Source organism: Mytilus galloprovincialis, chromosome 8 (genome assembly GCF_965363235.1).
Source record: "Mytilus galloprovincialis chromosome 8, xbMytGall1.hap1.1, whole genome shotgun sequence".
NCBI lineage: Eukaryota > Metazoa > Mollusca > Bivalvia > Mytilida > Mytilidae > Mytilus > Mytilus galloprovincialis.
In genome coordinates, this window is record NC_134845.1 from 66,987,991 (window position 1) to 67,060,079 (window position 72,089).

The 72,089-nt window shown below is 32.0% G+C and overlaps 2 protein-coding genes across 2 annotated transcripts; both read left to right on the plus strand.

Annotated features, from left to right (window-relative positions):
* Positions 1–8,870: 8,870 nt before the first annotated feature.
* On the plus strand, positions 8,871–15,370 carry LOC143042415 (uncharacterized). Its single transcript, XM_076214702.1, has 3 exons — positions 8,871–9,315; positions 10,607–10,720; positions 11,985–15,370. Exon 3 carries the CDS (start codon positions 11,992–11,994, stop codon positions 14,083–14,085), a length of 2,094 nt encoding a protein of 697 aa, XP_076070817.1. The 5' UTR covers positions 8,871–9,315; positions 10,607–10,720; positions 11,985–11,991; the 3' UTR covers positions 14,086–15,370.
* Positions 15,371–23,394: 8,024 nt separating this feature from the next.
* LOC143043476 (uncharacterized) lies at positions 23,395–57,339 on the plus strand. Its single transcript, XM_076215758.1, has 10 exons — positions 23,395–23,497; positions 26,561–26,665; positions 28,122–28,226; positions 35,284–35,388; positions 36,225–36,329; positions 41,665–41,766; positions 48,771–48,894; positions 49,977–50,063; positions 55,224–55,289; positions 56,248–57,339. Exons 2-10 carry the CDS (start codon positions 26,565–26,567, stop codon positions 56,518–56,520), a joined length of 1,068 nt encoding a protein of 355 aa, XP_076071873.1. The 5' UTR covers positions 23,395–23,497; positions 26,561–26,564; the 3' UTR covers positions 56,521–57,339.
* The last annotated feature ends 14,750 nt before the right edge of the window (positions 57,340–72,089 follow it).

Here is a 72,089-nt window from a genome sequence, read left to right on the forward strand (position 1 = left end):
CCCTATATGTATACACCAAAAGCGCGATTGACGGTAGAACGGACACGGGTGAAACAGTATGATGGTACGTGCTCTATTAGGATATTGGTGACAAAACATATTTTTGAATATGCAGTTCATATAATGGAATGGTAATTTTGAGATATAAAATGAAGTAGCAATGTAAGCAAGCTAACATTTCCGTCATTTTGTATTTGGTAGAAAGTTGATTAATTGGCAATTTTACCGCACCTCCTTATTTCATTATGGTTGGAATTTTCTCCAGAAGAACAAAAGTTTTAGGACTTAAACAAATATGTACTAGGAGACTGAAATGTTACTGTGATAATTAAACTTTCCTATTTAGGGAACCGTCGTTTAGTAAATTGACTACAAATTAGAAATAAAAAGATACTCGTCCAATTAGCATTAGTCACAATTTGCTTGGTGTACTTGGTTTTGATGTAGTTAAATGTCCAACTGTAGCTATCTTATAAATTGCATATCCCATATCTCTATTAATCGTTCTAACAGCAAACTGGTGTACAAATAATATGTTACATATATATTTTTTTTATTTTATTTGTACTTGTACTTTTTATAAATAAAGTCTCATGTTACCCCACTTCTATAATTAAGCGGTAACGTATATATTTCTTTTTGCCTAAATGTTCGTAAATTTTGTCGATTTCTTTGAAAAAATTATAGGCAATGATTTAAATTTTAACAACTAAAGTTTCAAGTAACGGGTGTAAATTGTAGGATTGATTGTTGGTTGCTTAACGTCCAGTGGCAAATATTTCATGCATGTTTAGGACGAGAACAAGTTAACACTAACTTGAATACAATACTAGGTAGGTTTTGTAATAGAGCCGATCCGGGAAAATGTTTCAGAAAAATTTGGACTGACACTGGACAATGAGGGTATATTATGAGCAATTTGCCCCTCATGGCCTAACAAGGCAACTATGTTAATTCTCTTTTAGTCGTTTTGTCTCCGAACTTCTACATGTACATCCTTTCCAACTCAAATCACACACAAAAAAACTACACTACCAGCAAGTACCCATGCAAGCGGAAATTAACACGAATAGAAAATCTAAATGATTTCAAGATCTAGCTATAGCAGTCTCTTTCTGCTATTTGAATACTAATAAGTCAGTCGTTTGCTTGTAAATTTCGAGAATTTTTTTTATAACGAAACCAGTCTTACTTAGTGACTAAAGCCAGTCCCAACTATTAGCTTGAGTTTATAGACGCAAGTGGATACTTGGGACTGGCTTTAATCAGACTCTAACGGGACCTGATTTTTTTTATTTTGTTTTTTTTCCGAATCAAGTTTCTATGTATTTCTCAGCCTACGGTAACCTTCTCAGGCCTGATTCCGATGTTACTGTATGTCCTGTGCAAATTTGGTCTAGCTAGCACTTTATTTTTAAAATGTTTCCGAAACTATAACGGTTTTATGAGACTGTTTACATTTGGAACACAAAGAATGTTATTCGGCAAAATAACCAAGTTAAACCACTTTTTTTTTACATTGAATTTCCATACTAACAAACTATTTTCTGTTTGAGTTTCAAAGTCTGCTTGTATTGTATTTTTTCGACTTATTCTATCCGTATTCTCATCCAAATCAATTTCCTTTTTTCCATTTTGTCCGAGCGGTGATTTTGACGACCATTTTAACACGAATTAATAGTTGTACGAATTCCCGTTTTTTTACCCATTATCCTAAGTTTCTAAAGATACATGTAAGATTTTTATTTTCAAAACAAAATTTCATGAGGATACATGCAGCGTGCATCATGAAAAGTATTTATTGCAAAATAAACTAAAAATGAAATAAAGTGATAAAACTCAGTCTTTTTTCATAAGAACATAGAGATAAATCGTGCAGATGCTTAAATATTAAAAAAAGGAGAATATAAATTAAAAGTATATAGTAATTCATTTTTAAAGGTTAAAAATGAGCAGAAGAATTGCTGGAACACGATAAAGCAACCAATGTCAAAACGTTTACCGTTACGTATTGCATACAAACTTTCGACACTCTGCATCTAGAAAAAGTTACCATAAAAATGTCAAATAGTTTCCAAAACTATTTTTTTTTTATTATTTAATCACTTTGTGATTGCAGAACCGGCTGCATTGACTTATTTGTGTGAACGTTATTCGATAACGTCAGGAACGATAACTCGTGGCGTAACGTCATAAGTCGTGTCAACCTACTGTCAAGACAAACGCTTTTATAGAAAATAAAGGAATATGGAGTAAACATACACGGGACAGTAATCGCACATGAAGTCAATGCTTAACAAAAATACAAATTATCAATGGTCAGCGTTTTTATTCCTGTTCATCTTTTATAGTCGCTAAAGGGTCTTCAACAATGAAAGATTCACTTGTGTACCAGAACAACAAAAAGACACTAGCAAGAAAAGATCTGAGAGTACTTAAGTTACTGACAGCTAGTTCACACTCTTACGCTTGAAGTCTTCCTGTCCATCATCCCGCAATCGTTATTTTTGTTGGACATAAATGAATGAATAATTCGATTTTCTGTCTCAGGACCTGCGCATATATGAAATACTTACCACTGAACATTGAACCAAGTAAAATCCAGAGTTTTGCATTTACAAGGACGCGTACGGATGAGGATTAAATATAATCTTTATGATATATTCACTTGTACTTTACCCTTAGGCTGTCTTCGTGTACTGTAATTTATGGTTTAAAGGAATACGAATACTTTATTTCTCATAAAACTTTAATTACTAGTTATCAAGAACATACATAAACATAACTATAAGGTAAAATTATTACATGCACGTGCAAACGATACAATTAAATTAACATGGAGAGCTGACTTTCACATTTATATTTTTTACATAGCTTTTCTTATATTACAATATTTGAAGAGTTAAAATGTTGATCAACTTTAAAGATATATTAGGGTTTGACTAACAGTAGTTCCGTAAACATTTCCTTCTTTCTATAGTTTAAATGTTCTACAATTCATAATGAAATGGAACTCGTCATCAATGTTGTTTGTGTCACAGAGGCGACATAATCTGTCTTCTCTGTAAATCCTACCACCTTCTAGACTCACTGAGCGGCAAGTGGCGACTACCACATATGCGTATTTGCGTAATATATGAATTTAGTAAGGTAAAAATGAAAAGCAGTTTTCAAATTGTTAATTGTTTTTGAAAATACGATAACATGAATTTTTTATGCGATTCTGCAATAAAAACAAAGCATTCTTGATGAAACTGGTCTTTGTTTTTTTTGTTTAATACATTTTGATACCCATTTATCACAACCATTTAATTCGAAATAGTTGTAATTTGCATTTTTTTTTAAGGAGTAGGTCCAGTAAGGGCCGATTTTGGCCTCAATTTTCAAGTTCATCTGACGAAATATTTTAGACACTTTTAAAACACTTAAGTGTCTATTTCAATTGATTCAATTAGTATTTGTGAAAGATTTTAACTGATTTAGTCATTAAAAACGCTCCGATTCAAGCTTGAATATGAAAAATCTATCAAATTTGCCTAAAATCGTCACTTTTCAGATGGTTTTTGTTAAAAATGAAAGTGGCCGCATCCGTGTTCATCCTCAACCTTTAAATATATTATGTATTATCATCAAATACAACTTACGTTTCAATATCATGAATGAACACGAATGCGGCCACTTTCATTTTAGACAGAAACCATCTAAAATTTAACTAAAATGCCAAAATTGTGAAGATTTCAGTAATTTAGCATGACTTTATGATGCTAGTACCCGCTATATGTGCATTGTATTGTCAAAAACAGCCCATATTTATGTAGCAGAATCATTCTACTTTCCAATAAATAGCTTAACGATTACATTATCACAACTTTGTTAAACTGCTATATTTTGGGGCAAAAAAGGGGTCTTACTGAATCTACTCCTTTGTATTTTATCCTCAGCAGGTAGGTGAAATTATGTATAAAATTAAATTTAACGAAATTGCGAAAATGCATTACGAGCATATTCTATAATTTTAAGTTTGAATCAAGAGTCTTAAACTTTTTCAAATATTGAATACGCAACAAAATCTCTGTAATCTTACCCATGCATTATTTATGTTTATGTCAAAGGCGTTTGATTGGGTATTAGTTAAAGGTAGGCGTGGTTTTCGGTAACTTTCCTCCAATCAACTGACCTATTCGACAAACATGTGTGCGCTGATGCGTGTAAACTGGCTATTGTAACGGCACATGTCATACATAAGAATCTATCGTGCGTGACCAATGTTTATTGTAAAATTTCTTGTCATGTGATCAAATTATCAGACATACAAGTTCTAAAGGTTACAACTTAGATTTGCTTTTTGAAAGATTATTTTCGGCAGTGCCCCTGATATACGATGTAAAGTGTTATAAGAAAAACAAGACTTTAAATGAAGGATGCATATTAACAAAGAATATAATCTGGGACTATGCCAGATATAATAAATGTATTTTATGGCTCGGATATTAACTATTATAACATATTATGGAAAAAATTAAGTGTCCGATAACTTGAATTACCTGATAATGTTATCTCGATCACTTTCGACAAAATATTATTGCATGAATGGTAAATCGCTGATTTTTATTTCTAGAAATGATTTGTGACTGTTATAAGTAGAGACAACTATATGCATTCTGGTTTACGTTTACAATGAACACACTATACAATTTTCTGAAATATCAATCATTTTTGGACAGACTTGCTTGTTCCTTGTATTTGTAAAAAATATTAGACGTTTCATAATATTTGAATACTTCAAAAATGCTTCAAAATATTATAGGCCTGTATAGTTTTTTTAGGGTAAATGACACCCCCCCCCCCCCCCATAAAAAAACCAGTAAAATATTTGTATATTTAATTTGAATAATTGTTTTAAAACGTAATAGAAATTAAGGTCAGCCAAACCCAAACCCAAATTCAGCAATAAGGAGTGTCATTCACCGGGTTTAACTTCTTTTAGCGGTTTTGAACTCAGTCTTGTTTTGTTCAATAAATAATAGTGACTGATCCTCTTATCTTGTTCAATAAATAATAGTAAAATTTACTTTCCATATACATGTTTGACTTCCTAAATAACACTAGGAAATAAAATTTGTCACAATTTCGCTTTTGTCGTCTGCTCAAAGTTAGTTTAATTTGGTATTGCAATATGCACATGATATACTTGTCACTGAACGTTGAACAAACAGTAACTATCCACCAATCCATCAGTGATTGCGATACCTCTGTTACATACCCGTCTTTTTGTCACATGTTTGGTACTATTCTTTGAACAAAGTTCGTGTTGTAAGCCAAATTTGTCCTACATTTTAATTGTCCTTGTCAAGTAATACATTCCTTGAACTGGTTTAAATGTTAAACTAAATCCTATGAAATCAATTTGGTGCATTGGTTCTTTGAAACACAATTTTGTTAATTTGAGCGTGTCAACACCTAGTCTAGTAGTGATCTCGGTTTGTATAATCATACAACAAAAGTTTACATTGGTATTATAGTAAGTTATTGTTTCATTTTACATGTTTACCATTGGTGACATCAAATAAAATGTGTTGCAGGTTGAACTAAGCAATACGAAATTTAAATGTCATATCCATATATATGCAAACTAAAGGATCTAAACTTTAAATTATGTATGTTTAAACTATAATGAATGCGGAGCGGGGGTATTGTACGAAGTCATCCAGACTAGCCGATTTATAAATCCTAGCCTCCGTATGATACTTTGATGTCAAATGGACTACAGTTAAAAAGTTACATTTACTACCAATCCATGCAAAATAGTAAGATGTATGTTCCTGAGCGTATTATGCACAAAGAAAAGGGTTGTGGTGTACTTTTGAACTAAGTATGGTAGTATGGTTGCCATACGCCTTCATGTTACAGAAACGACCAATGTACACTACAACAGAATTACGATTTCAGTTGTTATAGTTCACACACAAATTAATTGGGCTAGTTTGAAATCTCCTGCATGGTTTATTCCATTAGCAATCGTATATTCAAGGAAAGTTGTAAATCTTGAATATTCTGTAACATCTGTATGAAGCTTGATTGAGACGTAGATTCACACAGATACCGATCATTGTTATCTTTTCTTCATTTACACAAATGAATGTCGGGGATTCGGAATATGGCAGTTAAACATGTATTCTCAGTTTATATTTAGTTTGAAGCATTATCGAACTAATACGACTTTCATCTTTAAAATTGACTTTGCACTAAATATCTAGTAAATGACATTACATAGGAATAACTTGTGGTGTATTCATGTATACTAGTATGTAATAATAATAAAAAGAAACCAACAGCACTATTTGACGAGGACGAAATTAAGGATTGAGTTTTAACGTCCAGTGACATATATTACAATGATGTCGAAACAGAACTTGAAATTGACAATAGGTATTCATAGAACCGTTGCTTTTCCAAAGAATTCACGCTCAGTTGCGATTTCACGTGCTATTTCACAACCTCGGGTTCGCATTATAGTTATATTTGTACAAAATAACTAACAATAACAAAATTGTGATGATTTCTTTAACTGTTCTTGAACGTTCTAGTTTTAATATAAATCTGTGATTTTTCTATTTTCGTACTTTCGTCGAAGCAAAGCAAGTTCGATCTAGACCTGGACATATATGCATTAAACAATATTCAATCGTTGTACAAATTTTATTGTAGAACATGTAGGAAAATCCGTCTTTTCGGATAAAAAAATCTACTTTGTTAACTTGGATAGAAAACTAACAATATAGTTTATCCTATTAAAACATGAACGCGGACTCCATTGAGAACACCTTGGATTGAAAGATTGCAAATCTACTGACCAATGAAATGCTTAAGATCTAGAACGCGGACCTCAGCGAGAACACCTAGATCGATAACACACTGTAATCTTTAGACCGTCGAATAGATAGCGATAATTCCAGACTTCTTTTTCTTCTTCTTTTTTTTATAGTTCAAATAAGGTCACAATATAGAAGAGTACATGCTGCCAAGGAATTGTAAATAAGGAATTGTATATTTACAATCCCTTGATGCTGCTGTACATGCCTGATTGACAAAGATTTAATAAAATTGAATTATTCATAAAAATATGTATTACAATTTAAGTGTTTCTATATTGTGATTAAAAATATGCATTTTATGTACTTGTTTTGGTTTGGATTTGTTTATTTAAAGCTCGCGAGAAAGCTGATCTCTTAAGCCGGTAACAGTAGTGGTAGATATTCACATATTTTTTTTTACATAAAAACACACTATTACATATACATGTGACAATAATTTTTTAAACCAGTTTAGACTTAGTGTGTATATGTCTCCGCTGATAATAATTCTATGTTAGATAAACATAATCATTTGGAATTAAAAGTTGTATAGTTATCAATAAGTACATTTTCAAAGATGTGGTGTACTTGCCAATGAATTAGATCACCGTACATCCTTAAACAACGAGCGAAAACCTAACCGCTTAAACATTTATAAAATTTCCCAAAATTACAAATATGAATTAAAACAATTCAAACAAGAAAACTATCGGCCTGATTGATGTACAACACTTATAGAAAAATACAAACAACAACGACAACCACTGGTCACAGAAAAGAGGGGTTTCAAACCATATGTCCCAATTAAAAAATAATTTCGTCAAACAAATGGGAGGTCTTATCTACGGAACAAAACCCGCATCCGCCACTGTACAGTCTCCTGGCTAGTATACCTGTAGGATAGTCAAAGATAATGGCGTTAAACACATATTTTCTTTATTTATGTTTTTATTTCATTCAGTTCTTCAATTTATCGATTGATTAATAAAAATATTGAATCAATTATTTTAGTTAATCTACTAGTAATTAAATGTCAGTACGATCTTTTTGATAAGATTGTAAGGCCTATATTGCTATATGGCTGTGAAATTTGGAGATTTAGTTTTATTGATGCAATAGAAAGTGCATTTCAAGTTTTGTAAACTTTTCTTAAACTTGAAAAAAATCAACCCCAAACTTTATGGTTTATGGAGAGCTAGGCTCTTATCCTATGTCAGTATATGTGGAACACCGTATGATATCTTTTTGGTCTAACATTGTAAACAGTTCCGATAGTAAATTATATAGATATATTTATAAACTCAACGTAGATGGTGGATTTACTTTCGATTGGTTGATTTGTATAAAAAATATCTTGAATAAATATGTATTTTAAAATATAACTATAGTTTTAATCCAAAAGGGTTAAAGTTGAGAATTAAACAGAGACTTTTTTTTACCAATTTTAGCAGACTTGGAAATCAGAAATGGAATATTCTCCAAAGGTATTATGTTAAAAACTGTTTAAAGAAATCTTTGAATTTGCAGAATATTTAGACTTATTACGCTATAAAGATAAGATAACGTTGTATATGTTTAGAACTGGAAATCATCGGTTACCTACAGCAACCGGTAGATGGCGTAGAATTATGAGACAGAAAAGCTACTGTGAACTTTGTAACTCTCAAGAGATAGGTTGATGTATTCTAAACTGCACAACTCTAACAGAAAGTAGAAGACCTTTTCTTAAACCTAACTATGTAAGCCGAGTAAATGTTTCGAAATTGAGCACTTTATTTATTTCAAAACATATTGTATTTTGAAAAAGGAGAAGGTATGATAAGCTATCTAATTGGCCCCCTATTTTAGTGAAAAATTAAAGACAATTGTTTTTCTGAAATATATGTTTTTTAACTTCCATAAATATCGAACTAATAAAAACACCCTTGAAGTTCGAATATTTTTAACTTTTAACAATCGAAACGAGACGTTTTTCTTTGCCTAGTAACGCAAAAACAACAAAATGGTCGGTACCTAACAGTAATATCGAATAAATTAAATAGGAGCGGACGCTCGCCCCAAGAAGATATTTTTAGATATTGCCAAAAATGTAATGTTGTGTCACCTTACAAAAGGACTTTTTGGGGCGAGCGTCCGCTCATATTGAAATTTAAAAAAAACTGTCGGAATTTTGACCGAAAAACTTACTTTTTACCGGTTGACGGAATGAACTCGTTTTATTTCCCGAATTTACGTACATGTTTCCAAGCTCATTTTCATACACGTAGATTAAGTTAAAAGACTTATGTTGACTTTTCCAGTGATATAAATACATGGAAATCAACAACGAATTTTATTTAATGAACAATTAATAGTTCATTTTGAAATGCCGGATTGTAAGACTTATTTTGTGACTCTGTTTCTGTCGGAAGGAACTGACACGATAGATTACATTGGCAACCCAGAGAGCCGTAAAACAAAGGTATGTACTTCAATATTTTTTATATAAATTGAAAAATGATTTGATTAGAAATCTGTTCTGAAACATTTTGTAAACAGAGCAACAAATCGCCGATAAACTTGAGATAATGTGATGACAGGGAAGCGGCAGACGATCATGAGCAATGCCAATGGCAAAAATATCCGTAGAAAATACTATGCGGTAAAATACACGTATTTTTTGTTTCAACTTCGATATTTGTAAAAACTAATCAACCCAGCAAGATTTATTTAGTTTGTCAACTGAATTAGACGGGGAAATATTCATCACTGATTTTGACAAAACATTTAAGTACATTAAAATTACAATGTACAATTGATCAGCCGCCGTGGCTCAATGGTACACATCGCTGCTCTGCAACTGAGAAGGTCATAGATCGTATCTCAGACACAATTTTTTTTTTTTTTTTTTTTTTTTTTTTAAATATATAAATAATATCACCTGAATGTAATAATCGGTTCTTTAAGGAAATAACAAACATAACAAACACTTATAAGGCACAAAGATGTTCACTAGACCTATATCATGCGGGAATTGTAGATAATGAATATTACTGTTATTTCCTTTCATGATGATTTTATTGAAAGTGACTTCTCAGCTTAAATGATTAAAAAACCAACAAGCAAACAATTAAAGGCTATGCTTCCCTGTCACGCCAACTCTGTGTATTTTTAAAAAATATTTCTGCTTTGTATCCATCCATCTGCTGAGTTACGCCATTTTCGAATGATTTTTATAGTCAATTCTTATGTGTCCTTGTCGGTGTTGTTGCAAGGGGGGTTACTTCCTATATTTTTAGTGGTATGAGTGTGCCGCAAAACAGGGTAACTTTTTCATGCCCTGTTTGTTAGAACAGTCTCCCTTTTTCATGTCCTGCTGGTTAGAACAGGGTCGTCCTTTCATGCCTTGCTGGTGAGAACAAGGTCTTTTTTAAACAAAGTATTTGCCTAGAACAGGATCGCGTATATAACTGTTTAAGATACAGTATAGAGCCCAGGTCTAGAACTGCATCTATTTTATACGGTCTAGAACAGGGTATACATTTTTGGAGCGTGTATAGAACAGGGTATGTTTTTTCAATATTTTTGTTTAGAACAGGATATATGTGTTTCAATATTTTCTGGTTAGAACAGGATATGATTTGGCAAGTGCTGTCGGCACAGTTATGCCATAAAGGATAGTCAGTAACCAAACCCCACACCCCAACCATGCCAACCACAGCGAAAATCTATGATACATTTTTAATCAACATAACTTTTTTTCTTTTTTTTAGATTCGAGATACGTTGTACGTCGCAGCAATACCCATGGCTTGGTTTATTCACGCATGGATTGTCCTAGACATTAAAAGATGGCGGTGGTAGTGAAAACATGTATTAAACTTAAATGTAAGTTGCAAAATTATTCAGTGTTATTGATTATACTTGAAAGGGGCATTATGTACCATATATGTAATAAAATAAATACATGTACGAAAATCAAATACATATTATCGAGTCCATGCATCGTAAACTGTTTGTTAAAGACTTTTAATACGACCGCAACATTTTTTAGTTATATTGCTATCATGTCGTCCGAGACACATTTGGTTTCCAAACAATAATTTAAGTTTATGTGAATGAATCGCTTTTAAATTTTAGCAGATGGTTCAATACTACAAAAGAAAGGTAGGGATTAAGTTTGGGGGTAATACATTTAGAAAGTCGCAGTTTTCAGACAAAAGCTTGTGTTAAAGTGTATGGATCGCATTGAAATTGTAATACAAGATATCATACCTTAAAGGAGTAGGCTGGGATTTACTTAAGGATAATTTCTCCAAAGGGGGGAGGTAAACAAAAAGGGGGTTCAATTTTTTTTTTTTCGATTATACAATTGTTTGTGTTTTATGTGTAATTTTGTCTGTTTTTTTTTTTGTTTTTTTTATCAGAGTGAGCATTGGGACAAGTTGCGCTAGAGGCTGTATCTAATTCGGAATATTCTCATTGCACAAAAACTTTACAAATAGATATAGGAAGATGTGGTGTGAGTGCCAATGAGACAGCTCTCCATCCAAATAATAATTTATAAAAGTAAACCATTATAGGTCAATGTGTGCCCTTCAACACGGAGCCTTGGCTCACACCAAACAATAAGCTATAAAGGGCCCCAAATTACTAGTGTAAACCCATTCAAACGGGAAAACCAACGGTCTCATCTATATAACAAACATGTTACTATATCCTTTACGCACCTGCCCTAGGTGACTTCTGCATTTTGATAACTGCTTAACAATCTTGTTCATGAGCACTATCCTCGAGAAGGATACTATAATAATCCTTTTTGATTTTTATTTATGCATGTTGTGATTAAAAGTGCTAGAATATAAATAAAAGCTATTTTATAAAGAATGTAATGCTGCTTCTGGTGCATGGTCAAGAAACACTAAACATTACGGGTTATATGACTACATATATTATTAACTTATGTATATTTCACGTTATGGCTTTTTTTTGTTTGTATTATCTATATTGTATTTTTTTAATATGAATATCACTGTACTGATTATGCCCATTATGGGTCCTCTATAGGAAATAAAATTGATCTTATCTTACGTGCTGATATTTTTTATTTTTTTTTTACATTAATCAATAATATTTGTTTACATTTTTCCAGGTGACTGATGGCTAAAGAGTTCAAGTGTGTGGTTTGTGGTAGATGTCATCTAAAATCCAGACGTAAGATAACAACTAAAGCACTGAAACAGTTTGTAAGAAAAAGAATTGAGCGAAACCTTGAAGAAAATGATGTGATATGTGAGAAGTGTAGATCAATATACAGGAAAACACTAAAAAAAGTAAACAATGAACAGAAAGTTTCAAACTGTCTTTCCGAGTGTATTACAGATGACAGTGACTCTGAGTTTGTTATAAATACAGAAGAAGCCGTATCCACGAAAATAATAAGTCCGAAACAAATTGAACTGAATATTTCTTCCACTCACACATCACATAGATTCTGCATTGTATGCAAGAAGGAAGGTACCAGTAGAAATAAGTTATGCAAAGTTCCTTTACAGGCAAGAACCCAAGCCTTTATAAAAAATGCCGTTTTTATAGATGGAAATACACGCTGTTGCAAACATCATTTATCTGAACAACTTTTCGACGACACATCACTTCAAGCATTAACTGCAAAATACACTACAACTTATATGAATCGTTCTGATATAACTTCATTATTAGAAAATGTGAGAAAAACCTTGGCAACCTCTCATATCCTGAATTTTGACAATCCATTATCATTATCTGATGGTGACTATTACAATCTAACTGGATTATCAAAGCAGCAATTCAATGAACTCTCCTCATATATTGTATCAGCACGTCAAACCAATGTTAGGTCTGTACGCACATGTATAGCTGTCTTGTTAACAAAACTAAGGACAGGACTTCCAAATCATATACTTGGAACAATATTTTCGTTAACCAAAAGCCAAGTGCAAAGATGTATTCATAGTGCCAGAGTTTCCCTTATGCAGGATTTTGTACCACATTTCATTGGGTTTCAGCATATAAGCCACGAAGATTTTGTTCGGAACCACACCACTCCAATAGCAAAAACTCTGTTTGCCAATGATTCTGAAGATGCTGCAATTATTGTCATGGACGGTACTTATATCTACCTCCAGAAAAGCGCTGATTATGAATTTCAGAGGTTATCATACAGCCTGCATAAAAACAGACCGCTAGTTAAACCAATGGTCATAGTAGGAACAGATGGATATATCCTGTCAGTACTGGGTCCCTATTTTGCAAACGGAAAAAATAATGACGCGGCAATAACAAAGCACATGATTTCTGTCAATGCCGAAGGCATGAATGAGTGGCTAGAGACTAGCGATGTTTGTGTGGTCGACAGGGGATTTAGAGACGTGGTAGACTTCTTAAGAGAACAAGGGTATAACGTAGAAATGCCCGTTTACCTGAAGAAGGGATCAAAACAGCACCCGGTAGAAGAAGCCAACGCCAGCAGACTAGTAACCAAAGTGAGATGGGTCGTTGAAAGTGTGAATGCACGAGTTAAACAATGGAGGTTCTTTGACAAGGTAGTTTCTAACCATTTCATTCCAATCATTGGTGATTTATTACGGATTGTATGCGCTGTTTGCAACAAGTTTCGGCCACCACTTGCTGGTACACACCCTGAGGATAAAAGTATTGCCGAAGCAATGCTTGAAAAATGCAAAAAGGGAAATGCAATCCAAAAGATGGTGACGGAAGAAGGCTTATTGACCAAACGTACCATTTACAAATTAGTTGATGCATCAAATGTTTTAGATGAACTAGCTGATTTTCCAGTTCTGAGTATGGATAAACTACGAGAAATAACCATGGGGGTATATCAGCTTAAACAGGCCCCTAACTATGTCAGAGAACATGAGGGTGAAGACGGAAAATTTGAACTGTATGTGTGCAAAATCAAAGCAAACCTGCTCAAAATTAAAATACAATCTAGGCATAGTAACAAACTTTCCCATACTGTCTTCACAAGTTACAGTGACGAAGGAGATATAGAAGGATGGTATTGTACATGCAAATCGGGAGCACGAGTAGTTGGTTGTTGTGCACATGTTGCAAGTGTGCTATGGTATCTGGGGTATCAAAGACTTGAACAGCAGTCTGGATCAAGGAGAGACTTTAAAACATCTGTTTTAGATGCATCTCACATACCGAGTTCTGATGAAAGTGACTGTGATTCTTTGCCAGAGGAGTGAAATAACTAATACAAACTGTGTGTATGTGACAGCTACTCTTCACTTATATTTTAGGGCATAACTTTAATTAAAATTCTGTTTTTCAAGAAAATGTTTAAATAAGTCATGTATTCACATATTTTATGAGCATTTACAAATAGCTAATGTCTTACTCTCATTATTTACCAAATCATGCTGATTTAGTCATTATATTGTGGTTAAATTACTTTTCTATAATGAAAAGGTCATAACCTATTCATGTTAGTAAATTTTATCGTCAATGCAAATGTTAGTATTAAAACAATATTTTCATATAATTTTCGGTGTACTTAAAATTGGAATATCGAAATCTCAGACGATAAGGAGTACACAGGCTATTAAACAAATTGCTGTTCATATACATTTAACTTACATGAGATTGTTGTATTTTGTATAAGAAAAGACTTTTCAATTAAAATGTAGTAACATAAAAAAAGTAGAATGCTGTTATCATGGTTATGTAATAGTCACGTATTAAATATATTTTGTGTTTCCATGATACCCACTGAATTTATAAGTCTAACATAAGTCGAAAACCTTACCTGTTTGGAGCAATGGAAAATTATTTTTGTTGATTTTAAAGTTTAGAATATAAGATGGTACAAACTAGAATAATAATACTCTTGAAAAGTATCTTAATATGTTTGTTAAAACACTTTCCCTTCTGACTTGCTGTTGTTGCTAAGGAAATACTAATAAATATATACATGATGTTGATAACTAGAACTACCAAAAGCAAACTCAAGCCGTTACTCAAAATTTTAATATTGCCTAATAAAGTCCTCAGTGGTTTCCAGAGATCATGGCCATTACTAGATTGAAGCTATTACTGTAACACAACGCATACTAAATATGCATCTCGATAATTTTAAGCATTTGACACCACCTAAAGTATTTTAAATATTTCATAACCATTTCAAAGAGATAGTTCACCAATAAAGGATATTTTATGGTATTCAGTAAAATCTGTTGCTAGGCAATAAACTGTTCTTGTGAGAAAAATTGCTCTATGAAAAGATCTTCTAATGAACTTTTATGCAGTTATATGTAAAAAGAGTGACTAAAAAGACCTGTAACATACTAGTATCTTATAAATTGTTAACCGTTGCTATGCACCATTTCTGTTGCTACGTTGTTGTCAAGCATTTATACAATAGAGCTACAATTAAACTGACATTTTCATTTCTTACCAATTGTTATTCTTGAACATGCATTCTGTTTTCGCATTTATTTGTACTAGTACAATAAAATGACTACTTCATTTGCAGTTAGCTTTAATTAAATATTTTATACTGTTGCTAAGCAACATTTGTGTTGCTAGGCTCAATATAAACCTAGTAAAAAAAAGATATGGATTACTCACACATTGTATTATAATGAAACACCATTATATGAACACAAACAATGCTAGATGCATTCTTAAAAGGACAAAAATCACCTTTAATTAACCGTTGCTAGGGAATATTTCTGTTGTTAGGTTGTTGCTAAGCATCCTGTAAACTCAAATTGAAGTGACTATTTATTTGTAACTTCAAGTTATTCTCAAACCAACCATCTTATCTGGAAATATGGTTATTTGTACAGATACAGCAATTTATATCTGCTTATTTTATTATATAATTAAAACGGTTGCTAGGCAACCTTCTTTTTACCGGAACATAAAAAAAATATTTTTTTTCTAAGTTTCTATACTAAGGCTAGCAATGGTACGAATAAAGGCTTCTTTGGGGAGGGGGCCAAAAACGTCCCTTATCATACCTTCTCCTTTGTGTAAATTAATTTGAATTATATATACATAAAAGTATGTTCTCCAGGCTGATCACCAATCTCTCATTCTTGTTGCTCGCTTTGTTCAAACTGGGCATACGTAAAAATCTGTATGTTAATATTATATTAAAAAATATCTTTCTTTTTACCGTTCACTTGGTTTTATAAGAAATAAAGAATCTAAATTAAATAATACAATTAATTTTATTTAGTTTTTCGGATTTAATTACCTGAAATTAAAGGATGCGAAAAGATATATTAATGTAACTTTTGCAAAGTTCAAGTTGATCAATTATTGATTTAAGTGAATAAATGAAATTTATTTTCTCGAGGAATAAATCAAATCAGGAACATATATATTGTTAGGTATACTGTTCCCAGATTGAATAGTATACAAATCCTAGTTCTTATATTATAGTAATAATTATTTATGGGCGAAAGGGATAGTATAATTGTTGTGTTGGAAGTTTATTGTGTTGGAAGAAACGTAAAAGTGTTTTATTTTCTAAATTCTATTTATTTACTCGGACATCGTAGAGTTTAAAATTCTTTTTTTTACCATATTGGACTTCATATTGTGTATTGAATTGAAACACGAACGCGGACCTCGATGAGAACACCTGGATTGAAAGTTTGCAAATATTCCGACCAATGAAATTCATTTTACTATGTAACGCAAACTTCAACGAAAGCACCTGGTAGATGAAATATTGTGTATTGAATTGAAACATGAACGCGGACCTCGATGAGAACACCTTGATTGAAAGTTTGCAAACATTTTAACCAATGAAATTCATTTTGATATGTAACGCGAACTTCAACGAAAGCATCTAGATGAAATATTTTATGTATACGATAATCAGTTTTTATTAAGACATTACCGCTCAAATATAGTTAATAAAAATTATATCAGAGCAACAATGCATAATTGTTTCTTTTCCATTCTTGTTTATTTTAATAATGTTATGTTGATTTTAATTTGGTAGGTAGACTTATATTAAATGTCCTAAACGTAAATATACGTTTTTTTTAAATGCATTAGACGTAAGATAATGTCGACTTAGAGTCAAGGTCGTAAAACTTATATCAACCAACCCATCGTTATCGCAGACTAAAATTTATCTCATATAAACAGAATATATGTTCATTTATAGCAAGACGTTTTGTACGTCACGGTGCATGACAGCACAATAATCCCTTTACAGAATCGGAACCACAATTCACAATTTTCGTATTGTGCTGCTTTTCCACTATGAACGCCTGTTTCGCGTCAGTGACCGATATTACAATTTGAAACACAGTTTTAAAAGTTTATTGAGCTGTTCCTTCATTAACAAAGTTGTGCAAGACTTAACTGTTTATTAAATTCAACAAATGTCAACATTATCTTCATTAATTTTATTATTTAACACAACATTGCTTTTATTACAAGCTATTTCATATATCAATATACAGCTAGGAAATATTTGTTGTTGACCGAAAATATAAGATACATCGATTTAAACTATTATTAACTAACTAAGTAACTTTACTTTCCGTGTCTATATTTAATTTACGAGTACACTATAGTAAGACAGAAAAAGAGAAACGGAAATATACAAGAATACCTAAAGTTTCGTAAGTCATTGCAATGGACCATACATTACTGACTTGTCACAAGTTTTCATAGCACTCAGCAAGTTTTGAAACGAATATGTGAGATAAAGATCTACTGCATTTGGGCAAATTAAAAATATGTTAAACATCTAACTATTTTATTTTTAACAGATTCACAAGTTTTAAATTTTTAAAACCGTGCATCAATATCTTATTTTTTTATTTAAATTCCTTATATGTTACGTGTATTGATCATTCATTTGTTTAAATTGTGATAAGTATATGACTTTAATAAGAATACACGCATTTATATATATATAAGTCGATAAAGTTTGAAACAAATAAACGAAAGATACATCAATGTTGTTTTGCTTGAGTGATTTACCTGTTAAAAGCTCGGGTCTCAACACGGTTTAAAACGAGTTAATACCAGTTTGAAATAGTTTAACGGGGGCGTGGCCTATTTGTTTGACGTAACTTACCGCCAACTTGAATTAAATTGAACGACTGCAAGCGAATCTATTTGACTGGCATTAAAATGATTTGATATGCATTGAAATCAATTAAAAATGATTTTTAATTTTTGTCAATCTTTATCAAATGACGGTTAATCTCATTTAAACACCGTTAATGCGTTTTTGTCCGATCAAGTTAAATTCGGGTTACTAGTGAGTGGTATTATCAAGGAGGTTCCAATGAAATAAAACTGCAGAAGATGTGATTCCATTTTCATGCTTGTGTCTCCAATGTAAATGCAAAGCTAAAGCTTACAAATACTGAATAAATCAACCTTATGAAACATTAAAAGCACAACAGAAACAAAAATTAGGTGTTATTTTACAAATGAGAAACTTTTAAAACAGGAAGCAACATCAACCTCTGTGTACCAATCATTTTTCAAAAGTCGGAATGATGCTAATTTTTAACATTTGACGGTTAAAACCGTTTTATACAGTTGAAAGCATGTTAAATTTGCATTATGTCAAAGAAAACTACTACATTTGCTGAAAAAAAAATGACAAAAAAAATAATTTTAAAGATGGCCAGTTTTTCATAAGAAAATGCTTGTGCGAATGCTTGGATGTGTTCTAAAAATAAAATTGCTTATTTCTAAAAGAAGAATCAAATATTTGCACTTCTGATGGTTTATACAGAGTCCCTACATTGTACCCTTCAAGATACATGTCACATAACATTATATTTCGAAACTAGCTTCCGGATGATTTTTGGCATATTGCATGGTTTTCTCATGAACAAGCTCTTAAATATGATGTACGCCATTGTGCATTTTACCGGAAGTGAGATATTTTTTGCCTCCCTATCTAAATTAAAAGAATGATAGTTGAGGAAGATCTATGCCAAATTTCATTCTTGTAGCATAATGTGCACATTATCTGCAATATGCTGGCAATATTCTTCTTTTATTACTTTTCAGGTTATTGTGAAGATAAAATGACCCTGTCATTCTTTCCCAATAAAAATAAATACTTAATAAAAGCATTTCAAGAATAAAAATTGGATTTAACATACATTTATCTTGACAGGGTTATGTTAAGTAAAGAAGAAACATCGAAATTGAAAAAAGACAATGCTGAGTTAAAGGACAATCTCCAACACTTATCCAGGCAATTAAAAGAATCTGAAAACAGGTTTGGTTAAATTTTAGCCTACATTTTTCAAGAAATATCATTTTAAATGTTATTTTGTGTATCTTCACTTTGATATTGAAGTGGCATATATTCACATGACCATACATGTAGTTCCTACCCTAAAACGGACGAAATATTGATAGCGCTGTATTTATGCATTGAAAACATAGATGTTTAATACTATATTAACAAAATACATACTAGTAGTATATATTATTTAAAATCGCTAAAAACTGGAAAATTTCTTATATTTTATTATTATTACAAAACTATAAGAAGTGAGTGTAAAAATAAGATAACAGTTATGGGAACTACTATAAATAATGACAAAATTGGGAAAATAAGTTTTGTTTGGGTTAAAAACTGCATTTTTGTGACAAAAATCGGCAAAAACTGATTTTTTTCTTTTACTGGTAGTAAATGTATAAATAAATATTGGGTTCCCACTTTATTTCAGACAGTAGATAAAAAATAATTATAAATAATACCCTATTCTTTTTATAAAATACGAATTTTGGGGTGAAATAGTTACTTTTTAGTCAAGAATCGAGGTAAACTGAAATTTAAGATAATCAAAATGTACTACATGTATAATAATTAATTCATTTATCTTGATTAAGTAAATAGGTGATTCGAAAGTTATGAAAAAACTATATCGAGCATTTGTCAAAGAAACAATGTCAAAACTTCATATTAAAGAAAAAAGACATATTTAGGTAGTTGCCTTCTTGAAGTATAGAAAATATAACTGACAATAGTATTTAATATTTGTTTCAACATGAGTCAAACATGAGTTCATCAGCTGCTAAATTAATGTCACCATGCATTGAATTCATACAGCTCTGACCACGACATTCTCCACACGAAATGTTACATTCTAAACCATGTTTTCTACATGTGCAGCGACGAGTATCACAATTAGTCTTGCAGTTGCAACGTAAAATTGAAAGGAGTCTTTGTCGAGCGGGTTGGTTTTTTGTCTTGATAGGCATAAGTCTTCCAGTTACAGAAGAAGTTTTGAATTTAAAATTTAAATAAAACAAAAATATAATATTGTTTCATGACAAGTATCTACATTTATTACAACACATCTGATAAAAAGCAATATTTAAATTAATATATAATAAAAATCGTCGGTTATATTAAATACAGTTATAAACAAAAATAATAAAATTGCTTAAAACGGTGAGAAAAAGACAATTTCCACTAATTTATTGCAGAAAAATGTGTTAATGTTGATTGTTGTACATAATAATACAATATTGATTGAAAAAAATAACTTGAAATAGTCAAAATTGCCTGTAAAACATTAAAATTTCCATTTTCATTCCGATAATTCAAAGTATAAAATGACGTTTACGGCGTTCCTTATTTTTTTCTCCCGAAATAGCCTTGGCTTGCAGCGTCATAAAAAATTAAGTTTTCGTTGTTATAGATACATTTTATAAAGGAGTAATTGGTTTTATTTATAACCAAAGGACTTATCAGAGTTTTTAGGCCTACATTCAAAATTAATTAACGAAAAGGCGTTGACAGAGCCAGTGTGTGAATCGTAGAAAAAATCACATTTACTGACAAATATTCAGTACTCGTGAACGTCTATATATCAATTGAATATTATAAACATACCTATTATACAACTAATTGTCTTGTATTTCACGTAAATACTTACCAATACCGGCATAACCGTTGCTACTAAAACAGCAAATTCGTCTGCTACATTGCGGTTATTTCCAGTTTGTGAACTCTTTCACGCTACAGCAGCCTGACCGTTACGTAATTTACATGTTGTTAAGATATAACTTTTTATTCAAATTGCACAAAAATTACTTGTTGCAATTTGTTTGACGTTACACTTTATTTGACTAGACTATCTGTAAAACACCAATTTCCTGATCTCTAAAATTTTAAATTATAAGTAGAGCGATGCTCAGCATGGCAACGTCTGCTATCTTGTTGATTCTATCAGAAACTATTTAAAAACCTTATTTTTCTTGAATACTACTTAGGTACTTTTTTTTATACATGTCAAATTTTATAGTTAAAGTTTGTTTGACTGAAGTTTATTGCTTAATTTGCTGGCAAATGATATTGCGCTAAGCCTTATTCACAATGCTTTACCCACCAAACACATATGCAGTTTGAATTTGAAGTCAAAGACCAGTCTGTAAAAATCATTTCTTATTCCTTAACCAAACCTATTACAACTTAAATTTTCAATTACAAACACGTTTTGCAGGATCACAGTCTAAACCTCCTGATTGCACTTGTGCTAGTTCCCAAATCACATATAATCCGACTGGCCACGTTATTACACGTTATCGAAAGGTTCAAAATATCCTGAGCCGAAACTATCAATTGGAAATACTACTTTAAAATTTTGATGGTTCAGTTCAATATGCTAGGCAATTGGCTAAGCGTGAGAAGATGTAGAATTATTTCCGAATGGATTAAGGCAGTGAGGTCGTTGATACAAATCAGAATTAAGAAGACCCTCACGTGCGAAACACTTATCCTACCTTCATGACAAATATGTTGTTGTCCCCGCAGATAAAGCCATCTACAACATCGTTTTTGTGTGTAAAACTAATTAAATTACCTGCTTGAGGAAATCCGGGATAATCAAAGGCCTGTTCTATGTTCTTTTGGAATTTCAAACAAAGATGATACACCGGATCTTTAATTACTGTATTGGATACCTAAACTGCATAAGTGTCCTTACAAACAACGGTATATTGCTGGGTCTTCCAAGTGCTCCACGAAACATCTTTCTAAATTATTAACATCTATTATATCAGCAATCACAGACGGGCTTCAAAGATATTGTGAAACAGCCTATTCTAGAGGTGACGTGAATCAGATGTTTTACTTAAAATTTCAAAGATGTTTTAGAGTACATACACTCTAACTCTCTTTCATCTTGTGATAGTATTAAAACATTTGACAAATGTTCTACACAATTTTATACAGTTATTCCACGTTCCAAACTAAAAGACAAATTGAAAGAGTTGGTATTGCTTTGTTTCATAAAAAAGAATGGCCATCGAAGATACAAGTATCTTGTCTTAGGAAGGGATAAATCCTACTTTGTAAAGGATCACTCTGATTGAAACAAAAAATATTCTGAAACTAACATTATCAAGATGCTTGATTTCTTGATTGACAACATATTTGTTACGTACGGAGGACGTGTTTTTCAACAGACTATCGGCATTACAATGGGAACGAATTGTGTCCCTCTTCTTGCCGACTTGTTTCTTTATCATTATGAGGCTGACTTATTACAGGAACTTCTTTGGAAGAAAGATAAGAAGTTAGCAATATCCTTTAAATCTACTTTTCGCTATATAGATGATGTTCTTTCACTAAATAATTCAAAATTTGGTAACTATGTCGAACGCATCTATCCTATTGAACTAGATAAAGGATACAACCGATACAGTTAAGTCGGCCTCATATCTTGACTTACATCTAGAAATTGACAATGAGGGTCGATGGAAAACAAAACTTTACGACAAAAGAGATGGTTTCAGCTTTCCAATTGTGAACTTTCCATTTCTAAGTAGCAACATTCCAGCAGCAACTGCATACGGTGTATATATCTTCCAATTGATACGATATTACCGTGCTTGTATTTCCTATAATGATTTTCTTGATAGAGGATTGTTGCTCACAAGGAATCTATTAAATCAAGAGTTCCAAATGGTGAAGTTAAAATCATCTCTTCGTAAATTTCACGGACGCCATTACGAGTTGGTGGTCCGTTATGGAATAACCGTTTCACAAATGATATCGGATATGTTCCTTACGTCATAACTACAATCCCCTTCCCTTTCATAAATGTGACCTACCGAATTAGACTATTTACCGAAATTGTTATCGCATAAGCAACACGAAGGATGCCACATGTGGAGCAGGATCTGCTTACCCTTCCGGGGCACCTGAGATCAACCCTAGTTTTTGGTAGGGTTCGTGTTTTTTATTCTTTAGTTTTCTATTTTGTGTCATGTGTACTATTGTTTGTCTGTTTGTCCTTTTCATTTTTAGCCATGGCGTTGTCAGTTTATTTTCGATTTATGAGTTTGACTGTCCCTCTGGTATCTTTCGTCCCTCTTTTGTCACTTTTACTGAGTCGAAGGGTTTTATTTTTTTTTCTTCTATTTTTCAAGTTATTGTGAAGATAAAATGACCCTGTTATTCTTTCCCAATAAAAATAAATACTTTATAAAAGTATTTCAAGAATAAAAGTTAGAGTTAACATACATTTAACTTGACAGGGTTTTGTTAAGTAAAGAAGAAACATCAAAATTGCATAAAGACCATGCTGAGTTGAAGGACAATCTCCAGAACTTATCCAAGCAATTAAAAGAATCTGAAAACAGGTTTGTTTACATTTAAGCCTACATTTTTCAAGAAATATCATTTTAAAATGTTTTTTTTGTGTATCTTCACTTTGATATTAAAGTGACATATATTCCAATGACCATACATGTAGCTCCTAACCTAAAAGGGACGAAATATTGACAGTACTTTATTTATGCATTGAAAACATAGATGTGTAATACTATATTAGCAATATACATTGTATATGTAATGAGATCTGTCAAATACTATATCATTAATTGTTTACTTGGATGGACATGACCTTTGCATTACTAGAATGTTTATGCAATTGCCTGTTGAACATAAACTTCAAATAAATAACGTAAAGTTAAAATTACGAACAATTGTCATGTACATAAAATTTTCTTCAATCACGTTTAGTTAAGTACAAAGTATTTCATGATTATACCGACTTCAAAATAAGCTTGGAAGTGCTATGTCTTGAATTGTAATGTGTGATTTGTTTTTGGTTCTGTAAAACACCAATTTTCTTATCTCCAAAATTTCAATTTATAAGTAGACGGATGCTCAGCATGGCAACGTCTGCTATCTTGTTGATTCTACCAGAGACTATTTAAAAACCTTAATTTTCTTGAAAAATACCCTTGTACTTTTTTTTTATAGTTTTACAGATAATAAATTTTATAGTCAGATTTTGTTTGAGTGAAATATATTGCTTAATTTGCTGTCAAATGATATAGCGCTTATGCAAAATGCTTTACCCACCAAACACATATGCAGTTTGAATTTGAATTTCAAAGAACAGTCTTAACCAATGACTTCTTATACCTATATTAAACATATTACAACTAAAAATTTCAATTATTACAAACACGTTTTGCAGGATCACAGTATTGACGACTTCAACTCTAATCCTCAAGATTGCACTTGTGCTAGTTACCAATTTACATATAATCCGACTTGCCACGTTATTACCAATGACCTCAACATTGTTAATAACATTTCTCTACGAAATGTGTTATCGAAAGGTCCAAAATATCGTGAGCCGAAATCCATCAATTGGAAATACAACTTTAATATTTTGATGGATTCAGTCGAAGATTTTGCCAGACAATAGACTAAGCGTGAGAAGGAAGACGTAGACACTTTTTTCCGAATGGATTAATGCAGTGAGGTCGTTGATACAAATAAGAATTAAGAAACTGAATGAGGCTATCAATGCCCATGCTACGTCAATCTTTAAAAACCCTAATGTTGCAAAACACTTATCCTACCTTCATGACAAATTATGTTGTTGTCGCCGCAGATAAAGCCTCTAACAACATCGTTTTTGTGAGTAAAACTCATTACATTAACTGCTTGATAAACGAATTAGGTATTGACAATTCACTTGGAAACCCAGCATATACCCTCACGACACTTACCAAAGAGGAAATCCTGGATAAGCATAGGTCTGTTCTATGTTCTTTGGAATTTCAACCAAAGATGATGAACTGGATCTTCCATCACGGTATTGGATACCTAAACTGCATACGTGTCCTAACAAACAACGGTATATTGTTGGGTCTTTCAAATGCTCAACGAATCCTCTTTCTAGATTATTACAATCTATGTAATCAGCAATCAAAGATGGGCTTCAAAGTTATTGTCAAACTGCCTATTCTAGAGGTGGCGTGAATCAGATGTGGATACTTAAAAATTTCAAAGATCTTTTAGAGTACATACAATCTGACTCTCTTTCAACTTATTATAGTATTAAAACATTTGACTTTTCTACACTTTATACAAGTATTCCACATTCCAAACTAAAAGACAAATTGAAAGAGTTGGTATTGCTTTATTTCATAAAAAAGAATGGGCAACGAAGATACAAGTATCTTGTCTTAGGAAGGGATAAATCCTACTTTGTAAAGGATCACTCTGATTCTAACAAAAAGTTCTCTGAAACTGACATTATCAAGATGCTTGATTTCTTAATTAACAACATATTTGTTACGTGCGGAGGACGTGTTTTTCAACAGACTATCTGCATTCCAATGGGAACAAATTGTGCCCCTCTTCTTGTCGACTTCTTTCTTTATTATTATTAGGCTGACGTCAAACAGAAACTTCTCAGGAAGAAAGATATATAGAAGTTAGCAATATCCTTTAACTCTACTTTCCGCTATATAGATGACGTTCTTTCACTAAATAATTCAAAACGTGGTGACTATGTCGAACGCATCTATCCCATTGAACTAGAGATAAAGGATACAACAGATACAGTAAAGTCAGCCTCATATCTTGACTTACATCTATAAATTGACAATGAGGGTCGATTGAAAACAAAACTTTACGACAAAAGAGATGATTTCAGCGTTCCAATTGTGAACTTTCCATTTCTAAGTAGCAACATTCCAACAGCACCTGCATACGGTGTATATATCTCCCAATGGATACGATATTCCCGTGCTTGCATTTCCTATCATGATTTTCTTGATATCAGGTTGTTACTCACAAGAAAGTTTGAACCTAGAGTTCCAAATGGTGAAGTTGAAGTCATCTCTTCGTAAATTTTACGGACGCCATCACGCGTTGGTTGACCGTTATGGAATAACCGTTTCACAAATGATATCGGATATGTTCCGTACGTCGTAACTACACTCCCCTTCCCTTTCATAAATGTGACCTACCGAATTAGACTATCTACCGGATTTTTTTTATATCATAAGCAACACGATGGGTGCCACATGTGGAGCAGGATCTTCTTACCCTTCCGGAACACCTGATGTCACACATAGTTTTTGGTGGAGTTCGTGTTGTTTATTCTTTAGTTTTCTTTGTTGTGTCATGTGTACTATTGTTTGTCTGTTTGTCCTTTTCATTTTTAGCCATGGCGTTGTCAGTTTATTTTAGATTTATGAGTTTGACTGTCTCTCTGGTATCTTTCATCCCGCTTTTGTCACTTTCACTGGGTCGCATGGCAATACTCTTTTTTTTTAACACTTTGCAAGTTATTGTTAAGATAGAAGGACCCTGTTATTCTTTCTCAATAAAAGTAAATACTTTATAAAAGCATTTCATTAATAAAAGATTGAGTTGACTTACATTTATCATCACAGGGTTATGTTCATTAAAGAAGAAACATCGAAATTGCAAGAAGAAAATGCTGAGTTGAAGGACAATCTCAAAAACTTATCCAAGCAATTAAAGGAATATGAAAACAGGTATGTTGAAATTTTAGCCTACATTTTTCAAGAAATATTATTTTAAATGTTAGTTTGTGTATCTTCACTTTGATATTAAAGTGGCATATATTCCCATGCCCATACATGTAGCTCATACACTTAAAGGGACGAAATAATGATAGTGCTTTATTTATGCATTGAAAACATAGATGTTTAATACTATATCAACTAAATACATAGTATATATAATGAGATCTGTCCAATACCTTATCATTAATTGTTTACTTGGATGTACATGACCTTTGCATTACGATCATGTGTCATGTACATATGTTTTTGTTAAACCAAATTTAATTAAGTTCAATGTATTTCATGATTATACTGATTTCAAAATAAGCTTGGCAGTGCTATGTCTTGAATTCTAATGGGTGAGTGGTTTGTGGTTCTGTAAAACACCAATTTTCTGATCTCTAAAATTTTAAATTAAAAGCGGATAGATGATCAACATGGCAACGTTTGCTTTCTTGTTGATTCTACCAGAGACTATTTAAAAACCTTATTTTTATTGAAAAATCCCCCTCTACATTTTTTTTATAGTTTTACAGATAATAAATTTTACAGTTAGATTTTGTTTGACTGAATTATATTGCTTAATTTACTGCCAAATGATATTATACGTTATCTACGTTCATCTCCGTAGATATGGATATTTTAACACCCTGAAGTACCCCAGTACACCATGACGCGTAGCCGAAAGGTGTACAGGGTACTGAAGGGTGTTAAAATATCCATATCTACGGATATGTACGTAGATAACGAATTTATCCCCGGTCTTAGTTCGAATCGGGCGAGTTTTATGGAAATTCGGGTACAAAGTGTTACGTGAAAACAACGTTTTTTTCATTATCTTAAAAGTTTTATTGAAATTTAAAAATTTTACATATTTTTTACGGGTTGTAGGGTACTACCTTTGGTAGAACCCGACAGGTAGTCAAATATAAGACGTTTTTAATACGGAGACAGAGAAACTGGATTGAGTCAAATTTGGCGCTCAATATTGTGAGCGTTACGCCATAGATGGTGTGATGTCAACGTGGGTCATTTGCATAGCTAGGTCAGTAGTCCCATTCCTTAAAAATGTGGCAGTCAAGTGATGCATTTGATGAAATGAGTGTAAATGATCGGCATAATAGGACAAAATCGTTAATGAATTAAATATTTAATTACAAACATCATGGATAATCTACAGAATTCAATAGTTCACAAGGAGCAATTAACGAACTAAGGAAAACTTGAGGGAAAATCCAAACACATAAGCAGTTTGAATTTGAATGTTGTCACTTTCACTGGGTCGCAAAGGAATATTCTTCTTTTTTCACTTTTCAAGTTATTGTAAAGATAAAATAGCCCTGTTCTTCTTTCCCAATAAAAATTAAAACTTTATAAAAGCATTTCAAGAATGCGAGTTTGAGTTAACATACATTTATCTTGACAGGGTTGTGTTAAGTAAAGAAGAAACATCGAAATTGCAAAAAGACAATGCTGAGTTGAAGGACAATCTTCAAAACTTATCCAAGCAATTAAAAGAATCTGAAAACAGGTATGTTTAAATTTGAGCCTATATTTTTCAGGAAATATCATTTTAAATGTTATTTCGTGTAAATTCACTTTGATATTAAAGTGGCATATATTCCCATGACCATACATGTAGCTTCTATCCTTAAAGGGACGAGATACTGGTAGTGCTTTATATATGCATTTAAAACATAGATGTTTAATACTATATCAACAAAATACATAGTATATATAATGAGATCTGTCCAATTCCTTATCATTAAAATTGAGAATGGAAATGGGGAATGTGCCAAAGAGACAACAACCCGACCATAGAAATAAAACAACAGCAGAAGGTCACCAACAGGTCTTCAATGTAGCGAGAAATTCCCGCACCCGGAGTCGTCCTTCAACTGGCCCCTAAACAAATATATACTAGTTCAGTGATAATGAACGCCATACTAATTTCCAAATTGTACACAAGAAACTAAGATTAAAATAATACAAGACTAACAAAGGCCAGAGGCTCCTGACTTGGGACAGGCGCAAAAATGCGGCGGGGTTAAACATGTTTGTGAGATCTCAACCCTCCCCCTATACCTCTAGCCAATGTAGAAAAGTAAACGCATAAAATACGCACATTAAAATTCAGTTCAAGTTAGTCCGAGTCTGATGTCAGAAGATGTAACCAAAGAAAATAAACAAAATGACAATAATACATAAATAACAACAGACTACTGGCAGTTAACTGACATGCCAGCTCCAGACTTCAATTAAACTGACTGAAAGATTATGATTTCATCATATGAACATCAGGCACAATCCTTCCCGTTGGGGGTTTAGTATCATACCATCATAACATATATGAGAAGAACATAACCCGTGTCATGCCAACAACTGGTTTTTGAATAAATGTGTTTAGTTCCGATGCAAAGACCCTATAAGTGAATCAATATTAACGCCAAAATATGCAATCTTTAATGACCTGACAACAGTATCGTAACTATATCCCTTCTTAATAAGTCTATTCAAAGGTTTTGTTAGTTTTTGAGGTGAATACTGACACCTTTGTGCTTTGTAAAGAATATTTCCATAAAAAATTGGATGTGAAATACCTGAACGTATAAGAAGTCTGCATGTTGAGCTATATTTACGAATGATGTCCTTATACCGATGATAAAATTTAGTAAATGTTTTGACTAGTTTGTGATATCGAAAACCCTGGTGTAATAATTTTTCAGTAATACATAAATTTCTCTCGTTAAAATCTAAAACATCAAGGGAACGTCACCATCTAAAAATGGATAATTAACGATAGGAAATGAAAAATCATCTCTTTTATCATAAATTTTAGTATTCAGCTTTCCGTTAGTGATATAGATATCAAGATCGAGGAAAGGGCAGTGGTCATTGTTAGTATTAGCTTTATTTAAAGTAAGTTCAACAGGATAAATTTATTTAATATGCATACTGAAGTCGTCATTATTGAGAGCCAAAATATCATCCAAATATCTAAAAGTATTATTAAATTTGTTTATCAGATGTTGTTTCGATGGGTCTTTACTTTTTTTTGTCATAAATTGTAACTCATAGCAATACAAAAACAGGTCCGCAATAAGTGGTGCACAGTTAGTCTCCATTGGAATTCCGATAATCTGACGATATACGGAATCCCCAAAGCGAACAAAAATGTTATCTAGTAAAAATTCAAGGGCATATATAGTATCAAAGCATGTCCAATTGACGTAGTTTTTTTGTTTATTGCTACTAAAAAATGACCTAAAAGAGTTTGAACATATATATTCACATTCTGACTTTTTAAATGCCCATTTAATTAGGTGTGTGCATTTTTTCTTAATGAGAATGTGAGGCAATGTGGTATACAGGGTAGAAAAATCAAAACTTTGAACAGATTTAAAATCACCAATATAAGCATGCAATTTATCAAGTACTTCCAACGAGTTCTTGACACTCCAAAAGTAATTAATTCCACTATTTTTGAAGGCCTTATTTGAACAATTTATTATTAGGTTTTTAATTGTACCAAGTGTGCTGGTAAGAAAAATAGACAATTTAGCAGTGGAACAATGGCTTGAAGACGAAATAAATCTATATGTGTAAGGTGTTTTGTGTAGCTTCGGAAGCCAGTACATAGTTGGGACTTTCATTGTATTTGGCTCTGCTTGTAAAGCGGTAGCTAAAAGTTTATGTTTGTTACAGATGTCGTTTTCTGAAAATGGAGTCAGTTGGAATGTTGGTGAATTGGTTATTTCTTTTTTCAGAACCTCAATGTAAAATTTACGTCAAACAATAATAATATTGTTAGCAGCTTTATCGGCCGGGACAAAAACAAATTTCTTGGCTAGTTCTTTTAGTTTATGTTTGATACGAGAAATAAGTTTTTTGTGGTTATTGTTAATAGTAAAATGTTCTTTAAAATGTTGAATACGTATATCAACTATCTTCATTACTGAATTAAAAAAAGAGTCCACAGATTTTTTGTCAGCTTTTCCCCGTTTTATCCATTTCATACAGTAAGTATGGAGTGAGTCGTGGATGATATTACGACACTCATTCCAATTAATAATTGACGGGGGACGATATTTAGGTCCTTTACTGAGGAATGATTTTAACTCTCCGTCTTGAACGATAAGACCTCCTGTTATAACATGGGAAATGGGTCCATAAATATATTCGGAGGTACTACAATTACATGAAGTAGGTGTATTTTCACTGATATTAACATCTTTACACAGTTGACTATAATTAAACACAAATTTACGGGTAGATTTCTTGTAAATATAACAAATAAGAGGTAGCTCAGTATTGTCAAAATATCCAGGAATTTGTTCTTTAACAGAACGGTCGTTAAATATACCGGCAATATTTACAAAATCAAAACCTTTATTGACATACTTTATTTTAATAAAATGTTTTTTATGATCTTCAGGGCGATCAATTTTGGGAAATAATTTAGAATAACAATATGCCATAATAATTTGAACAATTTCATACTTAGGACTGCTATATGAAATTGTGTTGCAATCCTCCAAAATTTTATTTAACTTATTAACCGGTAATGAACAGAGTTTTGTTAACAGATAATGTCTGCCGTTGTTTTTTGAAATAGAAATTAGGTCCGAAATATTGGTATGTTGGTCCGAAATTTTCTTTGATTGCGTTTTGTCCTACGACCGTGAGAACGGTTTTTACGAACAGTTTTAGAAACTATATCCAAAATGTTAACGGAATCGGTTCTAGATATATTACCAATTCCCATGATATTATCATTAAGACCGAGAGGGTAGACTGTCTGTAATTTTTTAATCCAATTTAATTCAATTATTTTCCGTGATCGTAGAAACTTTGAATGAGATTCACCATGCTGCTTATTTACTACTTCTAAAGGTTGAACTGCTAAATATTTAAAAGGATGGTTGTGCTTCTTAAGGTGTTGGTAAATGATACTTTTGAATTTATTGGGTCTTTTAAAACGATACAGTTGTTCTTGAGTGCGTTTAGATAAATAACGTCCAGTTTCTGCTACGTACTGAATACCACATCCCGGTTTGTTTCATGTGAGTGTATAAATAATACTGTTTGTTTTTCAAGTTATATCAGTTTCAAAATTCAAAGAAAATGTGCGACCATTAAACGTGGACCTAACCGTATAGTTGGTGGAAAGACGGGTACATGTTAGTCATTTTTTGGCATGACACTTATCGATAGAAGGGTAACCACGATTTTTATTGTTAAAAATGTTAGCGATGGTAGTATTTTTAGATAACCGATTTTGAAGATTGAGACGTGTAGATACCCTTTTAACAAGTTTAGTATTTAATATTTTTCCATTTCTAAGCTTCATAATTGTTTTTTCTTAGTGAATTATATTATAAAGGAGCAAAGACTGGCGTCCAGAATATGAACCAGCATACTATAATTTAAGTTATGTAAAATTCATAAATCTGTTCGGCTAAAAATGTCTAACGCTATCAGTATTAATTACCCGAAAAAGATAGGGTATATAAGGGTAGGACTGATGGCTGACTAAATAGTAGAATGGGGCTGAATATTGAAATACTACTTTTTGATAAATATTCCTAAAGTAATGAACTAGAGCTCGGACACACACTCCATAATCTAGTATATTATAAGAGCATAAACCTGAAGCACGGGGAGGCACTCTACTGCCTCCACACGGCACTAAAGACAAACTCTGTAAAAAATAAAATTGAGAAAAATAAAAAAACAAAAGCAGAAGGTCACCAACAGGTCTTCAATGTAGCGAGAAATTCCCGCACCCGGAGGCGTCCTTCAACTGGCCCCTAAACAAATATATACTAGTTCAGTGATAATGAACGCCATACTAATTTCCAAATTGTACACAAGAAACTAAAATTAAAATAATAATTGTTTACTTGGATGTACATGACCTTTACATTACTGGAATGTTAATGCAATTGCTTGTTGAACATGAACTTCGATATGAATCACGTAAGGTTGATATTTAGTTACAATACGAACAATTATCATGTACATAAAAAAAATTTCAATCACATTTAGTTAAGTACAAAGTATTTAATTATTAAACTGACTTAAGTCAGCAGCTTAGCAGTGTTTTATCTTGAATATTAATGTGTGATTGGTTTTTGGTTCTGTAAAACACCAATTTGCTGATCTCTAAAATATCAATTTATAAGTAGAGGGATGCTCAGCATGGCAACGTCTGCTATCTTGTTGATTCTACCAGAGATTATTTAAAAACCTTAATTTTCTTGAAAAATACTCTTGTACTTTTTTTTTTATAGTTTTACAGATAATAAATTTTATAGTCAGATTTTGTTTGAGTGAAATATATTGCTTAATTTGTTGGCAAATGATATAGCGCTTATGCAAAATGCTTTACCCACCAAACACATATGCAGGTTGAATTTGAATTTCAAAGACCAGTCTTAACCAATGACTTCTTATACCTATACCAAACATATTACAACTAAACATTTCAATTATTACAAACACGTTTTGTAGGATCACAGTATTGACGACTTCAACTCTAATCCTCATGATTGCACTTGTGCTAGTTACCAATTCACATATAATCCGACTGGCCACGTTATTACCGGTGACCTCAACATTGTTAATAACATTTCTCTATGAAATGTGTTATCGAAAGGTCCAAAATATCGTGAGCCGAAATCCATCAATTGGAAATACAACTTTAAAATTTCGATGTATTCAGTCGACAATTATGCCAGGCAATAGACTAAGCGCGAGAAGGAAGATGTAGACACTTTTTTCCGAATGGATTAAGGCAGTGAGGTCGTTGATACAAATAAGAGTGAAGAAACTAAACGGGTCTATCAATGCCAATGTTACGTCAATCTTTAAAAACCTTAATGTTGCAAAACACTTATCGTACCTACATGACAAATTATGTTGTTGTCCCCGCAGATAAAGCCCCAAACAACATCGTTTTTGAGTGTAAAAGTCATTACATTAACTGCTTGATAAACGAAATAGGTATTGACAATTCACTTGGAAACCCAACATATACCCTCACGACACTTACCAAAGAGGAAATCCTGGATAAGCATAGGTCTGTTCTATGTTCTTTGGAATTTCAACCAAAGATGATGAACTGGATCTTCCATCACGGTATTGGATACCTAAACTGCATACGTGTCCTTACAAACAACGGTATATTGCTGGGTCTTCCAAATGCTCAACGAATCCTCTTTCTAGATTATAACAATCTATTTATTCAGCTATCAAAGATGGGCTTCAAAGTTATTGTAAAACTGCCTATTCTAGAGGTGGCGTGAATCAGATGTGGATACTTAAAAATTTCAAAGATCTTTAAGAGTACATACAATCTGACTCTCTTTCATCTTGTAATAGTATTAAAACATTTGACTTTTCTACACTTTATACAAGTATTCCACATTCCAAACTAAAAGACAAATTGTAAGAGTTGATATTGCTTTATTTCATAAAAAAGAATGGGCAACGAAGATACAAGTATCTTGTCTTAGGAAGGGATAAATCCTACTTTGTAAAGGATCACTCTGATTCAAACAAAAAATTCTCTGAAACTGACATTATCCAGATGCTTGATTTCTTGATTGACAACATAGTTGTTACGTGCGGAGGACGTGTTTTTCAACAGACTATCGGCAATCCAATGGGAACGAAATGTGACCCTCTTCTTGTCGACTTGTTTCTTTGTCATTATGAGGCTGACGTCAAACAGAAACAACAGATACAGTAAAGTCAGCCTCATATCTTGACTTACATCTATAAATTAACAATGGGGGTCGATTGAAAACAAAACTTTACGAAAAAGAGATGATTTCAGCGTTCCAATTGTGAACTTTCCATTTCTAAGTAGCAACATTCCAGAAGCACCTGCATACGGTGTATATATCTCCAAATGGATACGATATTCCCGTGCTTGTATTTCCTATCATGATTTTCTTGATAGAGGGTTGTTACTCACAAGAAAGCTATTGAATCTAGAGTTTTAAATGGTGAAGTTGAAGTATTTTCTAAGTAAATTTTACGGACGCCATCACGCGTTGTTTGACCGTTATGGAATAACCGTTTCACAAATGATATCGGATATGTTCCGTACGTCGTAACTACACTCCCCTTCCCTTTCATAAATGTGACCTACCGAATTAGACTATCTATCGGATTGTTTTAATATCATACGTAACACGATGGGTGCCACATGTGGAGCAGGATCTGCTTACCCTTCCGGAACACCTGATATCACCCATAGTTTTTGGTGGGGTTCTTGTCGTTTATTTTTCAGTTTTCTATGTTATGTTATGTGTACTACGGTTTGTCTGTTTGTCCTTTTCATTTTTAGCCATGGCGTTGTCAGTTTATTTTTGATTTATGAGTTTGAATGTCTCTCTGGTATCTTTCGTCCCTCTTTTGTCACTTTCACTTGGTCGCATGGCAATATTCTTTTTTTTTTATTACTTTTCAAGTTATTGTGAAGATAGAATGACCCTGTTATTCTTTCCCAATAAAAATAAATACTTTATAAAAGCATTTCATTAATAAAAGATTGAGTTAACTTACATTTGTCATGACAGGGTTGTGTTCAGTAAAGAAGAAACATCGAAATTCAAAGAAGAAAATGCTGAGTTGAAGGACAATCTTAAAAACTTATCAAGGCAAATAAAAGAATCTGAAAACAGGTTTGTTTAAATTTTAGCCTACATTTTTCAAGAAATATCATTTTAAATGTTATTTTGTGTATCTTCACTTTGATATTGAAGTGGCATATATTCCCATGACCATACATGTAGCTCCTACCCATAAAGGGACGAAATACTGATAGTGCTTTATTTATGCATTGAAAACATAGATGTTTAATACTATATCAACAAAATACATAGTATATATAATGAGATCTGTCCAATACCTTATCATTAATTGTGTACATGACCTTTGCATTACTAGAATGTTAATGCAATTGCTTGTTGAACATGAACTTCAAATAAATTATACATGTTAAAATATGTATTAAACTAATTTTAGTTAAGTATTTCATGATAATACGGATTTAAAATTCAATCAACAGCGTAGCAGTGATTTGTCTTCAATTTTAATGTGTGAGTTGTTTTCGGATCTGTTAAACACCGTTTTGCTGTTCTCTATTATTTTAAATTACAGGTAGATGGATACTTAGCATTGCAACGTCTGCTATATGGTTGATTCTACCAGAGACTATTTAAAAACCTTATTTTTCTTGAGATATTCCCTGTTACTTTATTACAGTTTTATTACTTGACTGAATCACATTGCTGAATTTGCTTGCGACTACTATTGCACTGATACACAATGCTTTAACCATCAAACACATATAAAGTTTCAATTAAGGTATTGTCACTTTCACTGTGTCGCATGGCAACATTCTTTCTTTAAATTATTTTTCGAGAATTACCCTGTCATATTTTTTCTTTAAAAATGAAAACTTTATTAAACCATTTCAGCAATAACAATTTAAGTTTTCATGCATTTAACTTGACAGGGTAATGGTTAGTAAAGCAGAAACGTCGAAATTGCTAAAAGACAATGCTGAGTTGAAGGACAATCTCCAAAACGTATCCAAGCAACTTAAAGACTCTGAGAGCAGGTTTGTTTAAATTTTAGCATACATTATTCAAGGAATATCATTTTATGTGTTCTTTTTGCCCTCTAACTTCGTACTTTATTTGGCCTTTTAAACTTTTTTTAATTCGAGCGTCACTGAGGATTCTTTTGTAGACGAAACGCACGTTTGGCGTAAATATAAAATGTCTGATCCTGGTATCTATGATGAGTTTATTTGTATTATCTTTACTTCAATATTAAAGTAAAAGAGGGACGAAAGACACCAGAGGCACTGTGAAACTCATAAATCGAAATTAAACTGACAACGCCATGGCTAAAAATGAAAAAAAAACAGACAAACAATAGTACACATGACACAAAATAGAAAACTATAGAATAAGCAACACGAATATAAAAAAGACGATGTGGTATGATTGACAATGAGACAACTGTCCAAAAGAGACCAAAATGACACAGCCATTAACAACTATAGGTCACCGTACGACCTTCAACAATGAGTAACGCCCATACCGCATAGTCAGCTATAAAAGACCTCGATATGACAGTGTAAAACAATTCAAACGATAAAACTAACGGCCTTATTTATATTAAAAAAAACTGAACGAAAAACAAATATGTAACACATAAACAAACGACAACCACTGAATTACAGGCTCCTGACTTGGGACAGACACGTAAATACATTATGTGGCGGGGTTAAGCATGTAAGCGGGATCCCAACCCTCCCCTAACCTGGGACAGTGGTATAACAGTACAACATAAGAACGAACTATAAAAATCAGTTGAAAAGGCTTAGCTCATCAGATGGACAAAATACAATTGGACGTGAACGGGTACTTGTACATCCCGACAACAAAAAGACACTAGATCTGAGAGTACCCGCAATTATCTGATAGCTAGTTCAAAGTCACTGACAACTAATAAAAAAATCATGCATCTGAGACTAAAATATCAATCCATACACATCCAACATTACATGAATTTAGTGTAAAGACGTCATAAACAGTCAGAGAAAAACATGACCTTGTGCAATGCCAAGTTACATGTATCGACAGATTGTAGATCCATGAATGTGTATATGTATATAACATACTAGTAATATTTAGTTTGCTTTTAATTTACTGATAACCAAATCAATATTTATACCAATAAAACCAATATTCAATGATCTTATTACAGTGTTGAATTGGTAACCTTTTAGAATAAGTTTACTTAAATGAGCGACAAGTATCATTTCTAAATTTCCGAGCATGGTTAACAACATTTCCGTAAAAATGAGGATGTGCTTTCCCATTTGAAATAATATTACAACCAAACTTCAAAACCAAATCTTTGTATCTATGAAAAAATTTAGTAAAGGTTTTAAGTAATTTATGGTTACGATATCCCTGGTTTAATAACTTACCCGTAATACATTGATTGCGTTCGTTAAAATCAAAAACGTCACAACAGACACGGCCATAGAGAACGAGCTGTGAAATATAAACACCATAAGATGGTGCCAAAGGAACATCACCATCTATAAATGGAAAATTAACAATAGGGAACGAAAAATCGTCCCTTTTGTCGTAAATTTTAGTGTGGAGTTTCCCGTTTAAAACCGAAATATCTTAATCCAGGAAAGGACAGTTATTGCCGTATACATTTCATTGATTTAAAGTAAGTTCCTTGGGGTAAATTTCAGCAGTATATTGAGAAAATTCTTAATTATTTAACAAAAAAATATCATCAAGATAACGGTAAGTGTTGTTGAATTTATCAATGTATTCAATTTTGACGGGTCTTTACTCAGTTTAGTCATAAACTGTGATGCGTAACAGTACAAAAACAAGTCTGCTATTAAAGGGGCACGATTAGTGCCCATGGATTTACCTACAACCTGTCGATAAACCTGTCGATAAACTTTGTTGCCGAAACGTACATAAATATTATCAAGGAGAAAATTAACAGCTTCAATCATCTCATCACATCTCCAGTAAGTATATCTAGAATATTTACATTTCTCATTAGAGAAGAAGGCTTTAAACAAGTTGCAGAAAATATATTTGTATTCAGCTGTACCAAACGACCATTTAATTAAATAGGAAAATTTTTGTTTGAGAAAATAGTATGGAAGTGTAGTGTAAAGAGTAGAAAAATCAAAACTGTCAACAGAATCAAAAGGACCATCAAAAGCATGTAATTTATCTTAAATATCCAAAGTTTTTTTTACACTCCAAAAATGGTTTATACGACTTTGTTCATATATTTTATTACAATAGTTTATGATAAGCTCTTTAAAAGTAGTTAATAAGCTTGTAAAAAGCACTGAAAAATTAGTTGTAGAACACTTACTAGAGGCCGAGATAAACCGATATTTAAATGGTTTTTTGCATTGTGTAGGTAGCAAATACATAGTAGGGACCTTCAAATGTTCAGAAGAAACCTTAAGATTGGATGTGGTTGTGATATGTTTGTTAACTATATGACACTCTGTGGAGCAGATGGACTTGAATGTAGATGAATTTAAAATTTCATTCTTAAGAACGTCCGTGTAGTATTTACGGCATACCATCTGGCTGCTTTGTCAGCCGGTACAAACACAAACCGCTTTGAAAGTTCTTGAAATGTATTTCTTATTCTGGAAACAGGTGTATTATGTACTCTATTATTTACTTCTAAATTATTTTCAAAATGTGATATTCTCTTACATGTATCTACCACATTCATACATTTATTCAAATAAGAATCAAGAGATTTTTTATCAGATTTTTCTCGTTTACACCACTTTTTACAAAACGAGAAAAGAGCATCTTTGGTGACTTGACGACACTCTTTCCAATCTATTTTAGATGGAAAACGATACTTTGGCCCGTTTTTAAACAAGTTTTTAACCTCTCTGTCCTAGACGATATTGAGGTCTCCTGTAATAACATGGCTATTGGGAACATATCTAAACTTCGACGTTCACAGTCAGAAGTTAAGGGAGTACTATTATCTATATTCGTCTGATGTAACCGATGTATAATTTAAAATTAAACTTCTGCTTGGTTTTTGTTTTGTATGTGTATGAAATTATAGGTGGTTCTATATTATAAAAATAGGGAGGTATAAAGTATTAAACGGTAGAGTCATTAAATATACTAGATAAGTTGATAAAATTAATACCTCTGCTATATTCAGTTTTTAGAAAATGACGTTTATGATCTTTTGGTTTGTCGATATGCGGGAACAGCCTATGGTAGCAAAAATATGTAATTATACGAGAATATTCATACGGTGGTATGACGAAAAAGATGGTGTCACATTCTTTGAAAACATATTGTAATTTACTAATGGGTATTTGACCCAGTTGATTTCGATTGATACGTTTCCCATGAGACCTATTATTTCGTTGTTTTCTATCAATAATATTCTTATTATCAATAAAAGAAGTAGAAGATATGTTCCCTTGTCGAAGTATATTGTCATTAAGACCCAGGAGATAAGCTGTTTGAAGTCGTTAGACAATTTTACGGGAATCTTCAAATTGTTTATGCGATTGCTCATGTTGATTCTGGACCGTTTCGATCGGTTGAATCTACTAAATGTGACATTGTAGTGTGGTTTCCTAAATGTTGATAAATTACAGTTTTGAATTTCCTAAGTTTTCGCAAGCAAAAAAAACTCCCGCACTGTTTGTCCTACATATTGTATACCACACTTTGGCTTTGTTCATTTAACCAGATAAATGAGGCTTTGTAATGTCACAGGAAAAGGGAAGCGAAAAAGCTCTCCCGTTCACTGTTGACCTTATGGTATTATCGGAGAAGATAATCTACAACAGATTTTGATTGACGGCGGATGAATTAATATTTGAAATAAGGTGTTTAGAGCACGTGAATATCCTTGAAGGATTGGTGTTTAGTGTTTTCTTTCCATTTCGTAAAATCATAATTGTTTAAAGGGTTATGAGAAGGTAAAAATAGACCGAAAGTCATAACATTGATTTGAGAGTTACAATAACGGAATATATAAACAATTTATATAACAGTCGAATAATTCTTATAAAAACTATATAAAAACTATATATAACAAACACCACCAAACACTAGGGGTGATCTCAGGTGCTCCGGAAGGATAAGCAGATCCTGCTCCACATGTGGCACCGGTCGTGTTGCTTATGTGATGGTAACATATATTCCCATGACCATACATATAGCTCCTACCATCAAGAGGACGAAATATTGATAGTGCTTTATATATGCCATGAAAACATAGGTGTTTCATATTAAATTAACAAGTTAAATAGTATATTTGATATGATCTGTCCGATAATAAATCATTAATTGTTTAGGTTTCTTTAGAGGACACTACCTTTTTATAAATATAAGGTGTATGTAATTGCCTGTTGAACAAGAACTTCAAAAGAATCACATAAGATTGATAGTGGGTTAAAATTACAATCAATGATTATGTCCTTATACCTGTAGAATATATCTGACTGAGTTTCATTGCTAAATTTTCTGTTTCCGCACTATTTATTACCCAAATACTATGACACTTATACACAATGCTTTTACTATAAAACACATACCAAGTTTGAATTTTGGTGTTATCACTTTAAATGTGTCGCATTCTTCTTTTTCATTTTCAAGTTTTAGTGAGGAGAAAATGGCATTCCTCTACTAAAATACATACGTTTTAAAAACATTTCAAGAATAACAGTTTAATTTATCATTTTTTTAACAGGGTTATGTTAAGTAAATAATGACACTTTATCAATATAACTAAACATACCAATCAATGGAAAATAGCACGACTGTTGTCGTCAGAGTATACATGTATGTGTAAAAAAATAAGTATTGAAAACGATACATCATTCAACGTATTAATTGCTTCTGTTTGAGAACGGCATCTACACATTCTGAAAAGCAACATAACATATACGGGAATTTGAAACAATTTACTGAATATGAGATACCTACTTAGAAAAAAATAATATACGAATAAAGTTTTTCTAAGTATGTATAAATTGCATCAATAAATTTAATTTGCCGTGAGACAGAATATTACGTTTGTGTGTAGTTACTTTATAAAATACATTATAAGAGAAAGCAACTCTTAGAATAGAATAGAATCGTAGAATAGGCAGGTACGTTGTCTTGTAAAAGTTACTAAAATTAGAAAAAAATAGGCTAAAAAAAGTTCAATTTGAGGAAAATCTTAAGAGTATTGTGTTTTACAAACACGACACAATCAATTGAAACCAGCTAACTTCAGCCGTAGAATTCCACACGACAAAGATAATGTGTGAATGTGTTTTTTTCGCAGTTTGAATAAAAAAAAAATATTTATCCGTTCATGCCTCAATTTGATTTACTAAATACATTTTACAGGCTTTCAGAAGAAGGAAATGATCCGACCTTAGAACAAATTGGAAAAGGCAGTATCATCAGAGCCCAAACGATGATAAATTATGATCTACTTTTGGCAGAAAAGTGAGTTATTTGATCTTTAAACTTAAAGGCAATAGTAGTATATCGCTGTTCATAAGTCGATTGCAAGAAAATCAAAAGGGGTTACAAACTAATCCTTAAGGTAAACACATCAACTCTATCTGAGACGAAAACAACAGAAAAATATAAACACTGAAGTGCAACAAAAACAAATGACAATGCAACATACATAGAAACCAAGTATTGGATTACAACTGCCATATTCCTGACTTCGTACAGGACATTTTGTAAACAAATGATGCGTTGAATATAAAATGAAGAAATGGTATGATTGGCCCCAACAATGAGCTAATCCCATACCGCATAGTCAGGTATAATAGGACCGAAAGGACAAATTTTAAAGTAAAAAAAATCAAACTAGAAAACTAACGGCCTCAGATATGGTTTTATGGCCAGCCGGAACTCGCGCTTTATGACAATGTTAAAAGCACTGCTAAAATGAAAAAAAATAAATGACAGGTTATTTCATAAACAAAATGCAATAATCATATTATAGCACGCAGGACAGAAAAATACACAAATAGATAACTTACTTGAACTCATTAGCACATTTTACATATATATATACGTTTTGAAAATGTGCTCCTTGTAGATATTAACGCCAAGGTGCTGAAAATTCTTAATCATTTATATTCAGAGGTTTACTATAGCATTCAGAGGAAAGTTGTTTCTAGTCTATGTCATTCATGTATGTGTAATTCCAAATGGAAACATTTATGAAAATTTAACGCAGTGTTGACACATAGATTGATAAGCCCACATTTCATTTTTATAGGGATTTAAATATAATTGTACAAACGTCTCTAAGGATGTTCAGTTTTGATTTTTTATTGTTTACTTTTCAAATTGATATAGTTTTATAATCCGAATAGATTGATATGTTTCATTGTACAGATGATATCGGATATGTTCCTTATGTCATAACTACAACCCCCTTCCCTTTTCTAAAATACATGTATGACCTACCGAATAAGACTATTTAACGGTTTTGCATTAACATTAGCAACACGACGAGTGACAAATGCAGAGCAGGACAACCGATATCAATCCCAGTTTTTATTGGGGGAGAGGGGGGGGGTTCGTGTTGCTTAGCTTTAGTTTTCTATCTTGTGTATTGTGTTTTATTATCTGTAAGTTTGTCTTTTCTTTCTTTTAGCCATGGTGTTGTCAGTTTATTTTCTATCTATGAGTTTGATTGTCCCTCTGGTATCTTTCATATCAGAATTAAACTGATAAACATATCTGTTATTCGTAACGTTAAGCATTTTGTCATTTTAATTTTTTTTTATTGTGGTGTACCCTTGTTACACATTATGTTTTGTAGTGTATTGTATCATGGTTATTAGACCAATCGCATAGTAAAATTTATCGATGGCTATTATCCAGTCATTTCAGTCATCTATTTATATTAACTATTCAAACAAGAAATAATAACGGCCTAAGGGTACAAACAAAATAAATGAAAAAAAGTATATGCAACACAGCAACGAATGACAACCACTGAAATACAGGCTCGTGACTTGCAACAGGCAAATACATACAATATGTCGCGGAGTATAACAAGTTCATGGGATCCCAACCATCCCCTAACCTTGAAGAGTGGTGTAAAAGTACAACATGAGAACGGACTAAAAAACATCTGCCGAAAAAGGTTCGAATCATCCAACACATAGAAATGTATCTAACGAAAACACAGAGTAGACGGGGTACTTGTCAATAACATCCCAATAACTAATAATTTCAGATCTGAAATTACTCTCAATTTCTGAAAGTTATCTACAGATTCACCCAACATTTTAAACTGAATCAGTCTGTTAATGTATGGAAGATTTTAGTAAAAGTGTAATGTTTTATTCTGGTAACGAAATCTCTGTCTTAAAACTTTACCAGTAATACATAGATTACGTGCATTAAAATCCAAAACGTCTACAGGCACGGTCATAACGAACGAGAAGGCATATATAAACACACATAAGATGGTGCCAAAGGTATATCACCTTAAAGATGATAATTACCAATAGGGAAAGAAAAATCATCCCTTTTGTCGAAATTTCTTTATGGAGTTCAAAATAAAATATCAAAATATAGAAAAGGACAGTTATAACTGTTTACATTTGGTTTATTTAAAGTTAGTTCCTTTTGGTAAGTTTCCGCATCATTTTTAGAAAAGTCTTAATTATTTAACAAAAATATCATAGATATATCGGTACATTTTGTTAAATTTATGAATTAAATGCAAGTTAGATGAGTCTTTACTGAGTTTGGTCATTTGATGTGATTCATGACAGTACAAACAAGTCTGTTATTAACATGATTAAAGAGGCTTAATCAGTTCCCCCAGGAATATTTTCAACCTTTGTTTCTGAAACATATCTGCGGTTAGCATGTCGAAATGTTCTGTTGTATTGTTTATTTGTGTATTTATCTGTCCTGAATGTTCTTGCATGCATTCGTACTGTCGTGTACCAAGTCATGGTGCTTGTTGTGATCTTATAGTTCGTTCCTGTGTGTGTTGCATTATGTTTTTTTGTTCACTTAATTGTTTTATGTTGGTCGATGCTTTCCTCTTATAGTAGATGTGTTTCCCTCGGTTTAAGTTTGTAACCCTGCTTTGTTTTTGTCTAACTTTCGAAGAGTGGTATACTACTGTTGCCTTTATATAATACATATTACAAGGGAAAATCTAACAGCTTCAATTAACTCATCCAATTTCCAGTAAATCTATTATCTAGCATATTTACCTGTCTCGTTTGAGAAAAATTCTTTAAATGAGTTGCAGCAATTATATAACTTTATTTAGATGAAACATACATGATGACTATAAAATATTCGAAATGGCATAGGCGGTATGAGTTAACACATCCCCGAACCTTGAAAAGAAACTACCTGTTATTTCTTATACTTACACCAAGTCTATTGCATCCAAGATTTTCAACCACAAGAGGGTTTTAGAGGCCTTTAACCTCAAAGACGTGAATTCCAAGCCTCCGGATTGCTCATGTGCATCGTCGCAATACAATTATGGTGAAGGTGGTCATGTTATTACTGGTGACCTTGGCATCGTTACCAATGAACAACTATGGGAGTTGTCAACAAAGGGACCAAACAATAGAATTGTACAGCCCATCAACTGGAAAAAAAAACTTCTTGTTCCTGATGGATACAGTTGAGGACTATGCAAAACAATGGCTGAGCGCGAACCAGACAAACCAGAAATGGACACTTTGTCTGAATGGATCAAAGCTATTTGATCATGCATTCAGAAGCGCATTAAAAAACTACAATGTACTATGAGCACTAGAGTTACTAATCTTTTCAAGAATCCAGAGATTGTGAAAGCTTTAACCTATTTGCATGACAGATAGGTTGTTGTTCAAGCAGATAAATCCTTCAATAATATTGTCTTCACATGTAAAATTCTTTATCTGCATTGTCTCACAAAAGAGCTTTGAATAAATAGAACTACTGGTAATCCTACATATTCTTTAACATCATTCCCCAGAGACGATATTTCACAAAATCACAATTCTGACCTTCATTTTTTTGGTATCAACATCAAAGAAAACGAAGAAAATTTACCGTCATGGATGCCACAACTACACAAAAATCCATGTAAAGAAGGATACATAGCTGGGTCATCAAAATGTTCGACTAAACATATTTCTAAAGTACTGACTGTTATTCTTTCTACAATTAAAGATTGGCTTCAGAAATATTGTGATGAGATATGTTCTACCAGTGGTGTAAACCAAATCTGGATTCTCAAAAATTCGAAAGATCTTCTGCTTAACCTTTGATCACAATCTTTGCAATTTTGCAGCAACATAAAGCATTTTTATTTTTCTACACTTTAAAATACTATTCCCCCATGATCGACTTCACCATCTCATTAAACAGAGCTTTTTCTATAAAAAATGGGAATAGTAGATACAAATTTCTAGTTTTGGGGTACTATAATTCATATATTGTTAAGAACCTCACTTAATCTACCAGAAAATATACTGCAGATGATACCGTACAGCGGGTTATTTTTCGCGGTTGTAAATTTTCGCGTTTTTTACTGAATAAGGTATACGAAATATTTTGGCGGTTGTTATTTTGGCGGATTCAAAACTTTGATCAATACCTTCGCATGTGCACTATTAAATTGTCGGATCTTATTTTGGCGATTTTGTTCTATCCTCGAAAATAAGCGACAATTGACAACTCGCGAAAATAATCCGCTAATCGGTATTATCGAACTGCTGGACTTTTTGATAGACAATATATTTCTTGAGTTGGGAGGATTTATATTTCAACAGTCGGTATTCTAATGGGTACTACAGTAATTGTGCTACTGTTCGATTTGTTTTTTACTCGTATGAAGCAGAATTATTTCAGAGCCTTCTGAAAGAGAAAAAGAAAAAACACCTTGCGAAATGCTTTAAATTTACTTTTCGATATATTGATGATGTCCTATCATTCAGTAACAAATGTTTCAGCCGATACTTACATCTCATGTATCCCAGAGAACACGAAATTAAGGATACTACTGATACTAGAAGGACTGCTTCATTATTTTTCCTCAAAATTGACACAGATGGGCGGCTTCACACGAAAATCTATGATAAACGGGACGATTTCAACTTCCCAACTATCAATTCCCATTTCTCAGCAGTAACATACCCTCTGCCCTTGTGTATGGTGTTTACATATCTCAATTGATACGTTATGCTCGTGCCTGGTAACCTTATATGGGAGTATACAGGAGCGTGCTCCTAACTCAGAAACTACTCCAACAAAGTTATGAGGAAGACAGATTGAAATGACACTCCGTAAATTTTACGGACACCATCACGAATTGTTTGATCCTTAAGATGTGTAAACTAACTAGGGACATTTTTACCACGTGTTAGATTATAGTTTGTCGTAAAGTAGTATGATTTTTTAATTACCGAACGTGACTTATTCCCGATTGTGACTGTTTTTCTGAGTGATTTCGTGTTGCTATAAGACAGGTCACGGTACTGTTCTATCCAAAATTGATGTGTTTAGTTTTGATGTTATATTCGTTATTCTCGTAGGATTTGTTCAAATGTCTTATCGTTTGTAGTTGTAAATATATTTTTTTTTATGAATTCGTGTGTTATGGTAAAGATAATTAATCACCCAGTTCATTTATTAGATTTTAGTTTGGGTGAACTAAATTTATACGATACATTTGGTTTACAGTTTGATTTAGAATAAACACCGTACGAAACGCGCGTCTGGCGTATTAAATTATAAACCTGGTACCTTTTGATAGCTATAATGCGTGTGTTTCTCTGTCCTATATGTTCCCCCATTAATTTGTATTATAGTCCTGTCATGTTTAGTTGTCATTTTAATGTTATAACATTGCCATATACGCGGGAGGTTTGACTAGCTACAAAACCAAGTTCAACCCACTATTTTGTTTCTAAAAACTCCCTGTACCAAGTCAGGAAAATGGCCATTGTTATATTATAGTTCGTTTCTGTGTGTGTTAAATTTTAGAGGTGTGTTGCTGTTGTGACTTGGTTCTCGTCATATATTTGATGTTTTACCCTCAGTTTTAGTCTGTATCCCGGATTTGTTTTTTTTCTCAATCGATTTATGAATTTCGAACAGCGGTATACTACTGATGCCTTTATTAAAAGGTATTAGTTATATTTATGATCAAATGAGTTATTGATAAGACTGATATCTTTTATCTTTTAATTAACTTTGTAACCAGATAAATTTTTGATGAGTTTTAGCTATTATAACAATTGACGATATTCTTACACTCGAGAATTTCTATGTCGATAAATACAGTACGTATTGTCCAATTTGCATGGAATGGATCCAACCATGTTATCCGTTTTTGTTTTAGCTCACAAATCCCAAATATTAATTTTTTCAATGTAGCTGTATTTCTATGTACTAGTAGTTGAACATATGATTCTAAGATATTTTTTTTAAAGAACGGACATAATAATACACATAAGCACTGTTCATCAACATTTGCAAAACAATAGTTTAATAAAATTGAGAAAGGAAATGGTGAATATGTCAAAGCGACAACCACCCGACCATAGAGCAAACAACAGCCGAAGGCAACCAATGGGTCTTCAATGTAGCGAGAATTCCCGCACCCGTAGGTGTCCTTCAGCTGGCCCCTAAAATATGCATAATAGTACAGTGATAATGGACGTCATACTAAACTCCGAATTATACACAAGAAACTAAAATTTAAAATCATACAAGACTAACAAAGGCCAGAGGCTCCTGACTTGGGACAGGCGCAAAATTGCGGCGGGGTTAAACATGTTTATGAGATCTCAACCCTCCCCCTATACCTCTAGCCAATGTAGAAAAGTAAAAGAATAACAATACGCACATTAAAATTCAGTTCAAGAGAAGTCCGAGTCTGATGTCAAAAGATGTAACAAAAGAAAATAAATAAAATGACAATAATACATAAATAACAACAGACTACTAGCAGTTAACTGACATGCCAGCTCCAGACCTCAATTAAACTGATTGAAAGATTATGTCTTCATCATATGAATATCAGGTACAATCCCTCCCGTTAGGGGTTTAGTATCATACTATCATAAAATATATGAGAAGAACATAACCCGTGTCATGCCAACAACTGTTTTTTTTTTGTTTTTTTTTTTAGAAATAAATGTGTTTAGTTCCGATGCAAAGACCCTATCAGTGAATCAATGTTAAAGCCAAAATATGCAATCTTTAATGACCTGACAACAGTATCGTAACTATATTGCATTTAAGGCTATTAACATTTTTCAGGTTGTTTAAATTATTTGTAAAGTCTTAATAATAAAAACAAATCTTGTTTAAACAGGCGGAATATGAATGATGATCCATCCGAGTTGCAAAATTTAATAGTTACAAAATTTTCGATGTAATGAAGAGATGCTAGTATGATATGTACTTGTTATTTCTAGATAGGTAATGTGCATCTTCTTAACTTTTGTTAGGTCAGAAGAAGTAACTAAAAAGGTATCTGAGCTGTATGAAGATAAATGGGAAGTAGCAATGATAGAGCTTGGAGAAAATGGTGGAAAAGAGAAAAATATTGAATTTCTCTTGAAAATATTAAAGGTATTGAATTTTTTTCTGTTAATATTAGTCATTTAAGTCATCCTTATATAATCAATTTAATTTAAAATGTCATGGTGATGTGTTGTTTTGTTTCGTTTTTGTGCCATTTCGTTTTTACTAATGTTTCTATATGGTAATCTGTGCTAACATACAACTTCAAGGTGCACTAGCTTACAGATTATGTTCACCAATTAGACTCATATTCTCATATTCCGCATCTGACATACTTTAACGTAACTAAATAAAAAAAGTCTAATATAAACAATATATAATGTATCAACTCGAATTTACGTAACATAAAAACGGATACAATGAGGTCGAAATAGTTACTTATAGGTGAATATTTCATAAACAATGTGATTTTCCTTTTTGTGACTATACTAACCAAATAGCTACAATTATTTCTTTATTTCACGTTAATTATTGATTCAAACAAACACAATTAAATATTCTTTTTTTCAATATTTCGTAGCTAGTGCACCTTTACAAAAAGATGAGCAATAACAATATACCGAAAGTAGCTGTATCGCAATGTAATTATATTATATGTGTGGCATTCTTCAATTTCGTGGATGGTGTACTATCACATGGATGTATTTATTACAGCTGGTGTTATTATATTGTTTAATGTAGGTTTAAACACAGGTAAAAAGTACATATTATGTAAATTAAATTATATAAAGTCTAAGAGTGAAATGTTAAATTGTTGACGAGATACAAAAAAATAATATAGTATATGAGACCAATGGTTAAAACCAGTATTTCCGCATATTCATTGGAGATTATTTCACCACTACAGCTCTTCTTTTTATCAATAAGTGTACCTCTTGTTGGTTTATAGATCGACGGAAGGTTGAAATCTTTAAAACCACTATTCTCTTAGTAACTGTTAATAGACTCGGAATAGTCTTTATCTAACATGATATTTTAGAAGTACACAAAAGTTTGTAAGTTTAAACATACTGTCAATGAAACATCGATGACAAAACACATATATGGGCAGTAATTTTCGTAGTACGACACACCTGGTATAGCTTTCATATTTACATGTGTTCGTGTTTTGAATAAATTTTCCTTTATAGAATGCATACTCGTTTTGTGAATGTTTGGAAGGAAGACTCACGGATGGATTTGAACAAGCTATGGTAAATGCTGCAGCAAATATCAAGGTTTGTGCAAATTGAATTTTAATAATGTGCAAACTGAATTTTAATGTTGTGCAAATTGCATTTGAATTATCATATGATTTCATAAATCATAAATGTATCAAAATATTTTGTAAAACTTATATTTGAATTAAACAAGAATGCACACGCTGAAATGTCTCGCCTTCTATACTAATCATTGATATTATGTTGATAGTCCTAAGTATAAAGCTTTATTACAACTGTCTCATAAACTTAACATTAACCAAGATAACTAAACAAAGACCAATGAACCATGAAAATGAGGTCAAGGTCAGATGAACCATGCCAGGCAGACATGTACAGCTAACAATGCTTATATACAACATATATAGTTGACCTATTACTTATAGTTTAAGAAAAATAGACCAAAACACAAAAACTTAACACTGTGCAATGAACCGTGAAGATGAGGTCAGGGTCAAAAGAAACCTGCGCTACTGACATAAGATCATAAAATATTTCCATACACTAAATAAAGTTGACCTATGGCATATAGTATTATATAAAAAGACCAAAACTAAAAAACTTAACTTTGACCACTGAACATGAAAATGAGGTCAAGGTCACATGACATCTGCCCGCTAGACATGTACACCTTACAATCATTCCATACAACAAATACAGTAGACCTATTGCATATAGTATGAAAAAAACAGACCAAAACACAAAAATTTAACTATAACCACTGAACCATGAAAATGAGGTCAAGGTCACATGACATCTGCCCGCTAGACATGTACACTTTACAATCATTCCATACAACAAATAAAGTAGACCTATTGCATATAGTATGAAAAATACAGACCAAAACACAAAAATTTAACTATAACCACTGAACCATGAAAATGAGGTCAAGGTCAGATGGCACCTGCCAGTTGGACATGTACACCTTACAGTCCTTCCATACACCAAATATACTAGCCCTATTGCTTATAGTATCTGAGATATGGACTTGACCACCAAAACTTAAACTTGTTCACTGATCCATGAAATGAGGTCGAGGTCAAGTGAAAACTGTCTGACAGACATGAGGACCTTGCAAGGTACGCACATATCAAATATAGTTATCCTATTACTTATAATAAGAGAGAATTCAACATTACAAAAAATTTGAACTTTTTTTTCAAGTGGTCACTGAACCATGAAAATGAGGTCAAGGACATTGGACATGTGACTGACGGAAACGTCGTAACATGAGGCATCTATATACAAAGTATGAAGCATCCAGGTCTTCCACCTTCTAAAATATAAAGCTTTTAAGTAGTTAGCTAACACCGCCGCCGCCGCCGCCGGATCACTATCCCTATGTCGAGCTTTCTGCAACAAAAGTTGCAGGCTCGACAAAAATGTGTGTAATAGAAGTCAGTAGTAAAGTTGACGTTATAACCTGTAACATTACTTGTATTATTTCGCGTAAAACCATTTCTCATAGTTATTTGTACATGTTGTATTTGATTTATATATTATCAGACATAAAGAATGAGTTATGTTTAATATCCAACTTCAGCGCAAAATAGAGAACATTTGTATCAATGGGATTTTCAAATTCATTGGTCAAAAATAATTTGACTACACTTTGGAAAATAACGGGAAAAAAAACGAAAACAGTATAAAAACCCTACAAAGACACATTGACTGAGCAACACGAACCAATGCCTAAATACCAGGGGTGAATCAGCTGGCCCGAAAAATATAATCAAATCCTGCTCCTTTTATGACGTCAATTGTGTTATCCTACACCATAAGTGGAAAAGCACAGTATAATAAGTGTAACAACATCAAACAATAGCACATTGTTAATTTCAATCTTTAGATATCACAAAAGTCTAGACGATCAGTTTTAATAAAATATTCAAAAATGTAAATGCCCCGCCAATAATAATAATAATAATTTTATTTGCAAAATACACCCATATGGGTCAAGCAAACACAAATACAACATTTAATACAGACAGTGAAGAATTACACATATAAACATAAAAAAACATAGTTATAAATGGTAATTAATGTAACCTTTGATGGACATGGACCTCATTTTCGCAATTCTAAAGATTGTTTTATAAAGTCACCAATTTCTGTCAAAAGCTCAGATTTAGGATTTAAAAGTTGTTCTAGCTTTAAAAGTGGTTGATAATTTGTAAAATCAGGATTTATATTATTAATCTTTAAAAATAAGCAATCTCTTAAAGTTGAGTTTAGTTTGCAGTATAGAAAAAAATGGTATTCATCATCAATTTTATTACAAAGTTTACATAACCTTTGATCTCTGGGTACATTTTTATATCTTCCCATTTCAACTTCTAGGTTATGGTCACTAACCATTAATTTAGAAATTAATTGTCTGGTTTTAAAATTTGATTCTTTTAATAAATAATTTTTAATTTTTATCTCAGTTTTTTTTTTACTATATAGAAATAATTTCGAACTGTCTGTTATAGAAGAAGGTTTATTCAAGACTTTTTTTTGTATAAAATTCATGTGATATCTAATAAAACTTCATCTTTAAGGAATATTTAATTTTATTGTATGGTTTATCACCAGTTTCAAAATCTTCAGCATTTAATCCAGTCTCTTTAAAAATATTTAGAGCAAATGTATACCAACTATGAAAACCATCATTATGCAGGGACTTATTTAATTCATAGGCTTCTTTTAACAGAGGATTAATATCATGGGTATGAAATCTACAGAAATATAGCATAACTTGTGGTTTAATAAATGAAGCCATAGAAAATCTGCCCTGTTCTGTTTTGGTTGAAATATTACATGCAGTTTTCCTAAGTCCTAGGACAGATTTACAGTATTTATTATGAATCATTTCATAGCAAAATTTATCTTCTAACGACAAAGTATCACAAACAGAACCATGTTGTTCTGAACGTTTCAAAGATTAAAACATGGATAAATAATCTTCCATAAACCATACCTCACTATTATATAATAAAACAGGTCTTATTAAGACATCAAAAAGTTTGCATGATAAATTAACAGGGATGGATTGAAAGTTAGAAAATCTACTTTTTAAAGCAAATAGGACCTTCAATCCCTTTTTTAATAGTTCTTGGATAGCATTTTTAAGATTACCTTTATAGTAAATAATGTTTCCTAAAAAATTTAGTCTCATTTAATTGGATGTTTTTATAGCATACCACAGGGGTGGGAAAAAATTTATTCTGAAACGTCATAACTTTAGTTTTTTTAAGTATTAACTGTTAATTGCCAGTCATATCAGTACTTCTCTAGTTTATTTATAGCATTCTGCAGTCCTATATGTGAACTTGACATTATTACCAAATCGTCTGCAAAACTTAAGCTGGACAATTCAGATTTTTGAAGGACTAAAGGTTTACAAGTATTGTCAAAAATCTGATGTATATCATTAATAAAACAATTAAAAATAGTAGGGCTTAAACTATCCCCTTGCTTAACACCTCTTTCCAATATGAAGGATTTAGAAATTTTATTATCAATTTTAATAGAAGATTCTGTTAAGTTATACATATTACTTATTACCTCATAAAAATTTTTCCCTAGTCCATGTTTTATGAGTTTGTATCGTAACCTATTAAGCCACAAAGTGTCAAATGCTCTGCGTAAATCAACAAAGCAGGCAAATCTTTTCTTTCTTTTCTTTCTTTTTATTTACATATTTTGAAATTAAAGATTTCAGTATAAACTATCTGTGGTTCTATGATTGACTCTAAATCCAAACTGTTGATTTGCAAAAATGTTTTCATAATGTAATGTTAGTCTATTATTTAATGCAGAGCTAAAGAGTTTTGCAATACATTTTTGGAGAGATATACCCCTATAATTATTAAGATGAGTACAGTCTCCAGATTTAAAAATTAATATTGTGTATGACTTTCTCCATTGAATCGGATATTTACCTGTTTCTAAAATTAAATTAAAAAGTTTAGTTATTGATGTACATGTAACATAACTGCTATATTTAATGACTTCATTTGTAATTCTATCTGGTCCTGCACTTTTCCCCATTTTTAATTTGTTTATACACTTTTTAACTTCTGTTATAGTGAAATGTGCATCTGTCAATACATTTTCCTTTAATATATTTTTATAATCTGTAACATATGCATCTATTTTATCCATAAAAGGTACATTTACATGTTCAGAATTCCCCTGGGACTGAAAATGTTGACTTAAATTTCCCATATTAATAAGTTTACTTAAGTTTGAAGAACTACTATCATCATTTTTAAGTGAATTTAAATGCTGCCAGTATTGTTTTTGGATCAGTTTCTTTCCAATTTAAAAGTTTATCATAAATATTTTTCTTAAATAGATATTTCTTCCTTTTTATCATCTTTTTAAGATTCTTACATTGATAAAAAAAAAATTATGACGTAGCTGCATATCAAATGGTTTAGAACGCATTTTATTGCCTAAATCAACCAATGTTTTTTTCAAATCTTTAACTTCATTGTCTGACCATGATTTCTTCTTTTTTATTTTTATTTTTTTGTGTCTTATTATTTTACAGGACGTTTTTGCCAAATTATCAAAAATATTTGTTAGTTGTTCTGAGGCTTTATTGTTTCCATTGCTATCAATTGACATTGTAGTTTTTAAACTTTGCTTTGTAATAACTTACCTCTACGTATGGTAGACGTTAAGATGATTGTTTGTATACCCATTGGTAGTCATTTGTTAATAGACTAAACTGTGACACAGTTATTTAGGGATAAATAACAAAATTGGCTTCACAATGTGTTATCACAAATACCAAAACAAATCCGATAACACCCTACCGGGCACTTTTTTATTGGGATTCATCATGATTAATGGTTAAATGACGGAATTGAAGCAACAATGTTGGTTAGATTATTGTTAGCGGAGGCATCCTTGTTTCTTTTGCATTATATTTATTTTAATATCTTATGGTATAATCGAAAGAAGTCAAATCAGTTGTCGAAAATTCGCAAATTGAGCAAAACAAACATTATTGATATTCAAAACATTGTAAAATTCTAGATGGTGCGACAGAATATTTAAAAGAAAGATAATTGCCATAGATATGATAAAGTAGTATGTAAAAATATGATAAAGTAGTATGTAAAAATATGATAAAGTAGTATGTAAAAATATGATAAAGTAGTGTGTAAAAAAAATACATTACAGGAAGTTGTTGATACTACAGTCTTTGTGAGACCAATACTAGAACGACTCGAACGTTGTATAATCCAGGTATTTACATTTTTAACACTCGCTGAGTGATGAAAAGAAAAGAGATTAACAAAACACCATTAGTTCGATAATTGTGATTCCTGTTATTACCAATTTTACTCTTAACACATAAATGAGATTCTGCGTGTTTGCAATTGTCGTAAAACTACATTAGATAGAAATAAGAAGCAAACAGAAACAAAAATTAGTAATACAACAGTTACGGTGTCGACAATACATTTATATAAATTTTTACCTACATTGTGAAGAGATTACGTATTTGTATTATTACCCATCAATTGAATTGGATCAGATATAAGCCTGTGACAGTTGAGTGCGTGCATTTCTCATAATTGTGTGATTGTTTTCATGATTTAAATTTTAATGTGTGAGCGACTTAAGATCCTATGATATCAAGTTATTTAAAAAAGCATATGCATATCGGACAGTGCTTTGCATTCAACACGGTCTTATACATCTTATACATCTTTATGAATAACCTGACGTGCTTCCTATTCGTGCCTTAATACGGTCGTCTGATTTTCCACGAAATAGCCATTAGCGCTATAGAATCAGGTTTAATCCACCATTTTCTACATTTGAAAATGCCTGTACCAAGTCAAGAATATGACAGTTCTTGTCCATTCGTTTTTGATGCGTTTTGTTATTTGATTTTGCCATGTGATTATGGACTTTCTCAATTGATCTTCCTCTAAGTTCAGTATTTTGGTGATTTTACTTTTTGATTATAGTTTCGGTTATAGGTTTCTAGAGTTCGATAGCATAACATATTTAAATGAAAAAACTTATTACCGGGTACTTACTTAAACTTGGTTCAGATTTATGTCTTAAAATCTATTAATATCGGAGATATGGTTAATGTAATGTAACACTATTAGTTTAAGAAAAGTTTATGTAATATATGGTACAACAAACGGTTTGGTGTTTCTAAAAATATTTCATCTGCTAAATTTTGCAGCTGTTTTTTCGACAATATAGTCAATATCAGGAGTACAGGACGAAAGAGCCTGTGTATTCCTATATAACAGAAGCCCTATCACTCTCTTGGTTTCTGGTAACTCGGAATCCTCGTGTTTCCATATCAACAACAATACCAGACGAATCCCATCTACAATTCTACGATACTTACAGCACTGATGGGTCAGAAGTTGATTATGTTGTCCTACCTATGATTACATGGTCAACCAATAAGAGAGAAATCATCCGCAAAGGAATAGCAGCCTTCAAATGAAATGGATGCATTTGTGTTGGATTATCTTATATTATTAGACTTTTCTTGATATTTGTATATGTGTAAATCTAATATAAAATCACATTTTTGTCAAAGAAATGAGATGCATAGATGTTGGTTTGTGCTATCTTATTAGACGTTTCGTGATATATGTATAGATATGTACACCTAATAATTAATTGAATACTTTTCAAAGAAAATTAGTTAATTGATGTTGGATTATTTGTTTTTCATTATTCTTTCCCTGATATATGATTAAATTTGTAAACCGCTAAACTATTAATTGTATTCTGCTACCTTCAGAATATATATTGATCAATGTTAAGCATATTACTGTAAACATTTAAATTGTTAACCGAAAACAGTAATATTAATAAGTGGATGATCTATGGCATGCATACTTATATTGTTGCCGACTTTCAATTTGAAATTAAGTCATTGAAAACATAACAGATATGATACGGAATGCTCTAAATAAGGTGCATATGTAAAGGTTCTAGATTTCATAGTGTGTATTATCAGGCAGATAATTAAAGTGTGTATTTTTCGTCCATGCTTATTTAGTGTGTTCAACAAAAATAGCTCTTTATAACTTTGTCGTTGAAAGTTATTATCTGGATTTATCTTCTTTTAAAAGGAAAAAAGCCAAACATTTAGTAAGAGCAGATCGAAATTCAGTCAAATACATTCTTGACATTTGAACTGTTTTATTCAAGTTTCCTTTTTTGATTATTTTAAAATTGAGGTAATGCAAAACTACAAATGAGTAGCTTTAAATCCACAAATTCAGAAAGCCCGTAACTATAGGTAACAACCAAACACTATAGATGCGGTTAATATGTATTTGAATCTAAAAGAGCTTTTTTAAAAGCAAGATTTGCCTTCGGTGTATTTATGATAAACATAATGCTCACTGTTTGGGTAAGATACGTAGAATAGTCGTTATTTTAAAGTATTATATGCCAAGTATAATCTAAACAATGCACAAAGTTGAATTTTAATGTACACCTGTTTTTAAAAACTAATCGTGTCCTACAGTGCATTGTATTCCTTATTATATAGTCAAGTACTGATTGTAAATGTCCTTTTCACAAATGCTTTCTTAAAAGCTATTTCCTAAATCTTTCTAATCTACGGAGAAATTGTTATTGATACAAATCAAGCAGACATCTTTTGTGATCAATTGTTAGTATACTTATGTTTTGTTTTAATAATTAATATCACAACTATGTGTTATGTTACATATGATATAACAATTTGGTACTTAGGCAAATTAAAATGAATCAAATTCTTACCACCAAATATCTGTGATTTGACGACAAAATGTGACGTATATATTATTAGTTCACATTACTTAATTGAAAAACTTTCTTTTTGGTATTCCAATGTATATCAATATTAGGCATTTTCTCACCCTACCTTTGACTTTGCGTAAATCTTTCAGATTTTAAACTGTGTGTACATGTAAATATTCAGGGAAAACTAAACGTTGTGCTCCAGTACAACTATTGAATTGATCACACCAAATACTGTATCCGTACTAAACCAGGCTGAATGTACATATTGTCCGTTTTGTGTGTGTTTTTACGAGGGAGATATCTCGCCTGTTCGGGCTTGTTATGTATTGGTTTTTTTTCAAAACTACTGCAGTTTCTTTTGCTTTTTTCATGTTTTATTCAAGATTTAAGATATTATTTTTTTGTACAAATATATCATTTATTTACAGAAGTAAATTATTGCCTTGTTACTATATATAGTCTGGTGTTATTTGAATGTTTACAAGGTTAGCCTGTTTCATTTTTAACATTTCAAGGACAACAATATAGTTTTTTTTCTTACTGAACTATAACAATAGATATTGAATGAAACTAGAAAGTGTGACAACATATTGTTTCATTCTAAAACAACAGAAATTAAATAAAATAAAAAAACCCAATGCTGACTGATCAAAAATACACCCTGCAATGCCCATTAATGTTAAACCAAAATAGTTTTAAGATTAAAAAATGACATTATTTGTTCTAATTACAATAGTTAAATGAAAGTGTGTCTGTCGTAGAAAGAAGTTGCATGCATTTTAAACTAATTTCAATAATGATGGTATCAATTTGGTGGGGAAAGCTCCTATGAAATTAATCAGTTCAAAATGACATTAAGTTAGCACTACATTAGGTTAATTTACACAAAACTGCTAAACGTTAATAAAAAGATGTGGTATGAGAACCAATTAGACAATTCCCCACTCCAGGCACAATGTATTTTTTTTTTTTAATTATAGGAAACATAAACTGATTGGTTTATTGCAAGCTACCTACCATTCAGTCGCAAATATTAAAAAAATTTAGGACACTTACCAATTTTATTAACCATTGAATGAGGCTCCTGTTCAGTACCCTTTTAAACAGTATTCAAAAGTAATAGTATCAGGATAACTATCAAATTTAACACATTTTGCATTTGAAATTTGTTATCATCCTTTGTTAATTTTTTTTTTCAAGAGAAAAAAACCAAAAAAAAAACCAGAATAGCCGAATAAAATGACAAGTTCACAGATTATACACAATATAAGTATTGCAGTTATGGCTAAATGACAAGTTTTATTGAAGTTAATTAGCCAAAGAAGTTACTTTAGCATAAAATCTTAATAAACCATGGTAACAGAGGTTTCAATTTTGTTTTCATTCAGCATATATAACATATATGAGTACATTTCTTAATGCCATGTTTTTCACCTTTTCTATGAAAATCCTGTTTGTTTAATTATAAAATCCCCCCCTCCCCAAAAAAAAATCAGGTTCTCGAAAGGTACTATTGTCCTTACACAGTCTAAGGGGTTTGTACTAAAAAAATGTAAGAATCGGTCACGGCTGTCATAAGAATGTACAAACTTGTATATATCATTCTCTTTGAATTTGTTTTATATACTTTAATAAAAGCATATATATAATAGAATGACACATACGTGTATAAAATATTGTGATTCAATACCTACACACCAAAAACTGACATCATAAGTGTGTTGTACCCAAAAAACAAAAATATCAAATTTAAAAACCAAAATGAACATAAAAAAAAGACCGAAAACTTAATTATATAAGATATATGAAATATATATAAATTTGTCAACCCAAATGCATATTGAAATATAATCAAACTTAAAATTGGAAAATCTTATAACCCATATGAGTGTATTAAGTCGTAAACCAATTATGGGACGTTACACTCCCCTCCCTTGATATTTAGAAAATAGTGTTGACAAATCCTGGTTTGGCAACAATACAGTATTACCATAAATTCATGGTTGTTTCTGTATATAAACGACCTACCGTTTACATCTCCTTGCCATTTTTTTTCCATATTAGTCGGAATTCATTCAGACATTTGTCAAAAACAAAAACATCAAAGAAGCCAGGTCATTTAATTTCAAATTCAGATGTATTGATAATGTTCTTTGTATTTACAATCCAAACTTTTATAATTGGGTTCTATTAGTTTTTTAACTAGTAATTAAATACACAAAAGACACGGCTTCATCTGCACCATTTAAGGACTTACACCTCGAATTTGACATACGCCGTCATCTCAGTCCCACAATATTTGACAATACGGACGAGTTCAGTTTCAGAATTATCAATTTCCACCATGACTAGCGACAATTTCATCTGCATACGGGATAAAATTGAGAATGGAAATGGGGAATGTGCCAAAGAGACAACAACCCGACCACAGAGCAGACAACAGCAGAAGGTCACCAACAGGTCTTCAATGCAACGAGAAATTCCCGCACCCGGAGGTGTCCTTCAGCTGGCCCCTAAACAAATATATACTAGATAAGTGATAATAAACGCCATACTAAACTCCAAATTGTACACAAGAAACTAAAAGTTAAAATAATACAAGACTAACAAAGGCCAGAGGCTCCTGACGTGGTACAGGCGCAAAAATGCGGCGGGGTTAAACATGTTTGTGAGATCTCAACCCTCCCCCTATACCTATAGCTAATGCAGAAAAGTAAACGCATAACAATATGCACATTAAAATTCAGTTCAAGAGAAGTCCGAGTCTGCTGTCAGAAGATCTAACCAATGAAAATAAATAAAATGACAATAATACGTAAATAACATCAGACTACAAGCAGTTAACTGACATGCCAGCTCCAGACTTCAATTAAACTGATTGAAAATTATGTCTTCATCATATGAATATCAGGCACAATCCTCCCCGTGAGGGGTTTAGTATCATACCATCATAACCATATATGAGAAGAACATAACCCGTGTCATGCCAACAACTGGTTTATTAATAATAAATGTGTTTAGTTCCGATGCAAAGACCCTATAAGTGAATCAATATTAATGCCAAAATATGCAATCTTTATTGACCTGACAACAGTATCGTAACTATATCCTTTCTTAATAAGTCTATTTAAAGGTTTTGTAAGCTTCTGAGGTGAATACTGACCTTTTTGTGCTTTACAAAGAATATTTCCATAAAATATTGGATGTGAAATACCTGAACGTATAAGAAGTCTGCATGTTGAGCTATATTTCCAAATGATATACATTTTCCAACATTTTTGGTATTCAAGTGCTTGAAGCTGCTATTTACAATTTGTAAAACATCACCAGTGTCTGAGCAGATAGTTGATCGTACAGGACTCAAATCTATGGTAGGTTCCAAATCAACAGCAGATTTCTAATCTATGTCAAATATGACGTTTACTTACAAACGTCAAACAGATCAAATTACAGCAGATTTTAGTTTTTTTTTCAATCTATCGCAGATCTTGAAATTGCGTAATTTTCCGGGAAAAGGAGTAAAATATAACGTCACAATAAAATAAGGACATATAAGTCGTCGCCAACTTTAGCAAAGGTGTTGGCTCTCCAAACTTTATGAAGTCCTGTGCTTAGAGTATTTAAGAAAACACTTATGCATTTCCTATCATGATTTTCTTGATAGAGGGTTGCTGCTCACAAGGAAGCTATTAAACCAAGAGTTCCAAATGATGAAGTTGAAATCATCCCTTCGTAAATTTTTGGTTCAAAAAATTCTTTAAAGGTATCAACATTGAAGGAAAACAAAAATATAAGCTCTTGAAATGAAAGATATATAATCCATATACAAGAGCATGCAGCACTTTCCCATTATGAATCATTTTTCCAGGCTTTAAAAATGTTCTTTTCCCTCACCTTTATTAAACACCATACCAACAGACACTTGTCTCGGACAAACATTTCCTATGTACCTTCAGGATGTACTCTTTTTTTTTACCTGATTTTTGGGTTTATATGACTGTAAATAAAAAATTAGTGAAGAAAAATTCATATGTTGGTGCACTTCTTTTTTTGCTGCGGCCCTTTGAAAATACCCAATTTTGATGATTTTTCCAATTTTAATCATTTCTTACCCTTTTTGGAGCTACTATCTTGAAAGAATCACAGTTCCACAATTAAACTTTTTATAAATTTCCTGTTTACAAAACTTTGAATTTTTCGAAAAACTAAGGATTTTCTTATCCCAGGCATAGATGGCCTTAGCCATATTTGGCACAACTTTTTGGAATTTTTGATCCTCAATGCTCTTCAACTTTGTCCTTGTTTTGCTTTATGAATATTTTGATATGCGCGTCACTGATGAGTCTTTATGTAGACGAAACGCGCGTCTGGCGTACTAAATTATAATCTGGTACTTTTGATAACTAATTATACTTTCAATAAAGATGAAGTGGACCATTCTGAATAAATTTAAATGAAAACTGGAAGCTCTTAAGAGCCTGTGTCGCTTACCTTGGTCTATGTGCATACATGTATTAAACAAAGGACACAGATGGATTCATGACAAAATTGTGTTTTGATGATTGTGATGTGTTTGTAGATCTTACTTTACTGAAAATTCTTGCTACTTACAATTTTTTCTATCTATAATAAAATTGCCCTTTAGTTACAGAGGAAGATATTTTGTAAAAATTTACAAAAATTTACCAAATTAATGAAAATTGTTAAAAAGTGACTATAAAGGGCCCTTACTCCTTAAGGGGTTAACTGACTATTTTGGTAATGTTGACTTATTTAGTTTATCTCTATCTATAATAGTATTGAAGATAATAACCAAAAACGGCAACATTTCTTTAAAAATTACGAATGGGGGGCAGGAACCCAACAACCTATTGCCCAATTCATCTGAATTAAATTTCAGGGCAGATAATAATGGACTTGATAAACAATTAACCCCTTGTTAGATTTGCTCTAAATGCTTTGGTTTCAGAGTTATAAGCCAAACTCTACATTTTACCCCTATGTTCTATTTTTAGCCATGGCGGCCATCTTAATTGGTTGGTCGGGTCACCGGACACATTTTTAAACTAAATACTTCAATGATAATTGTGGCCAAGATTGGTTAAATTTGGCTCAGTAGTTTCAGAGAAGAAGATTTTTGTAAAAGATTACAAAAATTTACGAAAAATTGTTAAAAAATGACTAAAAAGGGCAATAACTCCTTAAGGGGTCAACTGACCATTTTGATCATGTTGACTCATTTGAAGATCTTACTTTGCTTAACATTATTGCTGTTTACAGTTTATCTCTATCTATAATAGTGTTCAAGATAATTACCAAAAACCAAAATTTCCTTAAAATAACCAATTCAGGGGCAGCAACCCAACAACTGGTTGTCCGATCCATGCTCTAAATGCTTTGGTTTCAGAGTTATAGGCCAAAATCTACATTTTACACCTATGTGCCATTTTTTGCCATAGCGGCCATCTTGGTTGGTTGGCCGGGGCACCGGACATATTTTTTAAACTAGATACTTCAATGATGAATGTGGCCAAGTTCGGTTAAATTCGGCCCAGTAGTTTCAGAGGAAAAGACTTTTGTAAAAGTTAGCGACGACGACGGGCGACGCCGGACGCCGGACTCCAAGTGATGAGAAAAGCTCACTTGACCCTTCGGGCCAGGTCAGCTAAAAACTTTAGGTAGGTGTTAAAATAAAAAACTTTATCATATTTTGTTGCTTTTTCGTGTCAAATGTACCAAGCTGTTAATTTAGTAAATTTGTTGTAAGAACATAATGCATATTATTTCACCTTTTTGTTATAAATGATTGAAAAAAAAAACATATCTTAGAAAAAAAGTGATATGGGATGTCGACCTTCCTGTTCAAATCATTGCTTGTACCTCTCACGTTGTAAATACACCATTTCTTCCCAGAGTTTAGTTTGATTATACATTTTTTTTTTAGTTCATTGATATTTTCGACTTGTATAACATATTTTGGAAATAATTCCAGAACGATATTTTAACGAGACTGAAACGTCAGAAGAATACATCCTTAATTAAAGAATGAAGGATTTTTTTTCTGAGACAAGTGCCTGTGACCATACCGCTGTGTTTCTGAATTTGTGCTGCAGTTCTTGCTGTTGAATCCTGTTTTGACGTATCTTTTCATCAGCAACAATCTGTACATAAGCATTATGTGTTTTTGGAAGTGATATTTGATGTTTGGAAAAGTCGCACTGCGTATTGCTCCTTCTAAGACAGGTAACTCTGCATTTATCTATATTTGTAGTGGATGCAGAGGTATACCGACTCTTTTTTATTAAATTTATTTCAGTTATAAAAAGAAGATGGGTGATTTCATCAAAAATAGACATATATATATTGCTGATTTTTCTTTCCGTTAACAATTCATTGCGATTTAAACTTTTATAATAGTATCCGATATATATATTCTCCTCCACAAGAGATTCAGCGTTTTCTGCAAAATTTCTATACATGTGTCATCTCAATACCGGAATTAATGACAAACAAGACGATTTCAATTTTTTCACCTTAGCAGCAATATACATGATATACAGGTACCAACATCAACCGCGTATGAAGTATATGTATTTATCAACTCATATGTTCTTCAATAGGTTGCAGTTGCTACTTGTAAAACGTCATCGGTGACTGAACAAACGATAAAAAATCCGGGTTTTGTTAAGAAAAATCTCGTCCTTTTTCTATACAAAAATGTTCGAAAAGTAGCAACACCTAACAATAAATATTCATTGTCTTCTTAACACATACGATGGTCTACAGTTATAGATTCTATAAAAAAATTCTGAAGTTGATTACGTTTTTATTTTCGACGTTATATGGCATCGTTCTTTTATGTTTCTTTAGGCTGTATAACAGTTGAACTGACTCAGTCAGTATTATGAATTCTGCTATAAAATTTAGAATTTTTGCCTTTAGCTTTCTGGTGCATGTTGGTAAGGAGGTGCAATGCGGACACAAACTATTAGTTTTTGTTGTTTCTATTGAATTTATCCTTTTGCTTATATGTACTTCATTTTTACTGTATCAAGAAATTGTATATTATATAAGATATCGACTAGTAACAACAAAACTCTCATTTGTTAACGTTAATGTCAAATGTTTACACACGTTTGTTTTGTCGGCCTCTTGACTTTTGTTTGTTTGTATGTTTGTATAATTTATTAAGTTAGTTGCGTAATATGTCTGTTGTGTTGTATGTTGACTCAGTGTTAAATACTGAATCCTATTTTTCTAATATTACAGTATAATGTCTGATTGGGTTACCTAACGAGTTGTGTCAATATAACGAAACATGACAATTGTTGTTCAGTTCTGATAATTGATACATGTCGTGTGGTTTGTTAGTTTTTATTGCCTTTCCCTCTTTGAATAGGCCTTGGAGTAAGTTATTTCATTTTTGTACTTAAGGAGGTTCGCTACTCAGTTTCAAAATAACAAGTTTTTCATAACAACAGTAAATTGATTGGGGGTTAATAAACGAAAAAAATAAATCAACAAAAAAATAAGTAAGTCAATGTGCTTGTTTTTGAGATATTTGCCAATGAACTTTTGGCGGGACAATGTTATTTTTTTATTTTTCATAGCCTTATTATTGACAAGTTTAAGTTCTCAAAAACTATTGAAAATAACAAGATTGTATTCATCTTTTACAGATGGCTTATAATTATACATGTAAAAGATTTAAAAAAAAAAAAGTGGGGTCAATGGGCAAAAATGGGTAAAGCATTTAAATGGATAAAACTGGAGGATTCGTAAAATCTAACAAGCGGACATTCTGAAGATCACGCTCACAAAGTAATATCAAACAGGGATTTTTTGTTTATGTTAATTGCCATTGTTCAATATTTTCCTCCTTTTTATTATATTTCTTAGGATTCACTCTGTATCAGTATAATACATTAACACTTATTACACCACGTTTTTGTTTAGCCATTTTTGTATTAAATGTGGTTGGTGAAGGTAACCTTAAACTATTTACTTTCTCAACTTTTCATCTGAAACATGCTTGCATGATGAATGTAAATCTTTGAAATTTCCAAAACTGTGGTCGAAATCATCTTTTTAAACAATGTGTTTAAACTGTTCTCCTCTCAGTGATTAAAGTAAGATAACTCTGGTCAATTTTCCTAACATTCAAGCATTATGGGAAGATTATATAGTTCTGTTTTTATTTATAGTCTCTTTCAGAAAACTTCTAATTGTTTTGGGTAGGTCCCAAATACAATTTTACACTCTAGCATTAGGCATCAGTTAGAAGCTTCTGGAATAAAGTGGTGGCTATGGAGTACGGTTTTGTGTTTGTGCGTATGTGTGTTTGTGTTAGGCGTTATTACACTTCTTTCATGTATTTGTAGTAAGGGATCGAGTAAAGCAGATAAGTTATATCAGCTTTCTGCTTCATTTGAGTTCTGGCATAATGGTATACACCATATCGATCTTAGAAACAAATACCTTTACGAGTAGAAGGACGAAGTCTGTTGGACATTTTTTTATGCATACCACAAGTTCAAACAGTGTATTCTTGACAGCACAATTAATGTTTTTCACCGGCATATTGTACCTCAAATTAAAAGTAGGAAATTCTTTTTTTTTTTAATAATTTCCAGGATATAGCTTAAATAGAGAGCAATTTCATGAATACTTGGAAGATGCTTTTTCTGTTACATAGTCGCGTGTTTCAGAATATTTTCCCCCTATATACCTTAATGGTATATTAAGAAAAAAATAAAGGATTTTTTTATTCTAAACGAGTGCCTGTGATCTGTGATTTAGAGCAGTTTGTCTCATCGCTCTAAGAAAGTTAGTGAAGATGAAGGCAGATTTGACCTTGCTTATTTTTTACGTATAAACATGGTATGAATACTTACAGATAACAAAAACATATTTATAAGATAACAAAATAATTCTTTATATTGGTATATATTAATTGTAAACATTTCAAAACAAAATATTGATATACATAAATATCTTTAATACACTAATGAAAAATACGAGTATCTAGTACATTACAGATTTTGTAACGATTTTAAATTCAATAAAAAAAAATACATGTATTAGATAAAATTATAACAATGTTCAAGGTAGAAATTCAACATATTGACATAACATATCAATTGAATTATTTAGCTGCGAATTTGTGGGCCACCTTCAAGAGATTCTAAATTATCAATATAACCACAAGTTGTAAATCCAGAGATACTGACGACTAATGAATGCTAACCACAGTAAAGAATATTTGTTTGAAATGTTTTAACATTTACTCAGAAAAATGCTCGAACTACTTGACTTTCAAAGCTCATAATTAACGTGTTTACACACTGATATAATATGGTTGTTAAACATTACAAACCTGTAATCGTATAAGACACTATACACCTCGTGTGCTTGCATTAACTTATCCAAAAATATATTTATTTCAAGCCTAAATATTTCGACATGTTATTTACATTTTATAAAATTTAGAATTCTAATTGCGTCACAAATTCCGGTTAAGATTTGACTAAATACCAATATCCTGATATCGTCAGGTAAATATGCTATGTATTGTGAATGTTCATTTTAAAGAAACGACTATAACCTATGAATATTCATATTTTTACAAGTATAGATGATTTTTTTATTGTTTTCAAATGTTTTTAAATTGGCATTTTACGAATCTTTAGAGGGTTAGTAAAATCCATAGGGTGTGAGGCCGTAGGTTTCATCAATGTGTTGCAATCAAATAAATCTTGTGGTGGCACACCAGTGTTTGTTACAAAACAATAACTCCAACTAGAAATACATTTGGAAAATACCTTTTTCGTATGTTGTAGTCGTGCATCTCATAGCGGAAGATTGTTGTTATATGTTCTTTTCCTCTGTGTTTATAAATGATTATTTTCTCAATTCATGTACTATTATATAAGATTTACCAGACCGAAGTAAAACTAACCTGTTTACGACTTTCAATTATTTATGATATTGCCACTTCATTTGGGTTTTCAATAATATTCCAAAATGCATCCGCCAGTTATACATATACAGACCATTTGTCCCGAGCTGATACCTTATCTTTTCCAGAAAAGTCGATACTGTCTGTCATAACCGGTGAATGTGTTGTCTTCCTATTAAACAAATGCATAGTGGAATTCTGAGTTCAAAAAATGATATCTATAATTGTTCTATCTGCAGTCTGTTGAAACAAGACGCAGGCGATACAACATACGTATCAAGTGTTCTGACAAATATTATGTTGTGAGTTTTTCTGTGAAGCATCTTAGGCAAAAAGAACATTCTGGTAACGCCCTCTCATGTGAACATATGATCAATAATGCATACTTTGTAGCTATGATCTGCAATTGTTTCAATGGGGGTTTTGCGTGTTAGTTACTACACCAGATTTGATTTTTTTTTCATCATGGAAAAGATTAGCGAACTCAACCTATTTTCTAGACGCAATAATTCTCGCCAGTTTCCAGGAACATTCGATTTATATCAATCTCGCCTTGTGATGTCTATACCACGTCTTCAAAGAGTAAAAGTTGTTAAGCTATTATCAATGTCAAACACATTTTTTTTGTCTATCTTTTCCAATATTCAGAATGTACAGATCCACCAAAAACAGGACCATACAGTTAAGCTTCTGTTCGAGACGACTTCTCATCTAGACATTTTTCAAAATTTCCTAAGACAAATTGTAATAATTCATTAAGCGATATTTTTATATCTTTATTATCTCTCAAAATACATTGATTTTTACTATTATTTTCTTTGCAGGAGAGGGTGTTTGGAAAGGTGGGAAACTTGTTTCTCCTCATTCAACCATAGTATTGTATAGACTGACGTTGTTTCATCGACAAGGTATTATTCTCACGTATATAACTTACACATATCAATACTGTCAATTTAGTGCAGGATTAAATAGCAACGAAATTATTTGGCGTTTCTTATAAACAGCACTTTTTCAATTCTAGATATTTCACTTCATCATAAAATATTCTGTGTAATCACGATGAGGGTTTGACAATAAATGGTGACGTGGACATCATGTACCAGCGGTTGTATTTGTAATGAGACACCTACAGGAATTAATCTACTGTTCTGTGTGATTTATCCTGGGCATTTACCTACACACTAGCCAATCAACTATCGTCAAGCCAACTACAATGGGCTTTGAAGGCAGCCATGTATGTGCATAGGTCGCCGAACATTATGACAAAGTTTTTCCCAAAATACATCTGAGATTAGCTCTAGTTTTATTACGGTGACAAAGGGTTGGTAAAAACCAATAACTAGAGTCTGACTTAGATTTAGCTTTCTAACAGCTCTACGAATCTTCCAAATATGGGAGTCAACTCCTTTGTAGAAGTGTAACACTTCCAGGAACTTGTGTCCTATTTGCATATGGATATAATTGAAATTACTCTTAAATGAGTCTTTTGTAGACGAAACGCGCGCCTGGCGTGAGTGTAAAATTTTAGTCTTGGTATCTATGATGACTTTATTTACATACATCAGTCATATCTATTAAAATGTCAATTTTCCCCAAAAGTATAATTTTGCTCCTCTTTAAGAATAAAGTGTGTCAAAATATAATTAAAGGTTAATAAGACACCAACATAAATTGTTGTTAAAACTAAATTGCTTATCTGTAAGGTGTGTACATATACCTTTTCTGAATTTTTATAAAAGAAGTCAAATTGTCCTGATACCAATTGGACAGCACGTAAATCTAAGTGCCCATTTTATATGCCAAATGTGTAGGTCCCATCCGCGTCTAAATCACTTGCACTGGCCCACACAAATAAAGTATTGGCTGTAAAAAAAAAGTTGAATGAGTGTCATCGAAAATTAGAAGATTTATTATATGCATGTTCCTGAAATCGCATTCGTAGTTCATCAATAATAAACAAACGCTAGACACATTTGTGAAACAAAAATTAAAGTTACAAGATTTCTGACTAAAGGTTAATATTATCAGAGTTTATCTTTACATTATGGAATTATTTTGAACTTATTTCTGTATTGTGTGAGAATTTATCAGAGCTACATGAAGAATGTGGATAACGCAGTTTTTTCGCTACTGTCTAATTGTCAATATTTGTTAACTGAATGACTTTGTAGCAAGTCTTTTCGTACCTTGACAATATCGTCCACTGTACCAACAGATCTACGTATGTTTATATTGATCCAACAAGTCCATCCACAACAGTACCTTTTATAGCTGACTTTGTGTGGTATTTGCTTTGCTCATTGTTGATGGCTGTACGGTGACCTATAGTTATTAATTTCTGTGTCATTTGGTCGCTTATGGAAAGTTGTTTCATTGACAATTATATCACATCTTCTTTTTATAAAGATATTGGAACGATCCAGCAGGTCATCCTCCAGGTAAACAGGTTGTATCGATCGAAACATGCATACACCTTAGGGTTTTGTTTCGTTACAATTTGTTTTGTGTATTTTCTTTAAGTTTGTTTATACGTATATATTCACTGTTCATTCTTATTTCTCTTTTGATTGTTTTTAAACATGAATATAGCTGCAACTGCGCATGCATTTAGTTTTATATTAGATATACTGCTATGTAATTCAACATGGGGCGCAATATATGTCATGGTCTAAGCATGCCCTGTATTTAAAGAAAACGTGTTTGCTGCAATCATTGGCTGCTGGATTTCTATTACTGTCATATAAACTCATTATGTCTGATTAAGTTGCTCATGTCAATAAAGCAGAACTATTAAAATCTTTCAATCAAGAAGGAGGTAAATCTAGATGTGAAACCAAGTTTAAATAACAATTTCTTTGGGTAATGCTTGCACAAAATCAAAAAGATATAACAGTTGTTTTGGTTCTGTTGATTGATGAAATCTTACTAATGAAAACTAACCTTTGTGTACGAAACGCGCGTCTGGCGTACTAAATTATAATCCTGGTACCTTTGAGAACTATATCTTTGAAGTTCCGTAGTTTTTTGTAATATTTTTTTCTAATTATCGTGTCTATAATTGAAAACTTATCTATCTTATTTTGAACCTTGTGTAAACACTTTTCTTAAAACATAGCATATACAAAAAAAAAAAAAAAAAGAATAAAAAGATATTCTCAAGGCTCGGGGCTCGATTTGTCAAAGTTCACAAATTAAAATTTTTAGCAAGATTGAAACTAATAAGTACACTCGTCTAAAAATAACTTGGAAATTTCATGAATTAGAAAAGCAATGCCTATTTGAATACATATGAAATGGCAATTATAATTTGGAAAGGGGAAGGGGTTATTTTAGTTTGACAAGACCTTTTAAGAGACCTAAACGTTTTAAAAAGGACTGATCAATTTCTCAACCACATTGTCTTTTTTGTAAATAAAAAGATTTTATTACCTGTCATTATCATTCATAAGTACCAATCGATATGTTATACTGTTGCCTTCATGTGATACTTAGAAATCGAAATTGTTAATCAAAGTTTAAGTCGAATTACATTTGTAAGCGACACAAAAATATAAAACTATGTTTAGTAACAACAACAAAAATATAAAAAATATAAAAAAAGATTAAACTAGACATTTTGAGGGAATAAAATATCAATATACGAACAAAAAAAAAAAAACTATAAAGATATCACCAATCAAAAATACGTTTTTGAAAATAAACGAAATTAATGTTATGATATATATTTTTAAGATATACGGTTTGAGAGTAGATAGTCATTTGCAAGAAGTGAATCACTGTAACATCGTGTCATATTTGATTACTTTATTTTATAGGACGGAACTGTTAAAACTTCCTCGAGTTCGGTATTTTTAAAAATCGAGATCAGAAAGAGGCTGGCGATATCTCGCGGGTAAACATAGCAAGAAAATAGATAAGAAAAATTACAACAAGTGTTTACCAGAACTGTCCAAGATGTAGTTCATGTTAATTCATGAACAGTCATTTATTTCAGTGAACATTTTCTGTCGTATTAAAAATGTAAAATTGTGTATAAATGTTCGTGGTTTATTTGGCTATCAATAGCTCTAGAGTTACCCAAAAATGGTGATTTTCGAACTCATTTTACTTTAGTTAAAAGGGTTATTTTACATGTCAAACAATTTTTAGCCAGTACAAAAAAGTAGCAGAATTATTTTGTTTGTCATTTTGTTCTGTCCAAAAATGTAAATTTTCCAGAAAAAGTACCTTAAATCATTTCTGTTAAATGTTTAAGTCTTTACATGATTGCAAAGGAGAGACGAAAAATACCAGATGGACAGGCACACTCATAG

Excerpts from the sequence above, each read along its gene's own strand:
- LOC143043476 (XM_076215758.1), top strand. The coding sequence starts at position 26,565 with ATGTTCATTAAAGAAGAAACATCGAAATTGCAAGAAGAAAATGCTGAG. Across the intron at positions 41,767-48,770 it reads GATCTACTTTTGGCAGAAAA|GTCAGAAGAAGTAACTAAAA; the intron begins GTGAGTTATTTG and ends AACTTTTGTTAG. Across the intron at positions 50,064-55,223 it reads ATGCTGCAGCAAATATCAAG|GAAGTTGTTGATACTACAGT; the intron begins GTTTGTGCAAAT and ends AATACATTACAG.
- LOC143042415 (XM_076214702.1), top strand. The coding sequence starts at position 11,992 with ATGGCTAAAGAGTTCAAGTGTGTGGTTTGTGGTAGATGTCATCTAAAA.